Source organism: Mustela erminea, chromosome 5 (genome assembly GCF_009829155.1).
Source record: "Mustela erminea isolate mMusErm1 chromosome 5, mMusErm1.Pri, whole genome shotgun sequence".
In the NCBI taxonomy this organism is placed as follows: domain Eukaryota; kingdom Metazoa; phylum Chordata; class Mammalia; order Carnivora; family Mustelidae; genus Mustela; species Mustela erminea.
In genome coordinates, this window is record NC_045618.1 from 14571260 (window position 1) to 14643348 (window position 72089).

At 36.7% G+C, this 72089-nt stretch overlaps 1 long non-coding RNA gene across 1 annotated transcript; it reads left to right on the forward strand.

Moving 5' to 3' along the window:
- Positions 1–3819: 3819 nt before the first annotated feature.
- On the forward strand, positions 3820–58805 carry LOC116589893. Its single transcript, XR_004285434.1, has 3 exons — positions 3820–3859; positions 30521–30703; positions 58736–58805. It is a non-coding gene; the product is annotated as an uncharacterized LOC116589893 (long non-coding RNA).
- Positions 58806–72089: the final 13284 nt, after the last annotated feature.

Below are 72089 nucleotides of genomic sequence, written 5' to 3' on the forward strand. Positions count from 1 at the left end.
GAACAATGGGAAAAAGCCATGTATTCTCTGTGTTACATTCCCTTAGCTCTGGAGTTCTGCAGTTCTCACTGATCAGAGAACTTGATCTTGGCTGCATGTTCTTGCTGATCTTCTGGAGGAGGGACCTGTTGCCATGATTCTCAAATGGAATTGCACGCCCTTGCCAGGGGCCAGGCTAAGCAATCTGCTTGGGTTACTCTCAGGAGCTTTTGTTCCCTGAGCATTTTCTGTGGAGCTCTGGAGGATGGCAATGAAGATGGCAGCCTCCCAATCTCCAGCCTGGAGGAGCCGAGAGCTCAGGGCCTCACTCTTCAGAGGTCCTTCAGAGAAAAGCAGTCAATCCCTCCCATCTTTGTGGTCTCAGGCCATGTTCCATGCTCACCCAGCCTGTGACCAAGCATTTCTATCTCTAGTTTGTGGCCCCATTTGGAGTCTCCAAATGCAGCAGATTTCTGCTGGGTGCTCCCATGCCACTCCTCCCAGAAGAGGAAGGTGAGTCTCCCCAGATCTTCTGCTTGTGGGGTCCCTGTTTGAAGAGTAATGGTCCGACTGTGCCTCAGATCATGGTTTAAGGTGACCCTGAGCTGACAGCCCCCTCCTTGGCTCTGTCTCTGCAGCTGGCTTCTCCATTCTGACACCTGGGAGGTCTGCCACAGTCAGACAACCAGTCTTTCTGTGACCCTGAGGGACCTGAGACCACACTGTTACACTAAGGGCTCCAACCTCCACTTAGCCTCTGGAGCGATATCCCTCATTGGAGAAGACTTCTAAAAGTTCTGACTTTGTGCTCGACTGCTCTATCACTTGCTGGTAAGTGGCTAATGGATGCTCCCTCCTCCCGCAGTATATTTTCCCATATATTACCTCATTTTCACTTCTCCGCATATCTTACCTTCCAGAAAGTGGTCACTTTTTTGTTCCTAGAATTGTTGCTCTTCCTCTCTCCTCAAGCTCCTACTGGGTTTGTAGGTGTTCAGAATGGTTTTACAGCTATTTAGCTGAACTCCTGGGACCTGGCAATATTTAGGTCTCCTACTCTTCCACTATCTTGCCTATATCCATATTCAGTGTTTTTGATCAATATTATAAGCCATTCCAAGTAATATGGGCTCCCTCTCACTTTGATTATTTGTTAAAGATCAAAATCCAGCAGCACTCACCTGTGCTTTATTTGGCTAGTTCCATATTTAAAAACAAGCAATGAAAACAATTGCATATTCTTACATAGGATATGTACTCTATAGATTTCCACTGTCTGACTGCTACTTAGTATAATACTACTTCCCCTGGAAGTGTTACACTTTTATATTATCCATGTGACCATTGTAGAAATTAGAGTTTGCATTCCTGAACTCTATACTGAATGATCTTCAGTCTCTTTCTTTTTTATTATTTTTCCTTTCCCCAAGGGGAACAATACATTTCCATTGGTAATAGTAGCTCCCTGAAGTATTACAATTGTTTCTCAAAGATATGCCAGTCCTAGGGTGGGCTGGTAACATCAAAACCATCAAAACATGGATGGGTGATTTTTATAAAACAGCACCTCCATCGGGTGGCATGATGTCTGTTCTACCATCTAACCAATAATAATAATAATAAAAAATAAATTCTATTGTATTAAATTACATAACTAATGTCTACATCTTATTTTATGTTCCAGTATGTAGACAAAGCCTCAGGTTTTTTTCACATTGAAGATGCTGCTAATATACACACATTTATTTCAAAATAGGATATGACATGCCCTTGTGTAGTGTCAGGTTTACTAATCTGACTACTATGGTGATCCAGGAGCCTTTGCATTATGGACTTTTTTTCCTGAACTTACTTAATACTTGATGTATATAAATGTTTGATATTTATTCAAATACAGTTATGTATCAAACATGATTAAAGTTTCCTTTTGTGGAAGCAACATCAATATCAAGATTTACTATTCATGAGTCATGAGATATTGAGTTCTCTCTCTTTTTTTTTATTAACAAATTCTTCCATGTAAGTAGGTTAATGAGCTTAATATAGAGATCATTCTAATTAACCACAAGTCAGGGATTAGAACTATTGAGAAGAAATGACACAGAGCCAGGAATATTCTCAAACACTTAGAATCAATCTTGTAAATTTTTGTTTTATTTTTCTTGAATTGGCAAGCTGCACTGCCTAAAATGTCCAACATACAAGAGAATACAATTCACATTGTTTTATATGGAGGGAAAGTAGTATCATCAGTTTTTATAAGGTCTGAGAACTTCCTGAGCTTTAAGTTTAGGAAATACCTTACTCTTTTTCCCCCAATTTCTTTGAGTTACAATTTGGCATACATTATGTGTAAGATTAATGTATATAGCATGATAGTTTTATTTACATATATTGAGAAAAGATCACCACAATAGTTTCAGCTAATATTCATCCTCTCATATAAATATAATAAAACAGAAAAAAAGGGAAAAAAATCTCTTGTAATAAGAAATCTTAGGATTTACTTGAGAGTAACAATATTCTTGTATATTATACAGCAGTGTTAACTATGGTCATCATGTATGTTATATCCTTAGTACTTATTTATCTTATAACTGGAAGTTTGAATACCTATTTTTTTAAAGATTTTATTTATTCCTTAGAGAGAGAGAGAGAGAGAGAGAGAGAGAGAATACACAAATAGGGGGAGAGACAGAGGGAGAGGGAGAGGCAGACCCCCAACTGAGCTGGGAGCCTGATGTGGGGCTTGATCCCTGGACATAGAGATTGTAACCTGACCTGAAGGCAGATGCTTAACCATCTGAGCCACACAGGTGCCCCTTTTAACTACTTTTATACACTTCTCTCTCCACCCCTGCCCACAATTTTCCATCTCTGGTAACAAGTCTAATCTCTTTTATAATGATTTTGTTTGTTTGATTTAAATCTCACATAGAAGTGAGATAATACAGTATTTGTCTTTCTCTGTCTATTTCATTTAGCATAATGCCCTCAAGGTCCAGCCATGTTTTTATAAATGGTCAGATTTTCTCATTTTTATTTTATGGCCAAAGCCTCTTTATCAATTTATCCATCAATAGATAGACTATTTCCATGTCTTGGCTATTGCAAATAATGCTGCTATGAACATAGGGATACAGATTTTTTTTTTTTGAGTCAATGTTTTTGTTTTCACTGGGTGTATTCCCAGAAGTGGATCATATGATTGTTCTATTTTTAATTTTATTATTTTTCTAAATCCTCCACATTACTTTCCAATGTGTCAACACCAATTTATAATCCCACCAACAGTGTGCAAATGTTCCCTTTTCTCCATATCCACAGCAACACTGGCTACTTCTTGTGTTTTTGATGATGACCATTCTAACAGGTGTGAAGTGTTACCTCATTGTGGTTTTAATTTACATATCTCTACTAACTAATGATGTTGAGTACCTTTCTTTGTACCTGTTGGTCTTCTTATATCTTCTTTAGAGAAATGATTGATTAGGTCATTTGCCCATTTTCTAATTAGGTTATTTGTTTTTTGCTATTGAGTTGTATACATTCTTTATATATTTTGGATGCTAACCCTTCACTGGGCATATAATTTACAAATATATTTTTTCCTATTCCATTGGTTGTATTTTCTTTTGCTGGAAGGTTTCTTTCATTGTGCAGAAGCTTTTTGGTTTGATGTTGTCTCACTTGTTTTATTTTTATTTTTTAAGATTTTATTTATTAATTTGTCAGAGAAAGAGCACAGCTGAGAGAATGGCAAGCAGAGGGAGAAGCAGGCTCCCCACTGAGCAAGGAGGTTGATGAAGGGATTCCCATCTTAGGACCCTGGGATCATGACTGGAGCCAAAGGCAGATGTCCACCAAATGAGCCATCCAGGTATCATCCCCTATTTTGTTGTTTGTGCTTTAAGTGTCATATCCAAAAAATTATTACCGAGACCCATGTCCAGCCATTTTATTTTTATGTTAACTTCTAGGAGTTTCATGGCTTCAGGTCTTAGATGTAAGTCTCATCCATTCTGAGTTAAATTTTGTGAGAGGTGTAACACATGAATCCTATTTCATTCTTTTACATGTGAATATCCAATTATCTCAGCACATTTACTGAAAAGACTGTCTTTTTTACTTTGACTGTTCTTAGTTGCCTTATCAAATATTAGCTGACCACATAAGCTTGAGTTTATTTATGGGCTCTTGATTCTGTTCCATTGGTCCTTTTGTCTGTTTTTCTTCTAGCACTAAACTGTTTTTATGACTATAATGTTATAGTATAGCTTTAAATTAGGAATTGTGATATATCCTTGTTCTTCTAACTTAGGATTTCATTAATTATTCAGGGTCTGTTGGGTCCCCTATAAATTTTAGTAGAGGTCTTTTTTTTTACTTCTGTAAAGAATGTCACATAAATCTTGGTAAGGATGCATTATATGTGTAGACAACTTTTGGTAGTATTTGCTGGGGGGGCAATCAACTCTACCCCCAACAGCCCTCTACTGGAGCACCACTGGTTCAGAACAGCTTTAGGAGTTTTCACCAGCCCTTCTGGTCAAATGGAGCTAGAAGACATACTCCACAGAGGGTAGGGCTGTAAGTTAGCTCCTTGCCTGGTTGTGGGCAAGCCAAGTTCTAAGGCAGCAAAACTCATTTGAGGATGTGAATTAGGCAGCTTTTCACCCCTTTAAATTCCCTGGTCAGAGTACATCTTCAACTTGATTCTGTCAATGAGCAATGCTGCTGTTTGGGATTACTACTTGAGCACTGCCGATACGAAGCTGGTACCAAGATCTGGGTGCTGGTGTTGCAAGCCCTTCCCCCTTTCTTGGTCACAGGCAGATTCCTAGTGGTCGAGCCCCACAGATTCCTCTTCAGTCCCTGTGGTGTGAGATCAGAGCAGGGGCTCCCACAAATGCTGAGAGCAGTTGGATGTCACCCTTGAGTTTTCTTTTCCCACTGAAAGGAGCTAGAAGCTGAAGGGAGACCTCTCCACAAGGTACTGCACTGACCTGAGGAAAGGGCAGTTTGGTTAATGTGTCACCACAACTCTTATCCTTCTAATGGAGTCTGTTTTGGTTTCTGTGGTTTCTGCAGGTCTTCAGCTTCACCCCTGCATTCTAGGATTCTCTCAGTGGTATCTCAACTTATGTTGCCTTCTTAGTGACCTAACTCACTCTTCTGACACTGTTCTCCTTTCTATAAAATGGATATAACTATTTCCACCCATGGACTCGAATAAGAACATTTGAAAAATTATGAGGTAATCCAAGAATCTCCATTTACCTCGTATGCTCCTTTCTTTATCATTGCAGCAACCACCCTTATACATTTTGGCTCATGGAGAGGAAAAGAGATATTTGCAAAGAAGTTGATTTCTCAAGAATAGTGTCAATAAAGGCCAAAATAGTAAATTCAAGAATTTTGAGATGGAAAATGAATTAGCTGCCTAAAGATAATTATAAGTAACAGCCTGAATAATACACTCAAAAGCAAATGGATTTTTCTTTTTTTTCCTTTTTCATTTTCTTTCTTTTCCTTTTCATTCTTTTTTTTCTTTTTTCTTTCTTCTTCCTTTTACTTTACTTTTATTTTCTCTTCTTTCCTTTTATTTTCTTTTCCTGGCCATTTGTTTAATGATTATAACTGTAAGTATAGAAGAGAAGGCAGATATGAGAACCTGATAGATCAAAATATCAAATTAAGAATTTTTCTTTTCTTCTGAGCAAACATGCCAGCAATGTGAACCTATAAATCACTAAGTAATTAAACAATAGTCTCCTCTGGAAGGAACCTCAGAAATTATTTGCACTCATTTTACAGATGAAGTTGTAACTTTTCAGGGTCATACAATCACTAGCAAAATCCAAGTGGAGTCACAGTTCCTGAATCTCAGTTCTGTAGTCAAGTAACTCTCCAGAAGCAGAAGTCTAATTGTTGGATCATTGGTATTAATTTTTCAGTTATGATTGATGCCATTCACTTGGGATGTTATTAGATTTCTTTAGTATATTTGAGAATGTTGGTGACAAAGAGTCAACAGAATAAAGCCAATAAATATGTATAGATTGTGTGTGTGTGTGTGTGTGTGTTTAGAGGAGGTAGAAATAGGGTTTTATTATTATTTCATGTCTTAAAATTTGTTATTTTTGGAGAATACTAAACTAAATCCTCTTGTGAAATGCACAAATTAACAGCATGGCAAAAATTTCCTGTTTATGTAAGAAAATACAGAACAAGAAAACAAACAAGCAAAAGGCATGATGCTTCAGTAAATTGATAGATGGATAATAAGCCAACAATAAAGTGTAGTTATCAGAAAGATAAAGGGATACAATTGCATTCTCATTGTATAAGTGATAGCTAAGGTAAAAAATGCAAATATCTGTCTAAATATGCATTCTGTTAAACTGGGCATTTTGCACATACTATTTTAAATCCCTACTTTGAAGATAACTGTCCTCACAGATGAGAAAAGGTAAGGATCTAACACAAGGTCACTCAGTTCAATTTAGAGTCTAAGCTGGCATTTGTTCCAGGTCTGCCTGGCTCCCAAACTCATGCCCATTTCATTATGCTTCTCTGGGTTTAACTATTTATGTTGAGTCTCATGGGGAACATAAAGTAGACTAAAGTAGGTTCAGAGGAAGGATTCTAGGATGACAAAGCATCAAGAAACCATGTCACATGAAGAGCAGTTGAAGAAGTGAGGAAACTTTGCCAGGTGAATACTAGCATTAAGACAGTATAAACAAAAATCTAGTGAGCACTTTGTCATATTGAAAAGTTTCAATGTTGTGTTATTTGGTTAAAAGAGCAAAGTGTGGTAACATAGACTCACTGAGACAATAAAGTTAGAAAAAGAGTTTGGTGGCAGATATGCCAGAGGCCATACCACATGTCTTTCTTTCTTTTTTTTTCTTTATTTATTTGACATAGAGACAGACAGACAGAGAGAGCATAAGCAGGGGGAACAGCAGAGAGGGATGGAAAAACAGGCTTTCTGCTGAGCAGGAAACCCAGTGAGGGGCTTGATCCAAGGACCCTGGGATCATGACCTGAGCTGAAGGCAGACGTTTAACTGACTGAGTCTTCCCAAGAGTCCCCCCCACCAAATTTCTTTACATTCAGTATCACATCTTAATTTGGAAAGACATGTAAATGCTGAAAGGAACTCAAAAGCACATGAAGCTAAACAGTGACTGGGGGGAATGGAAATGCTCCAAAATACATGGTTAGGAAGAAATAGACACTGAGTGTGAGACTATTGGGTTGGTGATGGGCACCTGTGAAGAAGAACAGCTGTGCAAGGAGGCAGGTACCAAGAACAGAGATGGGTTAGAGGAGCTAGAGGGTTATCAGAACTGAAGACAGAGAGGGTGAAGGAGACAGAGAACTGGCTAATTTTGATTCCTGCCTCTTGATTTGGGTCACGTGAAGGATGGTCTGAGCACCAACTCTTGGATTTCACAGATGCTGTTGGTTTGGTAGCAGGTAAGATGTGCTCCTAGAGTCCTTAGGAGGTTCTCTGGTATGGCCTTCCAAGAGAGAGAGAGAGTGCTGCAAGAGGAGAAGAAAGTTCATCAGATTGGTCTCTGTAAAATAAAGCATGGCCTTTGTTTCTGGTTCCTGAGAGAAGGACTCTAAGCCCTTGGAGTTTATTAAGTGATAGAGGAGTGTTTGTTATTCTTGGTGAGCCCCTTAGATCATTACTGAATTTATGCTAGTAAGTTGACACATGGTAGGGTCGCAGATATGTCAGGTAGGGGCTAGTGATACCAGAAAGACCAACTATAAACCTGGAGGGTTGACTTTGAGCCATGTGACGTTGGCTTGACTTCCCAAAATCCAGAGAGAGGAGGGAGTTTGGTGATTGAGTTCAATGATGTATCCAGGGCAAGGTGCAGAATTCTAGGTTTCTGGTTTTCCTCTCATTATTTTAAGTATTTCCCTCTACTTTTCTTGCTTGCATGGTTTCTGAGAAATTGGATGTAACTCATATGTTGTTATCCTAAAGTAACAATTATGTATGTGGATGCAACAAAATCTCTGGACACTGGAGTAAAGAGTCTGGGCACCAAAGCTTAGATGTACTTCCCTGGTTGGTAATTGTAAATCAATGTGTTGGGAAAGCGACACGTCCTGAGGACATGGAAACTTAACATTTGGGACAATTTCAGGCCTCACATTATGCATTTTTTTCATTTGATCCACTATAATAAAATTGTCATCTTAAGGTAGTGCTTTTCTGACCTAAGACATCCCAGGAAATTATCAATTATGAAGGGATAGTGGGGACCCCGAAATTCTTAGCCAGTTGGTCACCTGGGAACCCTTCAGTTTGTGGCTGGTGTCCAAAGTGAGAACAGTCTTACGGCGGACCATGCCCTTAACCAGAGACATTCACCCTAACTCCTAGTACTTAGTGTTCAGAATTATTGCACCAAGCAGTAGAACTGCTCTGATGTATAGCTGCAGGAGTGAGTCGATACTGTGGGGGAAATGGGGACCCTGGTGCGGGAGTCAGGTTCTGAGGCTTTGGTGAAACACACCCCTGTATTTGATCTTAGCTCTGCCACTTCCCAGCTTGGACAAACAGCTGCCCTTCTCTTAATAGTCTGAGCATCCATTAACATAACACTCTTCTAAGGTTATAGTGAAACTTCAATGAATTAGTGTGTCTAAAGCATTTACAGCACTGTGTAGCACACATAGATAATCCTCTTCTGATACTTTAAGAAAACATTTTATTGTTCTTACCAAAATCAGAACATGGAGAAAGTACAGCCTAGAGAATGATGTTTTGGTTTCTTAATTATCCTTTTCCAGTGGAGAAGACAGTTATAGTGGAAATAGTATATTAAATATAGTATAGCATAGTATATATAGTATATTAAATATAGTATAGAATAATATATTAAATTGAAGGTGCCATATTTGTCCATTACTTATATATTTAGAATAGAAAAAAAATCTAATAATTAATAGATTTTATCATGTCACTAAAGTTTCAGTTGCCACCTCCACAATGACGTCAACTTTTGTCTGGTGTGCACTGTTCTCTCTCAGGTCTAGGCAGTACTCCAAAACGGAAGAATGCACTCCAGAGAAAGTAGGATAAACAGGGGATGGGCAATCACATCTAATCTGGGATAGCTATGCTGATTTATGTTCTGTGCTTATTTAATTTTATTTTTTAAATCAACATTGAGAAGGAAAAGTTGAGATATTAATTACCCGTTTACTGTCAATGTAGCGGAAAATGTAATTTATAGCCTACTTGCAAAAAAAAAAAAAAAAAGCAGCGTGCCTAATTTAAGAATTCAAATTATTCAAATAACATTTTGAATTTGATTATTCGTTTAATTGAAATGTTGCTCTTTCAGTCAGAATTGCTTTGGAGATTCCAATTTCAGCAATAGTTAACTAAGGGCTCTCTGTGGAAAGGATAGAAAGGGAATCCACAGATAAAAATGCATGGAGAAATCACCGCACTTGGTGACTTATATTTACCTGAAGGAAATGGTCAGTCGTCAGCAGCGTTCAGTTTTTTTGGTTTTGGTTTTTTTTTTTTTTTTCCCCCAACACAGTTATTGCTTCGGTGTAAAAAGCAGTGATTGAGATAATCTAGGCCCACAGAATACCTGAAATTGTAAGTTTAACACAGAGCTCAGAAGCAAAGCCTATCCAAGCAGTTGTGAAGGATTCATGGGCTATATTGATGGAAGTGGCCTTCACATTAAGTTGAGGACAAAAGAAGTGAGTGCCCCAGGGATAGGCGACTCTGCCTCAGAAGGAAGGTCTCTCTCTTCTTCCTGCTAGGGTGGTGTCTCACAGCTGTGGCTCCAAGCCAGAGAGAGTCCTCAACTCTGCAGACTTCCACACAAAGAAAAGGACAGCAGGGTATACCCTGAAAGACATTTAGAGCTTTAATAATCTTCTAAAGGGCTGGAGAATTTATCAATTTTTATCATTATTAAAGTACAATTTGCATACAACAAAACATGCAGTTTTTAAGTATGTATTTGATGGATTTTGGTAATTGTACACTATCAGGTGACTATCACCGCCATCAAGAAACAGGACGCTTCCAGGGGCCTAGAGTTTCCTCATGGTTTTTTGCCCTTGACTGTCTCCCCTGTGTTCAGGCGTGGGCAACCACTGACCTCTTTTCGGTCATTATAGTTCTACCCTTCCTACACCATCACAGGAGACAATCATACAATATTTTGCCATTGGTTTGATTTCTTTGGCTTAACATATTATTTTTGAGATTCATTCATGAATAATATTGCTTTGAGCCTACACACGAAAGTCATTCTTTGAAATTATGCCTTCACTTCCTCTGGGTAAATACTTAGGAGTCAGATCACTGGGTCCTTTGAAAAGTGTTAAGTGTAACTTTATGAAAAACTTCAATATCATTTTCTGAAGGGGTTATTCCCGTTTGGCATCCCCCTGACAACATGTGAGAACTCCAGCATTTTTTATATTAACAGACTTTTGAATTTTAGCCATCCATGTGGATGTGCAATGGTATTTCATTATGGTTTTAAGTTCCTTCAAGTTTGAGATATAATTGACATACTCTACTGTCTTAAGGTGTACAGCATCATGGTTTGACTTGCATGTATTGTGAAGTAATTACCATGATAATTTTAGCTAGCATTCATTATCGCATAGAGATACAATAACAAGAAAAAGCAAACAAAAAAGAAAAATTTTCTTCTTGTGATGAGAACTCTTAGGATTGCTCTCTAAACAACTTCCCTTTATATCCCACAGCAGTGTTAACTCTAGTCTCATGTTAGACTTCATATCCCCAGTTCTTACTTAATCTTATAACTGAAAGTTTGTACCTTTTGGCCACCTGCCTCCAATTCTGCCTCTCCCACGACTCACCTCTAATAACCATAAATCTGGTCTATTTTTTCCCCTAAATTTGGCTTTTTGTTTTTGTGGGATTTTTTTTTTTTTGGTTCCACATATAAGTAATCTATCTGTCTGATCTATTTCACTTAACATAATGCCTTGTTTTTATAAATGGTAGGACTTACTCATTTTTATGCCTGAATAATATTTCATTACACACACATATATATAAACACCCATATACACACACACACAATTTAACTGTATCACCCTGATGACTAGTGATGTTGCATGTATTATCATGTTTATTGTCATTCTTGTATCTTCTATTGTAACTGAAACAACTATTTTCCCACTTTTTAATTGGGTTGCCTGCTTTATTACTTGGTCCTAAGAGTTCTTAATAAATTCTTGATTTCATAAGTCCTTTTTTTTTTAAATTTATTTATTTGACAGACAGAGATCACAAGTAGGCAGAGAGGCAGACAGAGAGAAAGGGGAGGAAGCAGGCTCCCTGTGGAGCAGAGAGCCGGACGAGGGGCTCGATCCCAGGACTCTGGGATCATGACCTGAGCTGAAGGCAGAGGCTTCAACCCACTGAGCCACCCAGGCGCCCCTCATAAGTCCTTTTTAGATACATGTTTTGCAAACCTTTTCACCCTATCTAGGGTTTTCCTTTTTTTTTTTTTTTTTTTTTTTTTAAGATTTTATTTATTTAATTGACAGAGAGACACAGAAGGAGAGGGAACACCAGCAGAGGGAGTGAGGTTTAGAGAAGTAGGCTTCCTATTGATCAGGGAGCCTGATGCAGAGTTTGATCCCAGAACCCTGGGATCATGACCTGAGCTGAAGGCAGAGGCTTAAGGAATGAGCCACCCAAGCACCCCCTCCCTTTTGCTTTTTAACTGCATTTAAAAAAAAAAATGTTTTTAATTATATTGTTGTTATTATTACTGTTACTATTATTGTTATTGTCATTACTATTTTCACTTTTTGGAATTGTGTTTATTTGTGTCTTATTTGAGAAATATAGCCCTACCCCCAAATCATAATTTTTTTCTGTATGTTCTGATTTATACTTAATAGTTTTATCATATCTGATCCATTTTATTTATAATGTGATGAAATTGCCAGTTGATGTTTTTCCCATGCAGATAATTCATTTGTTCCGTCATCATTTCTTGAAAAACAAAAAACAAACAAAACAAAACAAAACAAAAAACCTCTTTTCACCATTGAATTACATGGACACTTTTGTCAAAAAATATTTCAATTCAAGTCTTATAACCCATGGATCTGGTATACTTTTCCATTCTCTAAGGTCTTTAAAAATTTCCTTTTGCTATGTTACACAGTTTTCAGTGTAGATATCTTGCTTATCTTTTGTTATTTCAAAGTACTTTTTCAATGCTATTGTAAATGTAGTCAATTTTATTTTCTAATTTTCCATTATTAGCATGCAGACATACAATTTACTTTGTCTTTTTTAATATAGATCCTGTATCCTTCAAGCTAAGTTTACCTTTATTTCTAGAAGACTTCCCTTTACTCCTTAGGATTTTCCCCACAAACTATTATGTTATCTGCAAATAAAGACACTTTCATTTCTTTCATTCCAAACTATATACCTTTTTCTTTTCCTTACCTTGGTGCTTTGTCTAAGAAGGTAGGATAATGTTGCAAATTAGTCGTGAGAAGAGACATCCTTGCCTATTCTTGCTTCTAGATAGAAAGCCTTGATCTGCTCACCGTGGAGGATGATTTGACTGTAGGTTTCCCACATCTTTTCACTCAGATTGAAGAAATATCCATCTATGTTTCATTTGCTAAAAACTGGAAAAGTTCTCTTTTCTCAGTTTGTTTCTTTTTTTCTTTTTTCTTTTTTTCTTTATGAATGGGTGTCAACTTATGTGAAACTGATGTGGTTTTGGGATATAGGTGAGGTTTGGTGGGGAGAGGTCCAGAGCCCATGATCAAGAAAGAATTCTTGAGATGTCTTTGGTTCAAAATGGTGGTTTTTATTAAAGCACCAGGACCAATAGAGCTGTAGCACCAGGGGTCTTGAGGAGTGGTGATTATATACTGTGGAGTTGGGGGAAGTAAGGAAAAGGGAAGTTTCAAAAGAACTTTTCTATGCTAAAAAAGACCAACCTACAAGATACCTACAAGATATTGGAGGCCATGTCATTGTCAAGTTACTAGCAAGGTACTAACATTTTCACTTCTAGCAAGGTACCAACATTAAGACAGTTGGGAGATCTACTTCAGTGATCATATGGCTTTCTCCTTTATTCTGTCCACTTGGGTAGTTATACTGTTTGGTTTTCTAAATGTGGAAACGACATTGAAATCCTGGGACAAACACTTCTTGGGTGTGATGTCTATCCTTTCATATCTTGATAGACTTCACTTGATAATACTTCACTAAGTAGTTTTGTGTCTATATTCAAAACTGATGCTTTTACCTGATTTTAAGATCGCTGTTCTCCTGCCCTCAAAAAATGACAAAATAAATATCTCCTTCTCCTCCATCTTCTGAAGGAACTTTTGTAGCCTGAATGTTATTTCTTCCTTAAGTGTTTGATAGAATTTATTAAGGAGGAGAGCAGGATCTGGACTTTTCCTCATGGGTGTGTAGAAAAGAATTTGCCTATCCAAAGGTCTGGCCTTTCATCTTAGCTCCTGGGAAGTGATTTCTAAACCTTGGAATGTCCTGCCTGATAAGAGTGCCATTGTTTACCTGGAAGCCTTGGGCCACACCACGAAGTCTAACAATGTAATTTATGGTGGGGCTTTGGGTCACATTGTAAGAACCCCACCTCTATTAGTGCTAGAGATGAAAGGTCAGCTACATGACCATTTATGTGTTCAATCATATCTGTAGGAGAGACTGAGTTCAATAAAATTAGATTATCAAGGCTCAGGTGAGCTGCTCTGGTGGGCAGTGCTCCATTTATATCAGTACATATAGTTGCTAGGAAAAATTAGCACTCCTTGTGACTCCCCTGGCACAGGACATTTTAAAACTTTGTTCTTCGAAATTTCCCATACTATGTAACATAAGCCTCTCCCTTTGGCTGATTTTTAAAAAAAATATTTTATTTATTTATTTGACAGAGATCACAAGTAGGCAGAGAGGCAGACGGAGGGTTGGAGGGGGGGGAAGCAGGCTCCCCGCCAAGCAGGGAGCCCGATGTGGGGCTCGAACCCAGGACCCTGAGATCATGACCTGAGCCAAAGGCAGAGGCTTAATCCACTGAGCCACCCTTGGCTGATTTTTAATTTCTCTCCTTTTACTGTAATAAACCATATCTTGATATATAACAGCTTCCGTGAGTTTCATGAGTCCTTCTAGCAAATTATCAAATCTGAGGGTGGGAGCAGAGACCCCCCAATATTACAAGTGGTTTCAGAATCAGGGTTGTCATGGGGCCCTCTCTCTCTAAACTGCAGTGGGAAAGATTCTTTATTTAGAATTAATATATGTTTATGATTGGAGCTATTTAACTTTTATATCTTCATGACTTAGTTGATAGTCTTTGTTTTTAAAGAAATTTGCCTATTTCACAATCATTCTCACCTTTATTGGCACAAAAGTTTTCATGGTATTTTTTTGTAACATGTACATGATCTGTAGTGATGTCCCTTACTTCATTTCTGATTTTGATCATTCTATTCATATTTTTACCTCTTTGGTCAATGTTTTAAAAAATATATTTAAAAAAAAATTTTCAAAGAAATAACAACCTATTATTTTTTCACTTTCTCTTTCATTGATTTCTGCTTTCATAATTTTTTAAAAATTCATTTGAGTTTAATTTGTTCTTCCCTTACTAATTTCTTAAGATGAAAACTTAGATGCCTGGATTTATGTTTTTCTTTCTAATATGAACACTTAAAGCTAATATGAACACTTAAAGCAATAAAATTTCCCTAAGTACTGTGTTAACCAAAGCCCTGAAATCTTGGTACACTGTATACTCATTCAAAATATTTTCTCATGACCTCTTGTAATTTCTTCTCTAAATTATAGAGAATCATGTAATTTTTTTGATTCATATATTCTTGGAATTGTGTTCTTTAATTTTAATGCATGTTGTTTTTTCTTGCTTTGTTATTACTGTTACTATTGTGATTATTATAGTATGAATCCTGTTTGGTCAAAAATGCGTTCTGAATTATTTCAATCTTCTCTTGTTTATTAAGACTTGTTTTATGGTATGGCACATGGTCTTTCCTGGTAAACATACCATGTGCCCTGGAAAAAAAAAATGGATATTCTGTATGTTTTTGGTGTCTTATTAATATTATGCAAGTCAAACTGGTTGATAGCATTGTTCAGATCCTTTGATCTTTTGCATAGTTGTTTCCTCAATTTCTTCTTTTTTAATTTTCTTCATTTATTTTTTAATTTTTTAAAGACTTTACTTATTCATTTGACAGAGATAGAGATCACAAATAAGCAAAGAGGCAGGCAGAGAGAGAGGGAAGCAAGATCCCCGCTGAGCAGAGAGCCCAGTGTGCCCCTCGATCCCGGGACCCTGAGATCATGACCTGAGCTGAAGGCAGAGGCTTAACACATTGAGCCACCCAGGCACCCTGTTTCTTCAGTTTCTAAGGGAATGATATTAACATCTTCAATTATGATGGAGGAATTCTCTATTTTTCTTTTTGGTTCTGTGAATTTTTGCTAAATTATTCTTAGTTGTGTTATTTGATCCAGGTACATTTATAATTGTTATGTCTTCTTGATTCATTGATACTTTCATCATTAGGAAGTGTCCCTCTGATCTCTGATCTCTGATAATAGTTTTTTTCTTGAAATCTATTATATCTGATATTAGTAGAGTCATTTATTTCCTTCTTATACATACTATTTTCATGTTTTATCTATTCATTTGCTTTCAGCCTATCTATACCCTTATACTTGCAGTGCATCTCTTGTAGGCAGCTTCTGTTTCTATCTTGGTTCTTATATATCATTTGCCTTTTTTATTTCTTATTATTTTCTTTCTTTCTTCTTTTTTTTTTTTTCATTCATAGCAAACATGTAGAGGTCTACTGAAGTGAGGAATCTTACACATGTTACTTCAAAATCCTTGCCTGGTGGTTCTAACATGTGGGCCATCTCTAGACCAGTTTCAGCTGATTTTCTTTTGTCTTAGAGACAGGTTCTTATCTCTGTGGTTCTCCATATGTCAGATAACTTTAGATCAACACTGTGAGTGTTTAACTCTGGTGATTTTGAGTTCTTTACTATTCTCTGATGCATGTATGTTTTGTTTTGTTTTAGCAAGGAATTATCTTGGTGGGCTTAAACTACATCTTGGGCATTAAATTTGGTCTCTTCTCACATCTTTGACTTCATCTTGCATTGCTTTCAGTCTCTTCCACGGATGCATGGTGGAGAATCAGTTGGAAATATTGGTAGACAGAATTTGGGGATCACATTTCTGGCCGTTTCCATTTCACAATTCTCCCAGTACCTTCAGAAATCATGGATTCACTGGTTTCAAATTTCTGGCTCACCACATAGCAACCTCTTTTGCTTTATTTCCCTATAAGTTGAAAAAATGGGAACTAACTTCATTCATTGCCCCCCTCCTCCTAGTGGCTGCACGATTCACTAAGGTCTGTTTGCTGCCTTTTACCTTATATGAAGGGTTAACACTCATTCTCTGACTATGAGTCTGTCTGGTGGTCACCTACTCTGCAGTCACCGGAAGTGGAATACAATGGTAGTGATTTTCATTTAACGTTTTCCTTATTGCCATCCAAAGTTGGAGACTGTCTAATGTCACTTTTTCTACATACAAAGGATTATTCAATTCTTGCACTCAGGGGGTGCACTGTTAATTTTTCCTTCCTCTGATGTCCCATAATACTTCATCCATCATGTCTATTATAGAATTCAGTGCATGATATTTTCTTACACACCTGCATCCTCCCTGAGACTATAAGCAATGACTTTTATTTTTCACTCTGTTCAGCCAGAAGTTGAGACAGTCCTAGCATGAAACACTTGTCCGATGAATGTTTTTTGAATGAAAGATGAATGAATCCCCATACTATGTATAGTAATGTGAATGGTTCAGGAGTTGTCATTTCAAGGTTCTCTTAAATTCGTGTACGTTGAATATACTGCAAAAAAGATCTCTTTATACAATAAGCAATGGCATTTCTCCTGCAAAAAAAAAAAAGGGGGTGGGGGAGGAAGCAGAATACCAAAAGGCTAGTTGAATATTTACCAGTATTGCCTCTAGGTGTGATTGGTGTGATTTTACCTGGGTTCCCCTCTGCTTTGCTGTCCCCAACATCTAACCCACCCCTTTCCTTTTGCTTCTATCTGTTGCACTCGGGGTTGGTTTATTGTGGCAAAGATGTGAACTCTTAGAAATCTACATTTAATTTACTATAAATGCTGTTTAGGGGCTTCTATCCATTTTAATAGTGTAGAAATCTACATCTAATCTAGTAGATTAAATGTAGAAATGTAGGGACTTATATCTGTGGAAATGTTCCCTATATGTATATATTGTTGATTTTGGAGAATAAGCATCTTCTGTACATAAGACAAAAGGAGGCATGGTTATATTTGCTTTCATGAATATATTTTCCCTTATAGAAGATGAAACTTAATATATAAAGCAAAATTTTGTCTTAAATTTAGGATGCTATTCTAAACAGTTGGGTAATGTTTTTTTTTTCCTTCCTCCAATTCTGTGTGAGTGTATTTTTTTTTTTTCTTCTTCTAAAGTTGAATTGAAGATCTTGGTTTTAAATTGAACACATGCACGCACAAATAACAAAATGTTCACAATTTATCTAATTCAACTTTTAAATCAAATTAAGTCACTATCTTTCTATATTTTTATGTCTACAGATATATACTTTATTTTTTATTTTAAAATATGTATTATAAAAATTTTACCTGTTATTTTAGTGTTTTAAATGGAATTCTAGAAATCTCATATTTTTATCTTTTCATAAATTTTACTTCTTGAACGTCTGCATATTTTGTCCATGAGACCCACTGAACAACACTATAAGCTTAACGTAAGCAAAGAGAACCAAAACTTCTTCTGTTATTCAAAAATAATGAATTCCCTTAAGATGAACCTGAAAGGGTCTTACTCTTTCTACTTATCTAAGATAACTCCAGCAAAAATCTTCATCCTTGGTTGCTGAAGACATCAAATGTTACCACAGCACTTGTCATAATAGTTTTACATGTTCTTCTCTTAAGGACCCTGACATTTTCGTATAGAGCTCACGCTATTGCCCATTCTAAGTTCCTTTTTGTGCTGTAATTTCTTATCCTAATGTCCCTTTCAGTAGAGAAGGGTTAAAAAGGTCTGATTATGCTGTAAATGGCCAACATTTAGTGATGAAATATGAACTTGCACTAACGATATTGGAGCAAAGCAGTTTCAGTGTCCGCTTTTTTTTAATATGGAATATGTCTGGCTCTCATTCCTCCCCTTCTTCCACCTCAGCACTGATGGGTCCTTAATCAAAGGAGCGAGACTGATACAAAGCGGAGGTCAAGCAAAGCTTTATTTCGTGCCAAACATCAAGGATCAAACCGACCAGTTGGGGCCACCTTTTACAGAAAGGGCAACCCCTCCCTGCCTTACAGACTAACTTTAAAAGAGCAAATGCCATGTGGTTGGGCCTGGCCACACATAGGTGGCCAATGAGACTGCAACACACAGAGAAAGCTGCAGTCATGCTAGGTCACATACAGGTGGCCAAATGAATTACAATTCACCCTATAGTAGCTACTTGAACTAGCCTATCACCTTGGTCAGAACTGGTGCCCAAAAGGCGGGGCCCACACTCCTTGGTAGCTAGGGAGACAGTATGCGCCCCCACTGATTGGATGTCTCCACCTGGCCTGACCCACCCTTGCATTTGGGCTCTGTTACCTGGGACTGGTTTCCTGGACTTGCTTTAAGTAAGTCCCTTGGGGGGAGGGAGGCTGGGTTAGTTTAAGTTTTACTGCATAAACAACAAAATGGCTGTTCAACCGAGATGAAATCTCTCTGGCTAAATAGGCTCTTACAAGCACTTCACAGTGTATGGGGATAAACTGCAGTCCTTCCTTTCCTGTCTGTTCAGATCCCACTGAGAACGAGGCTTTTAGGAGTGGTTTTCATTTTGATGCTAAAAGTCCCTGATATTTCACCTGACAAATTAAAGGTGAAATTAAAGAGAAGAGAGTGGCTTATCTGTGAAGTGTTTCTACCTCATGTCTGTGCAGCCAGAGACAGAAAAGCCAGAGAAGCAGAGCCAGCCCAGCCTAGGGAACCCATTAACAATTCTAGAGTCTGAGTGGCAACTGGAAACAAGGCGCTGCCTGTTTGCCTACTGTCCATTCTGGCATTATTAGGTAAAATAGAAGTCTTGTGCTTTGAGAAACTTTTTACAATGGGACAATTCTCAGCCATTCACAAGTCAAAGGCAAAGAAGAAAGAGCCTCAGTGTAAAATGCTGTAAACTAGCACATTGTCTACAGTCATTTCCTCACTGTTCACAGCTGAGAGGGGAAGACGGTGAGAAGAGAAGGAGCAAGTCAGGGCATCTTTCCCCAGGAAGTCTGATCCGTCCATTGAGGGCCCCGGTTCCCCATTCATGTTCCACACTTGAGCGGTATACTCTGTTCCCAAATTCTCCAACGCCCTTCCTTCAGATCCAGTTCTACCCTCTGCCACCTCAGCAATCTTTCTGTTCCTCAACTCCTTTCCTAGTATCTGAGGAGACAGTGCAAATGTCTAGTCTGTTACCTTGTTTGAGGCATTCTAGCTAATTTGCAGTCTGGTTTTACAGACCATAATACATCTTGTGATTTGAGATGCTATTTTAAAAAGTCTAGTTTCATATGCTACCCTCCTCATTTCCATGAAGCATTATTTTGGTTTTATAGATGGTGATGTTACATCTAGAAAATTTAAGAAATTTGTGAAGTATCTAAAAACAGTGGTAAACGACCATAAATGTTTCCCTTCAGCTTATGGCTTTGTCTAAATTTCTGTCTTGGTCAATGCAAGTTGTTTTTGTCCATAGCAATACATTCCCTTTTACCAGGAGGGAGCTGGATTACAGAAGATGGCCACGATGATGAGGTGTCATAGGCTTTTCCCCAGGCTCCAGATCTGGGCTCCTAGTCTGATTTAGGCCATGATCTTGGACTTATAGGGTCCTTATCATCAAGTCAGAGCATCAGGACTTACCTGGTATAGTGAGCTGGAGCTAGTTTATGACTGTGAGTTGATTGTGAAACCAATGGCAGTTTGAAATCCACTAGGTATAAATATCTATACCACAGATATTGGCAAAAGCTACAAATCAGGACATTTACTTATTTGCTTATTATTAATTACATTCCCCCCCACCCCCGGTGGGCTGGCTTACTAGCACATACCCTACTGCTTAAAATGTATCACATTCGGGACAGGGCCACAAAGAAGACACTTGAGGTTCTAAGGATGAGAAAACAGTTATTTATCTCTGATATAGTAAGCCTTCTAGAAATTCTTTCAAATGTTGTGCTCTGCTTAAGCTTTAAATGTCTTTGACCAAATGGTTAATCCTGGATTGGCATACAGCTATCGCATGTTATATGTAATTATGTGGAGCCTGTGTGAGCCTGAATGCTGTCCCCAGCTGGCTGCCATCTTATAATATCACAAAGTTTTCAAATCTACCAGGTGAACCACTGCCCTAAACAAGACTGGAAATTCACTAAGTACTTCCACTGAACAAAGGCTATCATCCAAGTATACTTCCCTATCATTGTTTTTAGGCTAAACACGACAGACTTAAAATTGAACTTTTCTCCACCGAATTAAATACCAAGAAGATTCAATTCAGCAAATGGTTGAGTACCTATTATTTATCTGTTATTTATAACATAGTAAATACATAAAAAAAAGCATTTTTTACTTACCCAGGAACTCTACTGAAGAGTAATAGAGATGTTTAATGAATATTTATTAAGGATATGGATAGAGATCATATCATAGTCTCAGAGTAAATCATTTTTTAAGATACATTTTCTAATTCCTTATTTATAGTCAAATACTCAACTTATTGTCACTTTCCCACTATTTTTTCTTCCTCCATCTTTTTTCAAGCATTCTTACTCCCTGGGTCTCTCAATTAATTATCCTTGTCTTCCTTTTGCTTCCTTACTCTTCCAACTAGTTGTCTTTGCTCTTCCTCATTCTTTCTCATTAAGTGACTTAACCTCTTTGGTTTCTCCAGTTGAACAGATGTTTCCACTGCACTGCTCAGCTCAAAGTTGATAGCCCATCAGTTCAGCTATAAGAGAATTTCTTTTCAGTAGCAGGAACATGAGTTATTATAAATTCTCATAATTTTGTTTTCAGAGATACAATTTTTTTATCTGTGAATTTCTTCTATGTTTATTATAATAATATGTGTTAACTTCTTCATGACAGGATTGCTAATTTATCAGGAGCCAATGGAATTAATATCTCATTTTACTGGCCTAGTAGATGACCTTTTATGTGTTGCATGCTTGATATATGTTTGTTAAGTAGAAGGATGTAGAAATATCCCCAAATCCAGCCACCTTTGTTGGACCTATGAAATAAATTTCATAATATTTACACCATACTTAACTAAGAACAATTTCCCAAAGACACAGAGAACTATACTCTACAGAACAAAACAAAAATGAGGTCAGCTTTTTTACATTGAAAATGATGAAATTACTATATTGTCATAGTAAGGGTGATTGTGCATATATATGCCTAATATAATTAGCATAAGAAAAAAGAAAATGTAACTATAAAATGGTTTACTACGGAAGAAGCTCACAATAAAATGCAGTATTACTGTGGGACTGACTGGTTATGTGCGGGAGATTGTCCTAGTTAAGTGGCCTTTGCTCAAGCCTACTGTTTACCGGTTGAGTTGCTGTGAGATTTTAATTCACTAGAGGGAGCTTATGGGTAAGAGTGATGCAGTTCCTACACAAGGAAGATTGATTGCATTCATTCAATCCCCCACAGCCTGAAAAATACTTCCTATTTATTTTATTCAGGAGCTTGTTGTAACATATCCCAGAGTTGCTTAGTCATTTTTTTCCACTAGTGAGAAGTCTAATTTCCTTTTCCATTTTTTATTCCTCTATGCAATTCGCTCAATCCCCATAATGGTCTAACATTCCACTGTATTTACCTCTCTTAGTTCTTATCTGGTTTCATCACCAATGCTCTTTTTATCCCAGAGAATGGCCAATAAGGGAGTTAATCCAGTTGTGGTGACTCCCTGTTCCGCATTTGAGTGATACATATTTTTCCTGATTGTTCAACCACTGTATGTACAGTAAAAAATGGACTTACCTTCTGTTTTTTAACAAATCTGACATACCTGAGTTATGATTTCACTGGTATGTATCAAGCATAGGGGACATATCCCTGGCATCGTGTTTTTTACTTGATTTGTCTTCAGGTCAGATCCCAAATGAGAAGAAATATTTGCCACCTTACCAGTCAGCACAAACCAGAGTAGTAAATAGTAATTCAGGTATCAATCATTAAAGGCTTCATTATGTATATGTGTTTCATCAATTGGTGAAAAATGTGTGGAAAAAAATATCTGTTTGTAAGTGTAGGTCTATGTTGCATATGCATGTATGCCGATTCAAAGTCAGATATCTCTGTTGGGTCCCTCAATAATGGGTCCATAGTCAAAGGAGTGAGACTGATACAAAGCAAAGGTCAATCAAAGCTTTATTTTACACCAAGCATCGAGAATCAAACCAATCATCAAACAGACCGGTGGGGGCCGCCCCTTACAGAAAGGGGGAACCTTCCCTGCCTCACAGACTAACTTTTATAGAGAAAAGGCAATGTGGTTGGGCCTAGCCACACACAGGTGGCCAGTGAGATTGTAACACACAGAGAAAGCTGCACTGTCATGCTAGGTCACACACCGGTGGCCAATTGAATTACAATTCAACCCATAATAGCTACTTGAACAAGCCTATCACCTTGGTCAGAACCTGCACCCAAAAGGCGGGGCCCACACTCCTTGGTAGCTAGAGAGACAGTATGCGTGCTTTACTGATTGGATGTCTCCACCTAACTGGACTCATCCTTGCATTCGGGCTGTTATCTTTACCTGAACTGACCCACCCTTGCATTTGGGCTTTGTTACCTGGGACTGGTTTCCAGGACTTGCTTTTAAATAAGTTCCGGGGGGGGGGGGGGGGGGGGGGGGGGGGGGAGGGGGGGTGGGCAAGGTCAGTTTAAGTTTTACTACATAAACATCAAAATGGTTGTTCAACCAAGGTGGGGCCGCTCTGGCTAAGTAGGCCCTTACAATCTGTATCTTTTCCTTTAATGAATAGAATATCCACAGGCCCCATCAAAGTTACCAAAGACAGCTTGCTCATCCATACTGTCTGATAGTTGTATGTTTTATTTCTTCTCCTAAATTTGCATCAGAGGGAACTCAATGTTACCATGATCACCAGTCTTTTAAAAAATATTGTTTTCTAAGTTCAGTTGGTGGCAAATAGCTCCAACACTTTCCCCCCCAAATTCCTTTCTGTTCAGTATTAATAAGTAGGTATGTCAAAGGTCCTAAAGACCACACAGGGGCTTGACAAATTTCTGGAAGAACTCAAGAGAACTAAGAAAACTTGCTATACCCATGGTACAGCTGTAATAAATTATCACAGCGAAAGGATACAGGTCAAAATCAACAGAGGGAGAAGACACTATCTTCCTCTATTCAGGTTGCTAGAGCAAAATACCGCAGACTAGGTGGCTTATAAAGAACAGAAATGTATTTCTCATGGTTGTGGAGACTGGAAGTCTAAGATCAAGATACCCAGCCTGGTGGGATAAAAGCCCTTTTCCAGGTGCAAAGTTCTCGTTGCATCCCCATGTGGAAGAGGAATAAGGGATCTCACTAGGACCTCCTTTATAAGGGCTCTGCCCTCATGATTCACTCACTTCCCTCATCACCTCGGGCATTAGGATTTCAACATATAAATTTGTGAAAACTACAAACATTCCGCCTACAGCTGGAATATAGAACAGAGTCCAAGAGTCCAGGAGAAGCCAAAGGCAAAGCTCCAGGTGTTCCCTCCCAGAAGAGTCAAAGATATGCTTAATTCTTTCAGCAGTGATGCATGATGACATGTGAAGTGCTGCCAACTAGGGAAGCTCTCTCAAGCCTTGATGTCCAGGGTTTTTTTGGGGGGGAACCTTGGTACTCAGTCCATAGCCTCACCAGGGGAATATAGGCCTTCATCATAAATCACATTGATAGGATAAATGTATGAGATCCAACTGGAACAGTATGGTCCAAGGCCTCAGGCAAACACTTTTATCATGCAGAATATTCCAAGGACTCGAGCTTATCTCCCAGGAGCCAGCCAAGGGCCTGGCCTGAAGAAAGTTTTTTCTCACGAATATTCAGGATTTGAGTAACCTTTTCCTGTCCAGTAAGTGTTACTGAAAATTGGATTTCCTTGACCAAATATTTGGGATACACTGAGTTAAGAGATAGTAAGCAACTTCCACTGCTCTTAACACGCTAATAATCATTGCAATACTCCAAGGGTGGGAGAATATGTATTTACTATCACTTAATGGATTTCAAAATCTTTTCCTTCCTTAGAGAACTTATTTTAGGAAATGTCGTTCTAAATGACTCTTTGCACTTGAGCAAAGTGTCTCTGTCCAATCAAAGAAAATGTTAGTTAAAATGGCAAATGGAAAAACAACTTGAAGTCTAAGAGTAATTAATAAAGAACCCATAGTCAAGTATTTGTCATAAAAAATTGGTCTTGTCTTTTATTACTATCTGGTACCTCAACCATGTTTTAATTAGTAACTTACTTTCAAATATTTCATGGATCTTCATCTTTATCCTTATAAAGTGTTTCAGGAATAAAATCAATGTGCTTTCTTAACCTTTGTCACTTGTGTCATGAAAAGGGATATGAGGGGTTAAATTATTTATTGGAATAACTGTCCTGCTGTTAACACACGGAAGGTATTTAACTGTTGAAAATACAGCAAAATGTTTTAGAAAATCAGGAGTTCATGTTGATTGAATAATGAATACACATAATCTAAGCTTTGGAATAAATGATTTCTCCCATTTTAACTTGCTGATTTTATTTATAATTGCCCCCATACCCACTAGAATTGACTGAAGCTACTACTGGGTCATTAAAATTCTTCTTATTGTAGTTCTTTCTACTCTTCTTATTTTGTGAAATCTGCAACAGAGCCACAAATGAGAAAAATGGACAATATGAAAGGCAATTTGAAATTAGAAAGCACTCATTTGAAAACTTGGCTTAAAAAAAATCTTATGGTCTCATTAATGCAACGTGGTGTGAAAAGAATCTCCCAAGCATTTTGTCTCAAATAAAACCATGCAGCACACACAGGGAATTTGCACAGACAAAAGGATAAGTGAAATCAAGCCACTTTTTTACAGAGAAATGTCTCTGGGTTCAAGGATGATGAATCGTTTATTCATTTCTGAAATCTAATAAAATATCTTTATTAAAATGAAAGCATGTTTCATTACCAAGGATAGTTTTGATCTGATAGAAAACATGTTTTCTCTTGTTTATTTAGCATATGTGTTACATATGCTTTTAACATAAATATCAATGTATAACAAAATAAATATTATCCAACCAAGCATATTTAATATCTGCTGTGTTGTATATCAGATGGCTACGCTTTTAACACATAAGAAGTCTATTGTAGTGTATTTAGTATGAAGCACATTTTGAGCTCTGTCTTATAAAACTGGTATTCGTGACATCAAGTGTAAAGTGCATAAGTATCTTGTTATGGTATCCTCTCACAATAGGGGGCATGACATGTTTAATCAACAGATAAGCTTTGAAATTCAGTAATTTCAGAGTTATACATATACATATGATCATCAAGAACAAAAACCTACAGTGCAGAACATTTCTTTATGTAAAACAATAGGGGAAAGTGTTTAAGCTGGTACCAATGAACAAGGCATCATATGGAGGAAGGTCAACAAGGTGTGTTTCTCATAGTAGGCAAAAATGCAAGAGTTCATCAATGGTACTCAGGCTGCTGCAGGCTCTCTGGGACCTTCAGCAGCTCATACAGTCCTCCAAATATTTGAAGAGGCTCAAAGATTAGATCTCCTTTATCTTCAAACTCCAGCTTGCCGCAGGATTTAACCTCAAATTAAGTCTACTGCAGACAAGAGAGACCCAGGAGGTCTTCTGCAAATGGCGACCACTCAGGATCTCGGAATTTCATTAAACAATGGTACCTGTGGGAGGCTTGAACGAAGGTTTGCAAAGAGTCAGTCCTTGGTTGAAGCCAGTCGCCAAACTGATTTATTTTGTCTTTGCCTGTATAATACAATTTAAAAAAAAAATAGAATACTTCAGATAAATATGATTTGAGGCTTTAAAATTCCATACCTGTGGCAGCAGTTGGACGTACAGAGAAACAAGTCAGTCTGAAAAGACATGCCTGCTCAAATTTCACCATATTCAGATCTGTTACCTGCCAGATTCCTATTAATATGTGTACTTGCAACTCCTGGATTAAGTTCACTCAGTTGCACTTTGAGAAAGAAAAAAAAAGGAAAAAAGAAAAAACACATTAAAATGTGTTGCATACATATTTTTGGAACAAATAAAATTGTGGTCTTATTTTGGGCAACTGAATATAGACCATAATCTATATTCTTTTACAGGATACATGTCTGATTTCTCCCTTAATATGGCTTCATATGCCCATCAGAGAACTGCCATTAATAAAAGCTCTTCTAATGGGAAGTAAAAAATGTAACATGAGAAAAATAAATTACTGAACTTGGTCGTTTGAAATATGCCTCACCTGGCTTAAAGGTTGAGAGTTAAAACTGCTCTTGTTTTAAGGCTAGAGAAATTTGGAGCATGAGAGAAGCTACTTAAAGGTAGAACAAGAAAAGTTTCTACAGCCCAAGGACTCCAGGGTGGGAGACAAAAATGTAAGGAGGAAACTGATGCATTTCCTGAGCAGCAATGCCTCGGAAAAACCGGAGAGATCTAATATGCAAATTGAAATTGTTTCTCAGTCTGTATTCTGCCAAAATATGCCTCCGTCATTCCTTGTCCTTCAGTAAACCATATTATACTTGATAGACTTTCGATAGTAGTGTGCTTTGCAAATGAATGGAAAGAGGCTGAACCTCTTTAAAGAAAAGTGGGGACAGGAGGGAATAAGAGTCCAAAAATTGAGCCCAGAAACTGCTGATGTGTCTTCTTACTTGGGTCAGAGCTTCTCAGTGCTTGGAGCTGGATTCTCCAGGAGGCAGAAGTTTATGCGGCTCTCCTGCTTATTGGGGGAATAATATGTTTATAATATTGTGGGAGCACATTGCATTCAAGATTAAGAGAGCTGATATACTTATTTTGTAAATGTGGAAAATGAGGTTAAAACGTGAACTGACTTGCCTAAGGTCAACAGGTTAGCAAGAGGCAGACGTTAGATTATATCCAGATTCAACTATTCAGGTACTGGATATCCTTCATGTTTTATTCCTGGGGGTTGGTTTTTAATGATCACTATGTCATCTACATACATATAGAAATGATTGAACTTGATATCAGAGAGAGACTTGTATATGGGGACCTACTGCTCAATTTCAACATTTTTATAAAATTTATCTTCAGGGCAATGTTTAGAAGTTACTTCAATATATGTATATGGATGCATAAAATATAAAAACACAAATAAGTTACATAAGTTTATTTTTTATTTTTATTTTTAAAGTTATTTCTAACACCAGTGTGGAGTTTAAACTCAGGACCCTGACATCAAAAGTCACATAAGCCAGCCAGCCAGGTGCCCTGTGTTGTTTTTTTGTTGTTGTTGTTATTATTGATTTCTTTTTAGATAGACATGTACTATTTTTAGTACTGACAGTGTGCACACACACATAACGTTGAAAAAATAGTGATATTTGTTCTTTTGTCATTCAGAGATGTATGACATCATTATTTCAGCCCAAAGCTTATTAATGGCTATGGACAAAGTTCTCATACCGCACCAAGTACATTTAACTCAAATCATGACCTACAGGTTGCTTGATGTGTGGCAAATTCCTACTATGCTTATATGTCTAAAATTCCTACTTCCTGACTGATTACAGTGTCTTACAATTCAGAGTTGGCCTCAATATTGACCTTTTCAGGGTTTTCAAGTTCTCTTCAAGGAGATTCTACAAGCTTACTGACCAAAGAGAAGGTATCCAAAATATGTCTTGATCTACATTTCCAAGATTTTTTTTCCTGTAGGCACTTTTTGATAGTGTGGCTGCCCTGTGCCATGTGTTCTAAACTCTACACATTTGTTCTAAACTCAACTATGCAGTGGAACATTTGAAATATATTAATGCCAATTTCTGAAATTCTTCTAAAATCCCTCAGAAACAGAGAACTATAAGGACGACACACCTCATTGCTGAATCTGTCTGTATCTCCCCAGTGCTGTATTTCTCCATAAGCTTTTAATGAAATTCTCAGGATATGTTGTTCCTTTAGCTTGGAGAGAACTAGCCAGTTTGCTTACTGCCTAAGCAACTTAGACTTCAGCTCTTGCCAGCTTCACGTTGTACAAACACATTAAAAAGGAGCCTGTTTTCAGGGGCCCTTAATTCTTGATGTGCCTTTTTACTTGCAAAAGCTTAGGGGTTTTGTAATCACCCCAACTCTAGCACGAGGCAGAGAAACTTAGTGACATGTTGAGTGAAATGCTACACTGTGTTAATAACGGTTTTGAAAGAAATCAGGAAAGTTAATCATGTGTGGACACAGGGTTAAGAAGCAATGTAACAGACTATTAAGCTTAATATAGATATGTGATATAAGCATATGCAGACATCCATTAGCATAAATTCATGTTACAGAAGAGCAGTGCGGCATGCCACTTGGTGGATTTATAATGTACGCAAGGGGCAGGATGGAGATCGATAGGAGAAAGAAGTGGGTCAGAGAATCCATATACAGGTCCTGGATCAGGTTGATCAAACCACTGCAAATTATAACCACATTATTTTTGAATGGTGTTATTGCTGGCACTTGATGACACAGACATATGAAGTGAAGGGATGGGAAACAGCGAAAACTCCCATAGTTTCTCGTGGGTTTGGAATGAGAAATATCCATCTCTCTTGGCTTCCCTTAATGTGTGCAATCATTATGCTCCTGATGAATAACGTTTAAAGATATTACAATAGAATATTTAGCTAATTATTTGGGGGAAATTTGCGTATCTCAGAAGGTCTGGAGATAGTTGTATCTCCCCCCTCTTGCCTTTCTCATGACACATCATGACATAAAAATTACACATGACCACCAAGGAAATCTATTTCCAACACTATTTAGAAACAATTCTTCTGGGGCTCTGCCCTTCAGCTTAAAATAAGCAAAGGCGTTCTTGCCTCTGGTTCAATCAAAAGCCCCCTAAACAACTTTCTGAATTATTTCTAGGAATTCCTATTTTACAGACACTTTGCTTTTCTAGTTTTCATCATATAATGGATAATTTTCTACTTTAAGAAGTTTTAATAGACCTGGAAAATGAAAATATCTTCAAGAACAGAAAAAAAAGAAGCAGTTATCATTGATTACCACGGGAGAAAATTTTACTTGGATTAGGTCATAGCCTATCTTAACCGACACCTTTCTTTGGTGTCTCCCCTAATTTCTTGGAATTGGGAATCTTCTGAGAAACTCTTTTTAGCTGACATTTTCTTAGGCTCAGATATTCAGAGTAAGGATAAACTGCTTGTAAAGTTTTTAAAAAACATTATCTTACCAATTTTTCTAAGAGAAGAAAGCTTGCAGTGGATTAATTTTTCTCCCTCCCCCCCTTTCTTTTTCCCTTTCCCTTTCTCCCTTCTTCCCCCATTTTCCATTCCCTCTCACTTCCTCTCCCACATCCTTCCTTCTTCCCTCCCTCCCTTCCTTTCCCTCTCTCTCTCCTTTTCTTTCCACCCCTTCCCCCCACCTCAGCATAAGACTCTCATGCTTGTAACTGGTGTCATGGTGTCCTGGAGAAGACCATCATCAATTGCTTTCAGGAAAAGCTCCAAATACCCTGTAAGTTTCAACTCTGTACTGGCCAGCTGCTATTTCATATTCCACAGCCTAAACTCTATCCCTTGGTCTTATAGTTAATATCTTAGTAAACTAAATAGTGCACTGAAAAGGCCATCACTGAAAGTTTTTGCCATTGTTTTATTTCTCAGGTTAAAATAGGAATGTGAGAGGAAATGATAATAAAAATGGAAAGCCAGTGAGGCCAAAGTCAAACCCATGAGAAAAAAACAGAGAATTGAAGGGAATCCATAGACATCAAAGAGAAAGAATCATGGAACTCCAGGACGACTTAAGAGGAAGATTGCAACAGGAAAAAAAAAATAGTAACCATGGCACTTATGTGTCTCATGATGACCATGATGATGGTTCTTGAGAGACAGCTAAGCATTTGGCTGTTGGCTGTACCATGCTATACCACTCAGTCCTCAAAACAGTATTCCTCATCCCAAATTTACTGATGATGAAAACAAAGTTTAAGAAACATTCTTCACTAATACCTTATCTCATTTCTTCAGTTTTACTTATTCCCAGGAATGTATAAAGAAGTCCAAAATCACAGTTCTAGATGCCATGTAAATCTCCACCTCTCCAGCTGCCATCACGGAAAGATATCAGAACAAAAAGGAGAGTAACATGTCCTTTAAGATGAGAGTGAGCTTCTAATGTAAAGGGTAGCTGGACAGAGAGAAGTTGGGACTGGCTTCAGAGTGAAGGGTAAGGTTCATTCATCTCTAGAGAGTCTTTAAGAAGTTTAAATATTCAATGTAAGTTTGTCTTTTGATTCTTCACAAAAGGAGTCTTATAAATGTAACTGTCTTTACCTAAAACCTAAACTGTAAAGTATTTAAGACATTCTCGGAATTTAAATAAACAGAAAATAAGTAGCATGGATTCAAGCTATGCATTATATGATTCTTCAGCTGGAATTACTCTGTGTGTGTGTGTGTGTGTGTGTGTGTGTGTGTGTGTGAGTTGTGTAAAAGCAAGAGACTGAGCTAGAATGAATTTAGTACTGTTGCTCATGCCTACCACTGTTAAAATTACAAATAGATTTATTGAAGGGTTTCAAGATTTTTCCAAAACCTTGGGGTTTCTGTGACAACTTTTATTCCCCCTAGATCTGGGAAGGGGAGGCATGGTTAAAAGAGAGAATGGTTGTTTCTTTCACTTCTAAGCTTCTATAAGAAATTTAAGTTCTGTAAGATTTGGACTACCATGTATTAGTGGTGACATGAATGCTTCATGGCTTCCCCTCTCCATCAAGCATTTTTAACTCTAAATTTTCAAATGGATCTTTTCCTAACTCAGTGACTGGCAGGGCTAAAAGCTGTGTGGCTGAGCACCCCTGGCTTCCTGGTGCTGGGAAAGGATGAATTGAAGGAAATTCTTCAGTGATTTTGCCAGTGGGCAACGTGTGAGGAATTCACCTTGACTAGCTTCTTTTAGATTATTTTTGAAATTCACTTTCTTTCACTTTCTAGCTTTCTGCTAGGCATCCTGGATTTGCTTAATGCCTTTTACAGCTCCATGATGGTTTTCCTTTCCAAACAATAGCTATATGGCACACTTCTGGCAACTGGTAAGCAACAGGATGAGGAAAAGCAATAAACATTGCCCTTAGCTTGTAATGTGAATCTATCTCTTAAGTGAGACCTCTTCAAAGTAAAAGAGAAATAATACACAAATCGTAGAAGACATTGAGAATTGTACAGTAATCTCCACTAACCCTCACAATGAAAAATGTTGGTGAGTGACATCCAGTTACACTGGACCATGGTAAGAGGTGAGTGGCATCCCCTAAGGAGAGCAAAGAAATGTTCTGATCTCAGGTTTCAGCATCTTTGTTCCAGAGCATTCGCCTGAATACTACAGATGTTTTATGGGGAATTTAAGAACATGATATAGGAGGTCCAGAAGAAATTCTGTCCAGGCAGGATCATATCACAATTTTCCATCAGACCCCGTTGTCACTTTTAATTATCTCTTGAAAAGGAGACTCCTTAATTCTCTTTAAAGAGAAAGCCAAGGCCAGAATCATTAATTCACTAGTAAGAGCTAAAGCATCAACATTAACGTAGGCTGAACTAGAGAAGTGGCAATAAGTGTACCCTAAGTTTACAGCACTATAGTGTTTTGATCAAATGGTATATTTCCCTACTTGATTATAAAAGTCACTCAGTTGGGATGGGAGGAAGAGGAGGAAGAGGGAGAGGAGAGAGGGAGGAGAAAGAGAAAAAGAGAAATTTTCCCATATGAAAAATTGGCAATTATCTGTGGACTGAGTTGGATTTTTGAAGATTTCACTGTGATGTCAAACAGCAATATGTGTGATTTGCATTGCTTTTACATACAAGATCAATACCCAAGAGACTCTGGGGGCAGCCCCAGGTTGCCAGCTAGAATATAATATGCTCTAGACAGCCAAATCACAACCTGGGGATTCTTCTTTGCCAGGAATACACTGAAATTCTTGAGAAAGTCAGGGGAATAGAAGAGTAAGGTGTTGCTCAAATCAAAATCATGCATTCAGTGACCTTCTAATAATAGACTGCAACAAATCTTAGTTAACAGAGTAACTGTGTCTGTAGCTGGATGAAAACTAAGCCGGTTGTTTTATAGGACATACAGACATAGAGTAATACCAAAAAAGTACTACACCCACCCTACAACTGTCTTATTGACATCCCTTGGCCATTACTTATGGGAATCACCACTCTTTTAAAAAAAAAAAAAAAGGAAGAAAAAAATAACTTTCTTTTGGTGCTGTTGGAAATTATTTGCATACTACAGTTTAATCAAGTCCTGCCCTGGTCCTTTGTGGCCAGGCAATCAATGGGTTAAGTTAGATCACTAACGTGTGTTCCCTGACCCTGGAATGCTTCATCAAATGTACTCATTACTGATTGAGCAAGAGAATGAATAGTTGTGAGTTTCAGCTTAAGCGCTGATGGGATTGTGTGTAAGCCCTAATGTGGTCGAGGTATTTAAATTTTGATTTTTGTAATGGGCTCTGACATGTTTCATTTCCTCCGAGGGAACACTCGAGACCTCTGAAAGTAAATGTTGCTAAAAAGTCATCAAGGCAGAATATTAAAATGCCATCAAATGAAAATTTCACTAATGCAATCCGGCTAGAGCTCCAGGTACTGGAGCGAGAAGGGGAGTGTCAAAGGTCCCGGTTCTTTTAGCGAAACATGATTTGTTCCTCTTCACTGACTGTTTCTCCAAATAAATTATTTAAAGTCTTATTTCTTCTTTCTCCTGGGCCTCTTAAAGTTCAGCTGTACTGAGAGGTGGCAGGAGAAGCAGTAGAAGGAGGAAGAAATGGCACAGTCAGAAATCCAGAAGTACTTGTACGGTGATCATCTTTACCTCTGCACGCAGTTCCATCCATTCCAGGTGTGTGGTCAGATGAGAGGGTAAGAATCCTCAGTGATCACCTGGGGGCTGAAACTGCCCTTACAAAACATACTCAAAATTTTAATAGCAAGGTGTTTGGAGTATATAATATCATCCAAAAATGTTCATTTAGTGATGCATGGAGAACATTAGTTTGGGCGAAGACATAATCATTTCCTCAATAGTTCTATCCAAACATCTCTGCATTTTTTTTTTTTTTTGGTAATACCTGAGTTTCAGGTAAATTTTATATTTATGGATTTGTGGCAGAAGGAAATCTAAATTAAACTCTCTTGATCTCTTCTATCCAAATGGCGTTTAGTAAGAAATGACTGGCCTTGTGAGATCATGCATTCTTCTAGATTTATTTGGCAGTATTTTCTTTTTTTTAATGGTGAAAAAATTTATACTTAGATTTAGCGAGCTGGACTCAGTTTAGATGATCCCAATTTTGTTGGCAACATCCAAAGCATCATAGTCAGGAGCCAGTCGAACATATGTCTTCTTCTCTCCATCGGGCCTGATCAAGGGGTTGGCCTTGGCCACATCAATGTCATAGAGCTTCTTCACAGCCTGTTTGATCTGGTGACATCCACAGTGAACATAAGTGTGTTGTTGTCTTCTATTTTCTTCATGGCTGACTCAGTAGTCAGGGGAACTTGATGATGGCATAGTGGTCAAGCTTGTTTCTCCTGGGGTAACTCTTCTGAGGGTATTTAGGCTGCCTTCAGAGACAGTGTCTTGAATCGTCAGAATGTAAGTGGTGTGTGGATCTTCTGCTTCCTTTTTTTTTTTGTGACTGTGGATGCCTTTCAGACCTGCTTTCTTGGCCTTCAAAGTCTTTGTTTTGGTTTTGGCTTTGGAAGGGGCAGGGGCTTTTTTCTCAGCCTTCGAGGCTTCTTCATGAAAGGGGTAATTGGCAGTACTTTCTTAATGGGGATTGTGTTAAAATATATATTTTTCCTTGATTGTTCATTTTCTGATATATATTTTTTTTCATTCTGAGTTAACTACTTGAAATATTGGATATTTCCTGGAAATGAAAAAACATGGATTTCCCTAAACTTCATTTATGATGGAGATTTCCTCAAGTCTAAGAGATTCTGTTCACTTATTTTGAGACTAATGTTCCTATGGAACCTATAATTTCCTCATTTCTCCTGCTGGCTGGCAGGGTTTGTGCCAACCAACATCTGGTCTTCTATTAACTCAGCTTGACACCATCAGTTCTGTCCGTCTAACTAACCCATGAGGACAAATAAATTACTTTATTGAAGTAAAGTACACACAACAGGGCATGAAATAGCAGGTTGCCTTTGAGAATCAAATTTCTACTGTGTATTGGTGAAACAGCATAGTTTTAAGTCTCCAGATTCAGAACTATCTGTATTCCATAAGGCTAGGATCTTGAGTTGGGTTTCCGAGTCTTGTTGAAAAATAGGGCTTTAAGCAATGAGAGTTATACACTAAAAGGTAGTATATTTTCATGGTTAAGAATGTGATCTCTGTCCTCAGATTGTCTGCGGTCATTTCTCAGTTCATCTGTTTATAACTGTGGAGCCCTGAACATGCTGGTGAATCTCTAAGTGTCATGTTCTATAAAATAGTACAGTGTCATTCGCTTCATTGGCTTGTAGTGAGAATTAAATGAGATACATATAATGCTTAGCACAGTAGTGGACAGATAGTAAGCCACTTAATAAATGTTATCTGGTTTTGAGTTCTTTTTATATCTGAAGACAAAATGCCATGAATGTCATTTCACATATCTGAAAAGTTCTTTTTTTTAAATTCCAAGGAAAGACCTCAATTAAATTTTTGTAATCCTAATGCAATAGTTTTCACTGGAGAAAAGAAAGTGTTTACTGGGGAGATCTCCAGACATAAGTAGTCCGCTTAAAATCACTTCAGATGCACCCCAGAAAAGGCAGACGAATTGACAAGACATTGTGGTTAATATTTTTGAGATGTCACATGGCCAAAGAGCTTCTGTACATAAGACAGAGATCTTCTGATATGCACCCCCTCTCTGTGTTTTTAGATAAGAGAACTTTATCTCTGAGATAATTCCTCAAGCAACTAAGGCATACAAGTTACCAGTCATAGCATAGCTAGGATATAGTGCTTATCCACCAAACTTTATAGAAAACTCTCTGAAAATTTCAGTTCAGAATAATTTACCAAATATGATACTATTTTAAGAATCTTTGAGAAACTCTAAGAATAGTATCATGGTGCAGAATCTACACATTTGATACTTTAAAAATTGCTTTAACATAAAGTCAACTACTTACCTATTATTTTTAAAGAAAACCAAACATTTATTTAATTATATGTGTCCATATAATTGTGTTAGCTAGAAATCCTTTCAATGAACACTTACCCAAAACCTACCATGTTCAAACAACATTGTGTCATCAAAGCTTAGGAAGATTTCTACTTAGTGTCTTACTGTATAAGCCTGGGAGTGATTTGTGGGATTTCCTTTCAAATGACCTCACATGTCCATTTCTTGATTATTCTGACTGGTTTTTGCCCCTTAATGAGGATTTGTTACTTGTATAGACCAGTTTAGCACATAGGAGGTTAATTTATTATGAACAACATCTTAATTTTCAGAAAACATGAAGATTTTTAATTATTTATTTGAATTTCATGACAATCCATATGGCAATTTTTTTCCTGTATGACATCAAGGGAGCATTTTCATTTTTTAAGTTAGATTCAAAATGGAAGGGATACAAGATAATTAAAGCAATGGGTATAAATTTTCCAGAAACTTCTGGTATCTAGAAACAGAATAAAATAGTCTATGCTGTCTCATTAGTCAGCTACTCAAAGTTCTCAAGAGCTCATTATATGAGGTGCCCTGTAAGAAAAGGAACTGAGGAGTGGTATCTCTAATTAGTTACTTTAAACAAAATCAGATGTTTCTCAGGTGGGATGGGGACATGAGTATTTTTATAAACATACCTAAAGAAAGTCTGTCATTGGGGATGTTGGTAGCTGGGAAAGTTAAGAGAAAAAGTAAGTTAGAGAAGCAATCTTTGGCTTCTCCAATCTCAACAGGACAGAAGAGAGGGTATCCAGACTCTTGAAACCAAGTGTCAATATAGAGGCACAAGAAGATCAAATTGTGTGACACCAGCCATTAGAATCAAATAGTTAACTCCTTCAGTTCTAATCTCATGATCTCCAGGCAATAACCCTCTGATTAAAGCTTCCTATGTAAATCTTTTCACTGAAAGAGAATATTCTATTTGACTGAGACCACAAGTAGGCAGAGAGGCAGGCGGGGCGGGGTGTGGGGGGAAGCAGGTTCCCCACAGAGCAGAGAACCCATGTGGGGCTCGATCCCAGAACCCTGGGATCATGACCTGAGCCGAAGACAGCGGTTTAACCCACTGAGCCACTTAGGTGCCCCTGAAAGAGAATATTCTAATTCTGTTTGGTAGTTGTGATTCTTCCTGGGAATTAACAAATTGGCTTTCTGATTTTTATCCATCAGTCTTTTTTTTTTTTTTTAAGATTTTATTTATTTATTTGATGGACAGAGAGAGAGACAGTGAGAGAGGGAATACAAGCAGGGTAAGCGGGAGAGGGAGAAGCAGGCTTCCTGCAGAGCAGGGAGCCCAATGTGGGACCCAGATGACTAAGCTGAAGGCAGATGCTTAACGACTGAGCCACCCAGGCGCCCCTACCCATCAGTCTTTAATGCATTTGGTTACCGTAACTCAGTACCCTGAAGTCCAGTCACTCCTCAGGCTACTAAGAAAATCGAATTGTCACAACTATAAAGCTGATAACTAAAGTTGAAGTGGGCAGCCATATTAAAATACTGTAACTGATTCCAACCCAACCACTGTCTCTCTGGACTAAGCAATGAATGAATTCTCTGCTACACTTCATTTGTAGTATACAGTATCAGCATTGCCAAATACACAGCAATGTCCACTAATTACTAATTCTAATTAGAATGTAAAGAGATAAAGAATAAACTTTGGTCTTTTTGGTTATATCAACATTATTCTTTTTAATGAACATGGAGTTGTGGGTAGTTAAATTTTATATATATATATTATAATATTTTATATATATAATATATATAAAAGTTAAATATAAACAAATATAAAATATATATTTATATAGTTGCATATTTATATTTATAGATATAATAAAACATAATAATTATAATATAAAATATAAATATATAATGTTATATATTTATATAATATATTCATATTTTATTACATATATTTATATAATATAAAATGTATATTTATATATGTATATATATATGTATTTATATGTGTGTGTGTGTGTGTGTGTCTATGGAGAGAGAGAAAGAGAGAGAGAGGTTTGAGGCAATGAATCCAATAACCTAAAAATTCATTTTGGTGTCCTAATATTCTGGCTTCTGCCAAGAACCAAAGGGAACTATTTGCAGAACAGTATTTTCTAAAAATGCATCTCAGATGGATATAGAACAAGCTAGAATTTTTCTCTAGTATGGTAGTTTTCTTGCTGGGTTTAGCAGATTATTTTTTTTCCAATTTTATGATAACTGACTCCTCACCTCTAAGATAAAACTTCTAGGAAAAGATGGAATAAATGAAACTGAACCTTTAGCTTGTGAGAAATCATGTATTCTATGACATGGAAATTTTGCTGTGCTGATTGTCTGTAACAATTTAGGAGCTTAGCACATTCCTTGGAGCAAAAGAAAGTTTACTGAATAAGATGCATTTGTTTGATTAAATATCAAAATGTATAGGCATCTAATATACTTTTATGGGTAGCAAGAAGTACAGTCCTGAGTCAGCAGTGGTTGGCTAAATGAAATTGCTGAGGAGAAAAATCTTTCTGAATAGCAGGAAATAGAAACAGTGAAGTAGCAGGTGATCCTCAGTAGCTCACAGGTTCAAAATCTTATCTGAATTGCTTCAGTTAGGGGTCTGGTGTGGGGAATTTTGTATGATTTTCTGTATTTCTTTAGTCTGAGGGAAAAAAAAAAAAAAACAAAACAAAACTAGAGCAGCACTTCTTGTTATATGCGAATATTTCCGATCTACTCTAACCCAGGCATGCAAAACTTAGTGTATCTGCTACACTTAAAGGAATATTTGTTTCAGCTTCTTATTCACATTGAGCTTAACTGGGGACTTAAACTATGTCAGACAAAATTCTTTCCTCCAAACCAACATAAATTCACGTCTTCCTTTTTTCCCTAATAGACAACCAATCCTTTAATCTCTTAGCAAATGTTTTAATGGGCTTGATAAATTTCACAACATGTTTATCTATTTTTAGTAAGTTATTTATTTTTTAGATCTTTTTTGAAAACCTTTTTATTGCAATATATATTTTCATAGCTTATATGTTGTGTTTCCATCAATGGTAGAGTTAAGTTGTGAACTTGAAGTAAAAATCTATGTTGATCATAACAAAAGTTATGTCAGCCATTAATTTGATAACAGTTAAATGTACTTCAATGATATTAAGTATAGAAATATTAATGCTTAGTGATATAGACATTTTTCTACATTACAAAAGTCTATCAATCTACTACTGCTTTCTTTTTCTACCATTACTGTTTCCCCCTCTTTTAACCTCACAAGGGCACTCTCCCAAACACACATATATGGTCCACAAGTGCTACTTACTTCCTAGATTCCCAATTCACAGGTAATCTAATTATATGTAGTTATTTGTCAGGATTAGGGACAGTTTTGTTAGTTTTCATTGGATTCTTTTAAAGATTTTCTTTTTTTTTTTAAGATTTTATTTATTTATTTGACAGAGATCACAAGTAGGCAGAGAGGCAGAGAGAGAGAGAGGAAAGGAAGCAGGCTCTTTGCTGGGCAGAGAGCCCAAAGTGGGACTCGATCCCAGGATCCTGGGATCATGACCTGAGCTGCAGACAGAGGCTTTAACCCACTGAGCCACCCACGTGTCCCCTTTGAAGATTTTCTAAAGACAGGTTTGATGAAATATTATCTACATATAGCAAAATTTACCATTTCCAGGTGTGCAGTTCAATGAACTTTGAGAAACAGATGCAGTCACGTAAGTATTGAAGCAATCCAAATAGAGACTCCATCAATCATTCCAAGAAGTTCTTTCATGGCTCATTGTAGCCAATTCCTTCCTTCTACCCTGAGTTTCAGGCAGTCATGAATCTGGTTTCTGGTCCTAGAGACTTTCCTTTAATTAACACAATGCCATGTAGATGGAATATTACAATCATGTAGCCTTAGTAGAATGTTCTGGAGACACCCATGTTCTTGTTTCCTTTTAATTGTTGAATTCATCATGTAGATATGCCCCAATTTATTATATTATTTCTAAGCTCATGGATATTTGGGATGTTTACAGTTTGATGTATTGTGAATAAGCTGTCAGGAACATTCATGTGCAAATCTTTGCATGGACGTATATTTTCATTGCTCTAATGAATACTGAAAAGCAAGATTATTGGGACTGTGATACGTACACATTTAACTTTATACCAAACTGCCAAACTATTTTCAAGGTGAATATGTGACTTCTCATCCCACCTAGTCATGTATGAAAATTCTAGGTGTTTGGCATCCTTGTTGGCACTTGTTATTGTCAGTTTTTTTAAAGTAATTTTCATAAGTATGTGGAAATATCACATATGATTTTGATTTACATTTTCCTAATGACTAATGGTATGGAGAATTTTTCCATGTGTTTATTTGCCACTCACTTGGAGTCTGAGCTAATCTTTTCTCCACTTAAATTTTTTTCTTATATGAGTCGTGAAAATTCCTATCTCTATTTCTATCTCTAGCTCTATCTACCTCTATCTATCATCTATCTATCTATCTATCTATCTATCATCTATCTGTCTAATCTGTCTACATATTCATCTATCTATCATCTATCTATGTACCTAGCTATCAATCTATCTATCAATCCATAGATTGATAGAATATCTATCATCTATCTCCTTAATAGGCTTTACCTTCAGGGATACCTTTACAGATACCTTCAGGGATAACTTTAAGACTGAAGAAAGCTATTCTGATGGATTTGGTGTGGAGAAGTGAGAGTCATGATTATGAAATACACAAAGAATCTTCAGGAGAAAGACTATGCCAAAGCCTTATCTCAGCTGGGGAAGGGAGTTCCTCCCATGCCAATTCCCTCTTCATTATACAGATTAAGAAATACAGATTAAGAAATTATACAGATTAAGAAATTATACAGATTAAGAGAACATAATCCAGTTTGGAATTTTATACTGATAATTCCAAAATACATATAAATCTATAGCTAAGACTATAGTTATTATTACTGCTGCATTTTTAATAAATACAAAGCTGTTTAGTGGCTAAATTCTTTGTGTCCCTGAAATTGTCAGAAGATCATACTGTTATCCACATTACCTCTAGGAATTTGTAATTTAGTTAATTTCACAAAACCCAACATGCAGAAAAGCAATTATTGATCAAACAAAACATAATCATTTTAATTCAGCTCAATTCAATAAGGGTAGGAATTAATATCCTGGTTTTGGAGTTAGTCACTTCTGATTTTGGCAAAAGAATAGTAAATATTTTTCTCCCCTGTCTAACCTAAATATTACCAGTATTTTGTTCTGTGCTATGATTTTTCATTAGTTCACACCCATTAGTGTGAATCTAGACAATGCTACATTGTTCTATATATTTTATCAAATTAAACTTTCACAGAAATAAAAGAAAGCTTAATACCTATTGCAATCTAAAAAATAAAGTTTCAGGTTATAAATCTTATTTTTATAATCAAGTAGATATAATACTGGGATTGATCCACATTGTCTGCGTCAATTGAGATTAATTTCTTTTGATTTTGAGATACAGAAATTCTCTTGCCAATGTTTCTTTAGTATTATAATTTTCCATTTCATCACCTTCAAAATAGAAATCATGATTACTTGTAATGCAGGCCTTTTTTTTTAATTTTTTTTTATTTTTAAAGAATTTTATTTATTTATTTGACAGAGAGAGATCACAAGTAGGCAGAGAGGCAGGCAGAAAGAGAGGAAGGGAAGCAGGCCCCTGCTAAGAAGAGAGCCCGATGTGGGACTCGATCCCAGGACCCTGAGATCATGACCTGAGCCGAAGGCAGTGGCTTAACCCACTGAGCCACCCAGGTGCCCTGCAGGCCTTTTTTTAATGATGATTTGAACTCTAACTCTGAGGTCCATGATGTTTAGGTAATGCTCTGAAACCAATGGGGATAGAGGTCACCATATATACAAGCTTTATGCTGTCAAGGAAAGATAGAGAGGAAAGGAATGGGAAAATTTTATAGTGTTTTGTTACAGAGTTTAGAAATGTAATATTAAATATTTAAAGACAAAGTGTACAGTGAAGAGGGTTTGGCCATTCAGTGATTTATGCTCATTATTGGTTCATTTATGTTTATTGTGAAATACTTCACTGATACACAATAACTTGTATAAGAATATAAAAACTGTAATGAATAAAAGACACATTAACATATTTCCCAATCAACTCAAGAAATAGACCATTTTTAATGTCTTTGATGATCCTTTATTTTCCCAATGCCCTCCTCTCTTTAATCTCCTCCCTCTTTGTGTCCCTATCTTTCTGTCTTTCTCTTCCCTTCCCACATTTTCATATATTCTCGACCCCCTGCCAAAGAGGTTTTTATAAATATCATATTTATCATTCATTTGTTTTCTTAGTTTTTATTTCATTTCTATAATAGTTACTTTTATTTATAAATGATATATAATAAGCTGTACATTTAAAGTATAGAATTTGATAAGTTCTGGCAAACGCATGCATGCGTATGTTTGTGAAACTATTCACAAACACACAGACTTACCACCACAATCAAGAAAATAAACATATCGGGGCACCTGGGTAGCTCAGTGGGTTAAAGCCTCTGCCTTCGCCTCAGTTCATGATCCCAGGGTCCTAGGATCAAGCCCCACATCGGGCTCTCTGCTCAGCAGGGAGCCTGCTTCCTCCTCTCTCTCTGCATGCCTCTCTGCCTACTTGTGGTCTCTGTCTGTCAAATAAATAAATAAAATCTTAAAAATAAAATAAAGAAAGAAAATAAACATATCCATCACACTTCAAATTTCCTCTGTACCTTTGCAATGCTACTTTCTTTCTTCTACTCTCACCCCCAGAAAACAATTGATCTCTTTTCTGTCATTTTAGATTTGGTTGTATTTTCTAGAATTTTATATGAATGGAATGATTTGGTATATATTCTTGCATGTGTTTATTTTGTTTTGTTTTATCTCTTTCAGCAGGATAATTATTTTGAAATTCATCTGTGTTTTTACGTACATGCCTTTTAATTTCTAAGAAGCATTACCTTTTATGGATAGGACATATTTTTTTCTGGATGATGTATTGTTTCTTATTTTTTATTTATAAATATTATGAACAAAAGTGCTATGAATATTTGTGTACAAGTCTTGGAGTACTTTTAAAAAATTATTTTTATTTATTTCAGGGAGAGAAATAGGAATGCAGGAATAGGGGAGGGGCAGATGGAGAGGGAGAGGCAGAGAATCTTGAGCAGTTTCCTCACAGAGCACTGAGTTAGGAGCATTAGGAGGGACTCTATCTCACAATCTTGAGATCATAACCTGAGTCAAAACCAAGTGTTGGATGCTTAACCAACTGAGCCACCCAGTTGCCCCAAGTCTTAGAGTACTTTTATGATGTGTTTGATTTCATTGAAAAATTAAATTTCATTGGCAAATATCTAAGAATAGAATTGATAGCTAGTATGGTAAAAATCTGCTAAGCTTCCGAGAGGTGATTGCGCTTGTATATATCCCCATTGGTACTGTATGAGAGTTGCAATTATTCCACAGACTAAACACAACTTCAGATGGTATGTTTTTACATTTTAGATGTTCTTTTTTTTTTTTAATTTATTTTTTATTTATTTTCAGCATAACAGTATTCATTGTTTTTGCACCACACCCAGTGCTCCATGCAATCTGTGCCCTCTCTAATACCCACCACCTGGTTCCCCCAACCTCCACCCCCCCCCGCCACTTCAAACCCCTCAGATTGTTTTTCAGAGTCCATAGTCTCTCATGGTTCACCTCCCCTTCCAATTTCCCCCAACTCCCTTTTTTTTTTTTATTTTTTATTTTTTATAAACGTATATTTTTATCCCCAGGGGTACAGGTCTGTGAATCACCAGATTTACACACTTCACAGCACTCACCAAAGCACATACCCTCCCCAATGTCCATAATCCCACCCCCTTCTCCCAAACCCCCTCCCCCCAGCAACCCTCAGTTTGTTTTGTGAGATTAAGAGTCACTTATGGTTTGTCTCCCTCCCAATCCCATCTTGCTTCATTGATTCTTCTCTTACCCACTTAAGCCCCCATGTTGCATCACCACTTCCTCATATCAGGGAGATCATATGATAGTTGTCTTTCTCTGCTTGACTTATTTCACTAAGCATGATACGCTCTAGTTCCATCCATGTTGTCGCAAATGGCAAGATTTCATTTCTTTTGATGGCTGCATAGTATTCCATTGTGTATATATACCACATCTTCTTGATCCATTCATCTGTTGATGGACATCTAGGTTCTTTCCATAGTTTGACTATTGTGGACATTGCTGCTATAAACATTAGGGTGCACGTGCCCCTTTGGATCACTACGTTTGTATCTTTAGGGTAAATACCCAATAGTGCAATTGCTGGGTCATAGGGCAGTTCTATTTTCAACATTTTGAGGAACCTCCATGCTGTTTTCCAGAGTGGCTGCACCAGCTTGCATTCCCACCAACAGTGTAGGAGGGTTCCCCTTTCTCCGCATCCTGGCCAGCATCTGTCATTTCCTGACTTGTTGATTTTAGCCATTCTGACTGGTGTGAGGTGATATCTCATTGTGGTTTTGATTTGTATTTCCCTGATGCCGAGTGATATGGAGCACTTTTTCATGTGTCTGTTGGCCATCTGGATGTCTTCTTTGCAGAAATGTCTGTTCATGTCCTCTGCCCATTTCTTGATTGGATTATTTGTTCTTTGGGTGTTGAGTTTGCTAAGTTCTTTATAGATTCTGGACACTAGTCCTTTATCTGATATGTCGTTTGCAAATATCTTCTCCCATTCTGTCAGTTGTCTTTTGGTTTTGTTAACTGTTTCCTTTACTATGTGAAAGCTTTTGATTTTGATGAAGTCCCAATAGTTCATTTTTGCCCTTGCTTCCCTTGTCTTTGGCAATGTTCCTAGGAAGAAGTTGCTGTGGCTGAGGTCGAAGAGGTTGCTGCCTGTGTTCTCCTCAAGGATTTTAATGGATTCCTTTCTCACATTGAGGTCCTTCATCCATTTTGAGTCTATTTTCACGTGTGGTGTAAGGAAATGGTCCAATTTCTTTTTTCTGCATGTGGCTGTCCAATTTTCTCAACACCATTTGTGGAAGAGGCTGTCTTTTTTCCATTGGACATTCTTTCCTGCTTTGTTGAAGATTAGTTGACCATAGAGTTGAGGGTCTATTTCTGGGCTCTCTATTCTGTTCCATTGATCTATGTGTCTGTTTTTGTGCCAGTACCATACTGTCTTGATGATGACAGCTTTGTAATCTAGTTTTTCAATATTCCTTTGACTATTTGAGGTCTTTTCTGGTTCCATATAAATGTTAGGATTATTTTTTCCATTTCCTTGAAAAAAAATGGATGGGAATTTGATAGGGATTGCATTAAATATGTAGATTGCTATAGGTAGCATAGACATTTTCACAATATTTGTTCTTCCAATCCATGAGCATGGAACATTCTTCTATTTCTTTGTGTCTTCCTCAATTTCTTTCATGAGTGCCCTATATTTTTTGAGTATAGACTGCCTCTTTGGTTAGGTTTATTCCTATGTATTTTATGGTTTTGGGTGCAATTGTAAATGGGATTGACTCCTTAATTCAGAGATTCCTAATTTTTACAAACTCCACCTTACCAATTTTGGCTCTTATGGATTATACTTATCTGTTATATCTAAGAAATCTGTGCATAATCTATGGTTACAACAAATCCCTCTCTATTTTCTTTTATCAGTTTTACAGTTTTTTTTTTTAAAGATTTTATTTATTCATTTGACACAGAGAGATCACAAGTAGGCAGAAAGGCAGGCAGAGAGAGAGAGAGGAGGAAGCAGGCTCCCCGCGGAGCAGAGAACCCAATGCGGGACTCGATCCCAGGACCCTGAGATCATGACCTGAGCCAAAGGCAGCGGCTTAACCCACTGAGCCACCCAGGCGCCTAGTTTTACAGTTTTTACATTTGGATCAATGAGCAATGTTAACTTAAATTTTGATCAGCTTTTTTTCTTCCTATGAATATCCAACTTTTAAAGAACTAAAAAACAATTATTCTTTTACTGCTGAATTTTCCTTATACTTTTATCAAAAATAAAATAACCATAAATGTGTGGGTACATTTCTAGGTCTTCTTTCTTACTCCACTTATTTAGATGTCTATATATCTTTTTTAAGATTTTATTTATTTATTTGACAGATGGAGATCACAGAGAAGCAGGCAGAGAGAGAGGAGGAAGCAGGCTCCCTGCCAAGCAGAGAGCCCGATGCGGGGCTCGATCCCAGGACCCTGGGATCATGACCTCAGTGGGCTTTAACCCACTGAGCCACCCAGGCGCCCCTAGATGTCTATATTTTTGCTAGTACCACACTGTCTTGATTGATACAGCAAAATAAATCTTGCGGTCAAGTAGGGTAGGCCCTCCAACTTTGCTCTTTTTCAAAGTTTTGTCTACTTTAGATCATGTTATTTTTATAATTAATTTATCAATAACTATGAAAAAAAAAGATTTCTAGGATTTTAATTGTGTGGATTAAATCTATAAGTCACTTTGTGAAGGATTGGTATATTGAGTCTTACAATTCATGAACATGGTATATCTCTCTAGTTATTTAAATCTTAATTTCTCTCAACAATGTCTTTGGCTTTCATTATTTGAGTTTTATCCATCTTTTGGCAGATGTATTCTTGAGTATTTAATTTTTTATGTTAGTGTAAGTAAAACTGTTGTTTTAATTTCAATTTTGAATTGTTTGTTACTAACATGCAGAAATGCATTAGATTTTTGTGTTTGCATCTTTGAGTCTACCAACTTGATAACATAATTTATTAGTTCTAGTTGCTTTTCTAAAGGTTCAGTGGTTTTTCTAAGTAGGCAGTTATGCCATCTAAAAAATAAAAAAGAATTGTACTTTTTTCCTTATACTCTTATAGTTTTATTTCTTTTTCTGTTTGGCATACATTTCCAGTATAATGTAGAACAGAAATGATGAGAGCAAACATATGTATTATAGGGAAAATATTCTGTTGCTTAACATTCAATATGGGATATTAACTGTAGATTTTTCATGGATATCTTTCACCAGCTTAAAAAAGATACTTTTTATCCTCGTTTGTTGACAGTTTCTTAACTGGACTGGAAAGAAAATTATCTCTTTAATTATTTTCTCTTAGAGAATCATCCTTTGGTTTCCTTTCTTTTTCCTTAATTTCCACTGTAAACTCGATTATTTCCTTTCATAGGCTTATGTTTATTTGAATTTACTCTTCATTTTCCAATCTCTTATGGTGGAAAAAGAAGTCATTGATTTTGAGATATTTCTTCTTTTTAAAAATATTTATTAGTTCTATAAAAATCCTTGAGTACTGCTGTTGGTACATCCCACAAATGATTGGTTGTGTTCAAACTTTATACAGTTTAAATTCTTTCTTATTTCCTTTTTGATTTAGTCCTTGAGTTATGTGGTTTTTATAAATGTGCTATTTAGCTTCAAAATATTTGGGATATAATAGTCTACTTATCAGTTCTGTTTAAAAGCAATTGGATTATTCCCAGTATATTGCTAGGAAGTAATGCTACTAAAACTGTTCTTACATACAGTTCATGGTCTATAAATTTAAGACTTCTCCTGGGATATATCAGCTCTTAAAACACACACACACACACACACACACACACACACACACAATCCACCTTATCAGATAAAGATAAATTGTTTACTAATTCCAGAATGTACATTTATAACACCCAAGCAATGTCTATTGTTCTACATTCTCATCAACATATTCCAATTATAACAATCTTTTTGGCATAAAAATATTTCTTTTTCTGATAACATGATTGATTATCTATTTACATGTTTAGTCTCCTTCCATATGTTATTTACTTTTATTGTTCACTAAAAAAATAAATTGTCTCTTTCCTTTTCTTCTCCCTCTTCCTCTTCTACCTCGTCTTCCTTTTTGTGAGTCTTATGCTACTTTATATTCTTTTAGGGCACTAAGCCTATGCCATCTACACTTGTTGCAAATATTGTCTCTAGTTCGTGGCTTGTTCTCCTCTCCATTTTTTTCTAGTTTGTTTTAAACTTTGTTTTAGTTAGTCTTTTAAGAAATTTATGTTTTGCATTCTTATATAGTGAAATGTGTCAATAATTTTTTGTCATTAGTGCTTTTCGTGTGTTGTTTAAAAATTCTTTCCTTGGAGTGTGTGGGGGGCTCAGTCAATCAAGTGCCTGACTTTGGATTTTGACTCACAAGACTGAGATTGTGGTGTGTAGTCTGTTGAAGATTCTCTCTCTCCCTCTCCCTCTGCCCTTCCCCCAACTGTTTCTGCACATGCATCCTCTCTCTTAAAAAAAAAAAAAAAAAAAAATATATATATATATATATATATATATATATATATTCCCTTAGCCCAAAGTCATAAAGATATTTTCTTCTATTGTCTTCTAGATTTTTAATTTTGGATTTTTTGCATTCACATTTTTAATCCACATGGGATTGAATTTTTATATATTAACATAAATGAGATCCAAATTTTTTTCCCATTGCTTATGAATTTTCCAGAATCGTATATGTAATTGTCTTATTTATTTCCTATGGTAGATAAAGTTCACTTTGTTATTTACCAAGTTTCCTTTAGCATAACTCTGTTGTTAGCATAAACACTGGTCCAAATCTGTCTACTCTACCATTCTTGTCAGTCTTATTATTTTATATCTTCCCTTTAGCATTATTTTTAACCTCAATATTTGCTTTATTGCAATGTTGCTCTATTTATATATGTGTAAATAGTTAATAAGGCTTCATGCTTGATTTAGTATTTGTTTACTATTTGTTTAATGATGTATTTTCCTATTTGTCCTTTTTCTCAAAACTTCTTTCTAGAATAAATTTTATTCTTCCTGAAGTACATCTTTTAGAATATTTTTTAGGAACAATCTGGTGATAGCAAACTCTTTGTTTTATTTTAGCTTACAGTGAATTTATTTTACTCTTGATCTTCGAATATACTTTTATTGAAAGTTTTAAGTTGACCACTATTATCTCTTAGTATGTGAATGTCTTTCTTTCTTTCATTGTTGACTGTTAAGAAGTCTGCTGTCAGTTTAAATATGTAATAATTAGTCTTTTCTCTTACTGTCTTTAAGTTCTTTTCATGTTACTGTTCTGCATTTTATTTTAATGTCCTGGAAATTTCTTACTCACTGCATTTCCCAAATTTTCTCTCCCATGTCCAATCCTTCAGAAACGGCTATCAAACATATGACACACATCTTTGTATTCTTCATATGTTAACCTACCTTTAATAATTTTCATATCATATTTTCTGAACTATATTTTGAGTTTATTTTTCATCTTTATCTTCCAGTTCACTGGTTTTTTCATCTGTGCCAAATATTGTTTGTTTCTTTTGTATTTTTGATTTTCAACACATTTTTTTAATTTTCAAAAGTTATATTTGACTTCTATTTAATTCTTCCTGATCATTTTGATATTTCCTTAGGTATTTATTCATGTTTTCAATAAAATATGTTATTCTGATATAATTTGACATATTTTTTACACCTTTACTTGGAAATTTCAAATTCTGAAGTCTTTTTAGAAATCATAAATCTCTTGTTTTTCTAAATCTATAATTTAAAAAAGAATCTTGCTAATTGTCATATATGATTATTTGTTTCCTTGTGTATTTGCCAGTTTTGTTATATCTATTATTTCCATATATTTTACTGAATTTAGTCTATGGGTATGACCAAGATTCTAGTTTGGAGATGTTTTTCCCTTTTCTGTAAAGAGGGTTGGCATTTTTTCCTCTGTTAGGTGCAATGTTGACATTAAAAGGAATCACTTTAACTTATCACCCTTGTGATTTTCTGAAGCTTGGTGATAGTAAAACTATGTTATACTTCCCAGTATCTGTGTTTTTAGCTTACTCTCAATTCTTCAACTTTTCTTGTCAGTTCAGGAATACATTTAAAATTTTATCATTTAAAATCCATTCACCATCTTCATGTTTTGCAGGGGTGGAGGACTAATCCCCATGTTGCAGGAGACATGGGTCCAATGATTCATTTATTCATTTAAATCTGTATTCAGGGAACTCACACCTACTTTGTGCCTGCCCCGACAGAGGGTTAAAAATATAGTGGGTAAGAAGGGGTCCATATTCCTGCTTTCATGAAGCTTGGATTCCAATAGACCCACAGAGAGAGATTTTGTGTGTATAAGTCATGCTTAATTTTGTGAAAACAAATAGAGTTAAGAAGTGGAATTAGGAGGATATGATGATGATGATGATGATGATGGTAAAGGTGTGTGTATATTTGTGCAGTGAGAAGGGGAATATTTGGGGACTATTATAGTCAACAAAGTCTTCGGGAGAAAACATTTAATCAGAGACTGCAATAAACTAAGGAAAGAATCATGTGAAAATGATTTTTCTAAAATATCAAACAGGAAGTATAAAGGGTTAGAGATCCCATGGAGGGGAGTTGGAGTGTCCCAGGGACAGATATAAACCCAGTGTGGCTGAAGCACAGTGAAAAAGAGTATACATGATAGAAAATGAGGATCCTGTTGACCATAGCACGTAGCTTGACTCCTGTTTTGATCATAGTGGGAGTTTTGCACAAATCCATGGCATTATGTGAATTTTCTCTCATAAAAAATACCATTCCAGCTGCTGAATTGTGATTAGTGGGGGACCAATTAGGTTTTTTTTTTTTTTTAATAATTCAGTCCAGGGGTAATGATGGCTTGGGGATGAGTCTTGAAACTACAGCTTCCAGGATTTATTTATTAGTTAGATATGGGTGGGAAGGAAAGAAGTGACTCAGTGATGACTTCTGAGTTTTGGGGCTGAGTAGCTCCATTTAGGTCAGGACATTTCTGAAGGCCCAGAGCAGTTTTACGGTGGCAGAGCTTTTGACTTTTGTAGCCTTAGAATACCTGAGTTAGAAACAGTGCATTCAATAAATTTAGTGTGTCTAGTGGTGCTGCTGTGTCCACTGGATATTTAGGAAAACTCAACTTAATGAAAGTAAAAGTATTTGGAAATCCACAAATAGTAATACAACCAGCAGTTTTAAAACTGTAAATAGCACTTGACATTTTTTTGCCTATGAAATTTAGTAGAGTTAAAAAGTACATTCAGTTGAGGCTAAGAAATTAAAATATATTCAACAATGACCTGTGTGGAGTAAAGCTTTCTCAAATTGCTTTAGTTATTGCATATCCAAAGCCTTAAAAACATAAATGCCTAAAGACATGCTTATTTTCTATATGGACAGTTATCCTAAGAAAATAATTATGGAAAAGCTCAAATACTTAATTGCAAGATAAATGTGAGAACAGTTTCAAAGCAAAACAAAGAGGGGATCGATCTATCAATCATCTATCTATATAATGGAATACTATAAAATCATGAAAAAATGGTACTATAGATTTAGATGTTTCCCATTCTTAAACTCCGGGTACATGGAAAAATTATATTACCTGATTTTTTTTACCAATTGGATATGTCTGTGTAATGAGTTCTGTCTAGTGAATGGTGAGGACAGTGATGTATTTCATTTCTGGAATAGAAATTTAATTGCAAATGTAAGTCCCTATAGTGCTCTATTTTCTATCTGGTACAACCTTGAGCATTTGAATGGCTACAATGAGCTTTCCCTCTCAGAATAATCATGTAGCATGAACCAGAAAAGAAGCTTTGTTGTTGTATGTTCTTCATATTTTGATTCTGGTTGCAGCTACACATAATCCAGTTTAATTTGGTGGATACATGTATTTACTAATATGAAAAAGTGTTCATGGCATATTGTTCCACTGAAGAACATTTTGGGAAAAAAAGCACAGTATGATCTTATTTCTGCGCACCTGTGTGTGTGCATGTGTGTGTGTGTGTGTGTGTGTGTGTGTCTGTGTGTAAGAGAGTTTGGAAGTATTGAAAGTAGCTGGAATGGATAAAATTGTGTTTCATATCTTTTTATGCTTATATGTATTGTTTTATGATTTTTTATAATTAACTTAATTTTATAATAAGAAAACATGCATTTCAGAACAAGTACACCAAATATATCCATCAGACAAGTTTTTGCACATCAGAGCAAAAGGAGCCTATATTGGTCATTCATTGGTACCTCTGACTCATGGTGTTTCTTTTCATTACAAGGCCCTGGAAAAGTTTTTGGCAAAAGGAGTGGTAATAATCACTCATCCTGGCAATATTTTTGACACATTTTTTTGTTGTTCTCTCCTTCAGTAAATATCAGAGTCAGAGACACTTTTTATTTATTTTTTTCTTTCTTTTATTTTTTAATAATCAAATGTAAGTTCCTTTCATCAATTAACTTCAACTCATTTGCCCACACTTCTTCCACTAGGGTCAGTTTATAAATAAATACCCAGAAAGTGATCATGAGTAACTCTTGTAGTAGAAGGACCTGGCCCCAGGCAGAAAAGCTAATCTTGGTGGAGTTGTTGACACCCTGTGTGACCTTGAGCAAATCCTTTGATCTGTGTGTGTGTGTGTGTGTGTGTGTGTGTGTAGTGTGTGTGTGTTCATCAATACTCTTTAAAAAAATGGGACGCATAAGCAGAGGTTGACTCAGTTACTAAGCTTGAGCAGGAAAAGTAATTTATGTTACCCTTAGCAAATGCAAATGAATAAACTCAAGAAACAGAAAAAAATGTGCTTTACCTTAGAAGAATTATTTACAAATGAAATGTTACATTAACTTTACCTAGAAATTTTAGAGGTTTTCAGAAAATATTAATGTGGCATGAGATAGTTATTTTAAATAGAATCTATTTTGAGGAAATTTATTCTATTCATACACAGAGTAAAAACCTAGAGAAATCTTTTGATTGTTTTGATTAAATTATTCTCAAAAGACATTGGACACTGAGGTTTTTGTTCAAATTTTTAACCTGTTTCTGATATTGAGATACCAATGAGAGGGAAATTTATTGCTTAACATTATATAACTGATTTTATTTTGTGTATTGACCATATGTTCTTGTCTTCCAAGTCTTCTGTTCATATTGTCATACATTTATTTTTGTTTGTTGATTCATCTCCTCCTTTGACATTGCCCTTTTTCTTTTCTCAATAAAATGTTTTCCTTCAGGGACATCAGGTGGTACAGTAAAGTCAGTTAAACATCTGACTCTTAGTTTCAGCTCAGGTCATAATCTCAGGGTCATGAGATGGAGCCCTGTGTTGGGCTCCCAGCTCTACATGGATTCTGCTTAAGTCTCCCTCTCTCTCTGCCCCTCCCCTCTGCTCATGCACATACACACACTCTCTCTCTTAAATAAATAAATACATCTTAAAAAAAAAAGTCTTCCATTAATTAAGAGAGGTATCACTTTTCAAATACTAAGATGCATGTTTGTAACTGAGTTTTTATTGTGTTGTGAAAACCTTGACACTGTTGTTTTTTTCGTTTTTGTTTTTTGGCATATTGTCACATGTGCATTGATGAATGTCCCAAGGTTCTATGGGAAATGTGGATTCAACACTCTGTGCCACTATATAGACCATTATGAGGGCTAAGATAATATAATATAAGTATGGGAGTACTGTGCCGATAGGAAAATGGCAAAATAAAAAACTGTCAAAATAAGCTGTTGGTAGTTCTTTTTTAATTTTATATGTCAAAATTGCTTTAATTCCAATTAGTTATACAGTAAAAATGTTTGCTACAAAGATGCTCACAGAGAAACTTACCTGGAACCAACAGAGTGATCAGTATGTGTCATGGACTGTGGTAGATCCATTTATTTAATGATCTGGCAAATAGTTGCTGGGTACCAACTATGTGTCATCTACTATGCTTTTGTGGGGTTATCCCCTTCTGAAAACCAGTTTGTGTTGTGATATGGTGATGGTCTTTGCACTGACGGGATACCTATCTAAGTAAGGGAAGGAGACATGAGAAAAGAAGCCATTAAAATTCAGGGCTAAGATCGAAGTTTCCTTGGTGTATTGGGAGGGATAGAAGAGGAATGTCTAAAAGAATGAAAAGCCAGAAACTGCATCAAATTCATTTTCAAGGAAGAAGATTCCTGATGGGGAATGTAAGAACCACAATGCACGCTCGGATAACAGTGGGTTGTGGAAAGCAGGGTGTGTATACTGGAGGGTGTCAGCTGATCAAAGAAAAGGAATCCTACAGGTTATGAGCCTCTGTGTTTCTATAAGGCTAAAATATTGGAAAGTCACCTTAGAAGTGGTGAACAAAGTTTTGGATGAATGATTTGAACATGACTCAAATGAATTAATGTTTTTAGAGTATTTTCTCCAGGAAAAGAAAACATGTAAAAGGGGGTAAGATGAGAAGGAGGGTGATGCAGGTGACCTGTGAGATTCAGAAGAAGGTGTAAATTCACATCACTTTTAGATGTTGGAACTCTCTAGAGTGGGTGATCAAAGGGAATTTGAGGGGAGGAAAGAACAGAGAGTTTCTGTCCTAGATATTCTTGATTCGTGAAGATTACGAATGAAAATATCAGGAAGTTGAGGAGATGATAAAATTAATTTGGGATACTTTAAGCCTAAGACACATATCAAATACTCTAAGAGGCAATGTTTATGAAGCCGAGTATGGGATTCTGAAGGCACAAAGTTATGGTCTTTCCTAGATAAACATGTACTTGAGTATGAATACATGCTGGAAATGTCTATAATTTATTTCCCATATTTGGCTGTACAGGGTTGCTTGCTTAGGAATACAGAGGCAAAGCAGAGAGTCATAGGTGACATTCTGTTGCCAATTCTTAATGTTTTCATGCTGTTTAGGTAGGATAAGCCACGGGTTTGGAGTAGCAAGGTTAAATTCAAATGAACCTTCACCTAAGAGTCGAATGACCTTGAGAAAATACATTTCTCAGAGGTTTAGATTCTGTGTTGATGAAATGCATTTAAGACTCTCCAATATCCTTTCTATAGCTCATCTTCCTTGCTTAGAATGAAATCTTAACCAAGAATTTGTTTTTTGGGTCGCCTTGGTGGCTCGGTGGTTTAAGCCTCTGTCTTTGGCTCAGGTCATGATCTCAGGGTCCTGGGATCTAGCCCAGCATTGGGCTCCCTTCTCAGCAGGGAGCCTGCTTCCCCCTCTCTCCCTGCCTGTCTCTTTGACTACTTGTGACCTCTTTCTCTCTGTCAAATAAATAAATAAAATCTTGAAAAAAAAATTTTTTTAAAATTCATAACCTACCAATGGTCTTGGCTTTTGGTTAACAGTTTTGTAATCTGCATATGTAATTTAAAGTAAAAGGGAGAATCAACATTATTACTTATATACTGAAATCCACTATTATTCATTTCACTGTCGAGCCAAATTGTTCTGTGATTCCAGGGGTCTAGAGTTTATTTACTCAATCTGAATCTGCCTTAATTCTCTTGAATGTCACAAAGATATCCTTGGTGTTCTCCATTGTGTAAGACTGAAAAGGCGATCACTCAAGGAAACAAGGTCTAGAACCACATCCTGGAGCAGGTGTAGTTCCACAGAATTCCCTTCAGTTTAGAGGTCACAGGGAAACCCGCAATTCACCAGTTAAAGTCATTTACATCAATGACTTTACAGTGATCTTCAGAGTCCCTTTTTGTTATTTGTAGAATCTCTTAATATTTTCTTGTTCTTAACCTTTCCTCCTGATTATTTTTCCTTCTCTGATCCTACCCATTTACAAAGTAATGGGAAAATGTCACTTTCTCCCCATTCTAACACTTTTTAACTCCTCCAGTATTTTATTAAGCTTGTACTAACAGTAAAGCTGCTATATCTTTATATATTCTCATTAACTCATTTATTCAACAAGTATTTATTGACTGCTTATTAAGTATTATTTATCAACAGTGCCAACACACTGTGGTGGTATTGAAGATTTAATGATGATAGAGAATGACATAGCTCTGTTCCTCCACCCCCATGACATTTTTACTCCTAAAAAATCCTAAAGTGTAGTTTAAATTGTAATTTACATAGCTGAATGATCAATACTCAGGACAGGGAAGAAAAGCTACATGGACCATCTGTTCTGAATACCACAGGGGAATTTTGAAGAAGTCAAATGTAATCTCACATTATATTTGGGGTAAGATTTAGAGAATGTTAATTTAAGGTCATCACATAAGTTGCAGGCATTTCTTTCCTGTCATATATGACTTTATTAAAGTATTTGTAACAGAATGACAGACAACATGGAGAATTGGCCTTATAAGCTTAGAAATTAAGTAGAAAAAAACATGTAAAGTGGCATGGTATTTCTAGGTATGGAATTTCTGATAGTTTTCATTTTATGAGGCTACATCAAATAAAGGGAAAGATTTTAACCCAAATAGTGATACAATATTCCATATGTTTTGAATAAATACTAAAATCTAATAAATATTAATAAAATGACAAATGTCTAAATTAAAAATATTTGGAATCATTCTTATTTGTATAATACAATGAAATACAGGACAATAATATTATAATAATACATTTTTTAACCATTAAAAATAACAGTTTGCCATACCTCTAAGTTCTGGAGACAGGGTGGTATTATTTGACATGGGAAGTTAGATAAAAATAAAATCTTTAAGACAAATTAAAATGGTTAGGTCTGTTAACAGTGAATAAGGCAACTTGATTGGTGAAGTAATCATTTTCTGAATAAGCAAATTACAGTGTGCAAACAATCAGTTCTAGAATTGGGAAGGCGAGGAAGCTGGACCTCATGGAATGCCTGGTTCCCATTTCTTATGGAAGATTCTGGGGAAGCTTGCAGATATGGTCTTTATTATTAATTCTAATATTTTATTTTATACCTAAATTTACAAATTAAGTTTTAAAATCAAATAAGATGCCATTGCACCACATCTGTTGTTTCAGAAATAAGAGGCATACCTAGATGGTATGAATGGCCATTTTCAGAAGATGAATCCCCGTAGCATCAAAAGCTGTTTTGCAGAATTCACAGATTATTTTGCATTTCAATAGAAAGAAAAATTAGAGATATACATTGAAAAGTTCCCAATAACCTGTATTTATTGCTCATAATAAATACATGAGAAGATATGTTTCATTTCCTGATGTTCTTCTCAATGCCCCATCATGATGTCCATATGGATTAAGTTTTTAGAAGGAAGAAGGCAGGGACACCCAGGAGGCTCATTTGATTAAGCATCTGTCTTCGGCTCAGGTCATGATCCCAGGGTTCTGGGATCAGGCTCCCTGCTCAGCGGGGGTCCTGCTTCTCCCTCTCCCCCTGCTTGTGCTCTCTCCCTCTTTCTCTGTGAGATAAATACATAAAATCTTAAGAGAAATAAAAAGAAAAAAGAAAAAAAAGAAAAGAAAAGAAAGGAGAAGGCATACAGCTTGCAGCAATTAGGCTATCAGGCCTGGCCCGGAAGGGGACATCATGGCAGAGAGAAGGTGACCATTTTGTTTCCAGAGGTGGACTTTTTAGGTGCTAACGTGACAGATCTAGCAGGGAGTGGGTGAGACTTTCGCATCAGATATGCAACTGTGAGATTGGCGAGATGTCTAGCAAAATTTAGACAGTCTCTTTTTCCAGATGTGGCAATGTGACATCTCATTAAAGCATGAGAAGACAGCGACAAGGATGTTTTCAAGGATATGTTTGATTTTCTTAACGTAAAGCAAACAATTTTATAACACTCTTTTTAGGGGCCTTTGAATAGTATTCCAATATTTCTGAGTTCTATATTGAACCATACAGAGATGTGTGCATGTAAGTATTTCTGTGGTTATGGCTTATAAAAGTTATGCATATAAATATAAAAAATATATATATTATATATATATAATATGTGTGTATATTATTATCTGTGTACATACAATCATGCACACATTCAATTTATTCAATATCATGAGAGCAAGAATCCCAAATAAAAAACACATTCCTGGAGTGTGAGGCTCATTTTTTTATTCATTTGTAGTAACTCAAGTTTGAACCTGGGTTTCTAAAATCAAAAGGCTCAGTGCACAAACCCAGTGGACCATGGGTAGGGTAGGGGGCAGGTGGGGGATGTTCTGATCATCCTGATCTGGGTGGGGGTGGGGTGGGGGGCTGCCCAGCATGTGTCAGAGAGATCAGTTTCAATGGAGCTGAAATCCACCTCAAGCAAGCCAGAGCCTTCGAATCCCCAAAAGTCTGCATGTTCCTAAATCACAACTTGAAACTCCCTGGGAAAGCTCTCTCACCCACCCCTCATCCCAGGATAGGCCATTCTAAGGCTGAAATGTCTGAACAAGTGAAGAGGAAGAACATTTGAAGAAATAAAAAACAAGGGTAGCAATTCCTGCAGTTTTTCACGGAATTTTAATGTATGTCTGTGAAGAAGTAATAAACGGGCTATAGTCCATTAGGCAAGAACAAATTTCCCCCCATAATTTTATCTTTGTTTAATTGAATATTTAATTAGTATAAATATGAAACTAATTTTTTAATGTGTTCAGTACATTTAGCAGGAAGCGCTGGTGCTGGGCTCCGTCTTGAGAAGCACTTGTACAGATGGGGACAGCCACCGTGCCCTCCTTGTCCTCCTCAGTGTGCTGATAGAAGTGAGTGGGTCATTTGGCATTAGCAAAGGAGTAAGTTAGCATTTGCACTGAGTTGGATCTTGCCAGGCTGTGCATATTGGAAGCCGCAGACAGAGGCTCCTTTCACGTTGATGAATGGGTTTTTTCAAGCGTTCTGCTCCCTAGTTATGAGAAGGGTGACCCGGTCAGGAGACGACTTTATGAAGCTATAAAAAATGTATGTCACTTCGGACTCTCTAATGTCACGGGGAAGGAAGGGAAAAAAAAAAAAAAAAAAAAACCTGTGCAAAAATGGCACAGTAATAAGGCTGTTTTCTATGCTTGAAATAGCTTTCTGTCTACAGTCATACGTGGTTCTGAAACTGGGGCAGCCAAGAGTGCCCACCAAGCACCGGAACTGGGTAAATCAGAAAAAAAAAATATATTTTTTGGCTTTGTTTGGCTTTGCAGGTCTTCACAGAAATAGTTATGGTGACGACAAGAAGACATTTCTGAATGCAAGTCGGTAGCTCTGTGTCAGAACTGGGGAAGGTGCAAATGTCTGTTTAAAAGCCAGCCATGTACTCAAGGTGATGAAGACTTTTAAGTATGCAGAAGGGACAGAAAAGGAGTCACTACAAAGCAAACGCATTTTAAAAGGAGTCTTTTCATCTAATATTTTATAAAGTCCTTCTTCTGTATCACAAAGAATTAAAAAAAAAAAAAGAGGTTGCCAGGTACATTGGCCCCTCTGCTTTCTGGTGAATACTCTGGAGTTTACAGATAGTGACATGTAGATTTTAACAAAGGCCGTCCCCTGTAGACCCATAATTTAGCATTCATTGAATTCTCTCAATTCTCTCATCAATATGCATATTTCACAGTATCAGGTGCTTTCCTTTTTTGATATGTCACACATTTCATAATTCATGTTCAAATGTTAATTTACACAAGGAAGGGAACCTCAAGGACCAAGGTCAGAGGTTTTTGCCTTTATTAGGGCTTCAATTAGTCATAGGTGAACTTTAGAGCATCTGCACTGGATTCATACACTGGCTTTGTCATGGCTGAGTGGTACAACCCTGGAGCATCCCGTTCTAAACCCGAGTACCCTTTGTCATTTCTTTTTTGGGGCCTGTAAACCTCTTCCATCAACATGCCTGGAGGAGAATAAAACATTATGTAAAAAGCGGTGAGTTCAAAACTCTAGGTATAACAAGTATCAAACTTATTTGTTGTTTTGAAGGAGGAGGCAGAGAACTGTGGTTTTCACCCATAGAACACTGGTTTGGCCTTCCTTCCTCCCTCCCTTCCTTCCTTCCTTCCTTCTTTTTTGCTTTCTTTCTTTCCTTCTTCTTTTTAAGATTCTATTTATTTATTTGAGAGAGAGTGATTGAGAGAATGAGTGGGGGGAGGCATAGAGGGAGAAGCAGGCTCCCTGATGAGCAGGGAGCCCGGTGAGGGACTTCATCCCAGGACCCTGGGATCATGACCTGATTTGAAGGCAGATGCTTAGCCAACTGAGCCACCCAGGCTCTTGTGGTTTAGCATCTCTCACCTCTTCTTCTTCATGAAGATGTCTACACAAATAAGGCTGGCATCCTAGGCCCATTCTGAAGAAAGTTGGTCATGGTTGGTTCTCTGTGTACTGCTCATTAGGTTTTGTACCATGCAGGCTCTCCCATCCAGCCACAAGCAGCCAAAAGCCCATGGAACGTCTTGACCTGTTTCCTCTCCAGCAGATATCGACTATTTTCTAGAGCCTCTGAACCACTCAATCAAGTGTAGACTTTTGAAGGAATTTGGATATTAGACACACAGAAAGAGTTGGTACTAACAGAAGTAGATAAGGTGCGGGAGAGACAGGAAGATCTGGACCACAGGAAGGACAGAGACTACTTATGTGGTTGCCATGCACCACAAAGTCTGTGCCCTCAGACATGTTCAAGAACCCCCTGGAGACCTGACCGGTTGAAAAACCCCATGACCTGGAAAGTCTTGAGCTGATTTCTCTTTGTAGCCTGAGTGAGCCAGCCCTCATACAACAGCATCCATTCATTTCAAAAGAGGCCTCATCTTACTAAGAAGTGTTTTTAAACTTTACATAAGAAGCTCCTGAGGAATGACAGAGAAATAAGTGATTGCCTTTAAAGCATTAGAAAGAACAGAGTGAGGCAGATTCATGAAAAGCATACTGAGCACCAGATGAAAGAGGGAGAATCAGGGCAGCTCATAGGACCCGATCTCTGGGTAGTTCTTCATACTCCCATCATGGAATCTCTATGAAGGACGAGAGGGCAGGGAGCACGCTCTAACCCCAGAACAGGCAAAACGGGGTGCGCAGGCTGTAAATAATCTCAAAACAATAATAGAACTGATAAAAAGTACATCTGTTTGTTTGTTTTTCATTATCACCACCATTTTCTCCTCACCTCCAACCCTTAGAATGCTGGTGCCATCTTGTATACTAGAGACTATAGATCTTCACAAGACAAAACTAAGAAGTTCTTGAGTAGAAAACACAAGCCACTTTCCCGCATCAAGGGATCAGAACCCTGATTTGTCACAAGGGCTGGGCACTGAAGACAGCTCTGAAGACAGATATTTACACCTAAGTTTTCATGATTTCTGAGTACCCACGCTCTCCAAGTATTGGAGCCCGATAGCGTAAAACTCATATTTTTTCAAGAAAAATTCCACATCACTTAAGAATTTATTAACAATTTACATAATTGCTTAAGTAATCTGCATAATTGACAGAAAGTTTAATTTGACCCTGGTTCAACTGTAACACTTATGGTTTTAAATTGAAATTGATATAATTCATTTATGAGAGTAATTAAGCCATGGTGTCTAACAAATACAGCGTATGCTGCCTGAGGCCTCCAAGGCCAGAACATGCTATTAGAATGTTTTATTTAAATGTGTCAAATCTGTTCATCTCTACAGTCACCCATGTTAAACTAGAGCAAATGGCTTATTTGACCTTGAGCACTGTGCTTCTGAGAGCGGGTATCTGAAGCCCACTATTCAACTATCTTTCATAGGCTCAAGTGTTTAAAGAAAACCTAAACTTTGCTTCATTTTTACCTTGAGAATATGAGTATATCTGAGTACATGATGATCACAAAAGTTATTAAACAGATTTTCAGAATAACAGGACTGAAAAAAATGCCTCCAGAATAATGGAATGTTCACTTATGACAATATGACTAATATTCATGAGTGAGGAAAATGGGGAATCCATCCACCCTCCTCGAAATGCATGCTATTTTTATTTAAATGCAAACTTTGCAACTATCTGAAAGGCAGTTATCCCAAACAGAACATAATCACGCTGAAAAGAGGCCCTGCACACACATAAGGAAGAGCAGAGATTAACTAGATCAAGAGCTCATGGCAAGCCACATCTCCTCATTTAGACAACTTCAGATCTCATGGTTTTACTTTGTCACTGCCACCTGGGCAGCCTTGGGGACCCCGGGAATATGGATAAGGGTCAGATACAAATGATGTAGTTACATAAACAAAGTCTCTCCTGGGCACAATCAATATCCCTCCTTTTGCAACCCTCCTATGAGAAATTCCAAAGAAAATCCTATAATGCATCAACAGACATAACACCAGAATCCAGCTCTCCGGGCACCTCCGTTCTTCCCCTTGGTCAGCTCTTAGGAAGTTTTTATTCTATTCATTTTTCTCATTGATCTTTTTCTTGATCAATTTCTCTATTGGTCTCAATTGTCATTTTCTCTGACATTATTTGCTTCTTCCCGAATCCAGAGTCCCCACACTGCCTTGAGTTTTGCACCAATGAGCTGATAGTAGTAGTTATTGTTCAGGAACGCTGCAGTGCCAAACACCAGACCAGGTTATGACACACTTTATCTCATTCATCATCGTCATCGTGAGAGTTGTCTTCCATATGCAGGTGACAGTATGGTGACCTTAGAGGAGCTAAATGACCTGCCCAAGGTCCCAAAACAGCCTGGTTTGCACTCATGGCACTGTGACCATGTACATGCACACCTGGAGAGTTCCACTCTGTAAAATAACCTCTGGGATTTTGACATTTACCTTCTTTTTAGTTAATTAATAATAAGAACAACAACAGTAACACAAAGGAGAGGGAAAACCACATCAAACAAACTTATAGCTTAATAACTTATTATAGGATCTACATCCTTATCATCACCAACCTGGTCAAACCTAGAATTTTATCAGCCACATTTGAACCCGTCATGTAGATCCAACCCCCCGCACCCTCTTTCCCCATCACAGTCCTCCTTCTACCACCATATCATCCCTGCTAACTGATAATCATCACTTCCTGGCATTTCTTTAGAGTTTTATCATCCAAGCGAGCATTTCCAGAGGTTATTGTTTAATCCATTTTAAATCTGATTTATTTTAGTTGATAGGTGCTCTTTGTCCCTTTCCTAATTTTTATGGTATAAATATTAAAGGCTTAGAGAATGTCCCACAGTCTGGATTTTGCAGCTGCACACCTACAGTGCAGGTTTTCTGTTTTGTTTTGTTTTTTCTTTCTTGGTTTTGGGGTGTTTGGTGTTGTTTTTTGTTTTTTGTTTTTTTTTTCCCGCTCAAAATTCCTCTATGTTTCCTGAAATTTGGCAAGAGGAAACAGGCTTGATGAGACTCAGGTTGATTCCTCTACCAAGGGTAAAACTGAAACTATTCTTTCAACAAAGGTTCATAGTCCCTGCTTATCTTTGTGGGGAGTTACCAATCATTGATGCTTCATGCTTAGATTCATTGATTGATTAGAAGGTAACAAATATGAGATTTAGTCTAATTCTCTTATTTCTTTTTCATGTATTATCTGGAATACGTTTATAAAGAGATGCTTTTCCTCTTTGGTCATGTAATAGAACTCTTAATATAAAAAGGCATGTTGTATACTTGATTCTTTCTCTTTAGTCATGAGTTTTCATGATAATGAATATGGTCCTACCATTCTCTGAAGATGACCAATTATGGAGTTTTAATATAGATATGAACTAATTGATTTTTCAAAAGGTTTACTTATTTATTTTAGAGAAAGTGAGCATTTGCACACATGTGAATGGAAGGAGGGGCAGAGGGAAAAAACCTTAAGCAGACTCCCTGCTTAATGTGGAGTCCAAAGCCAGGATTAATTTCATGATCCATGAAGTCATGAGTCGAGCTGACACCAAAAGATTTGGTTGCTTAGCTGACTGTGATGCTTAACTGACTCTGATGTCCCTGAACAAACTTATTTTTTAACAAATATTGATGGGTTTCAAACCATTGTAGTTATTACCCTTGCTGATGTTCATATTGTCACATCTTTGGCAATGGAAAGCACACAAGTTGACTTCTGAGTCCCTTTGGCACAATTTTAATTCTTTGTAATTTTAGTAACTCCAGTGACACAATTCTAGTAATCTTTGCTAGCTTCCTTGTTGATTAGTATAGCAAAATCTCTAAGGTTTATCTTCTATATTCTCTGCCTTAAATCTAGAATCAGTCATCTCTCCTTTAGTGGGTGTTATGGGCTGAAATATATCTTTCCAAAATTTATATGTGGAAGCCCTAAACCCTTAATGTGTCTGTATTTGGAAGCATGGCCTTTGGGAATGTAATTAAGGTTAAATGAGATCATAAAGGCAAGGCTCTAATCTGGTAAGACTAGTGCCCTTATCAGAAGAGGAAGAAACACCAGCATTCCCTTTTCTCTCTGTGTGCACAGAGGAAAATCTATCATGTGGACACTGTGAGGGTGGATATCAGCAAGCCAAGAAGAATCCTCACCAGGAACTGAATTTCTGGCACATTGATCTGGGACTTCTAGACTTGAGAACTATGAGAAAATAAATTTCTGTTGTTTATTTTTTTAGTGTTTTTTTTTGTTTGTTTGTTTGTTTGTTGGTGGCAGCCTTAGCTGACTAATATAGTAGGAAAAGGCATTTCAAATTTGATCCTTGCATTAGAGATAATTATTGTTACTGAGATGATCACTGTTTCTATACCTTTTCAGTGGACAGAATTAGGCTAGATAGATGACAGATAGACAGGTAGTTAGAGAACTAATATTTTTTCTGCATTCTGTCACAGCAATTTTTTAGGTTTTTTTAAAAAATCTCATCCCTATTTTTTTCTACTATCGAACGTCTATGACCCTGCAATTGCACTTCTGGGTATTTACCCCAAAGATACAGATGTAGTGAAAAGAAGGGTTATCTGTACCCCATGTTTATAGCAGCAATGGCCACGGTCGCCAAACTATGGAAAGAACCAAGATGCCCTTCAACGGACGAATGGATAAGGAAAATGTGGTCCATATACACTATGGATTATTATGCCTCCATCAGAAAGGATGAATACCCAACTTTTGTAGCAACATGGACGGGACTGGAAGAGATCATGCTGAGTGAAATAAGTCAAGCAGAGAGAGTGAATTATCATATGGTTTCACTTATTTGTGGAGCATAACAAATAGCATGGAGGACAAAGGGTGTTAGAGAGGAGAAGGGAGTTGGGGTAAATTGGAAGGGGAGGTGAATCACGAGAGACTATGGACTCTGAAAAACAATCTGAGGGGTTTGAAGTGGCAAGGGGGTGGGAGGTCGGGGTACCAGGTGGTGGGTGTTATAGAGGGCACGGATTGCATGGAGCACTGGGTGTGGTGAAAAAATAATGAATACTGTTATGATGAAAATAAATAAATTTAATTAAAAAACAAAACAAAAAAAATCATTTAAAATATTTTTGTGTTCCTTTGAGTTGCTTGGCTATAAATGGAATCTTTCTTGTGAACATGTCTTTCCGGTATGCTTTCACTGTCTCTAGGAATATTATTCTGTTTATTACTCTTTTTCCCTGGAACTTTGTGTGGCATTTGAATTACATATTTTTGTGTTATTTATTTTTATGTGAAATTTATTTTCCCGAGCTTTCTAAAGGAAGCATGGAACCATACCTCTGTTAAGTCTGGTATGGAAAATATATCCCTTACAACTCAACATAAAAACAAACAATTCAATTTAAAAATGAACAATGGAGTTGAAGAACCTTTCCTTTTTTCCTCCATAGAAGAATGTACGAATGGCCAGCAAGCACATGGGAAGGTGTTCAACATCATTAGTCATTAGCAAAGTGCAAATCGAGCTACAATCCGATACCTCTTCATACCCACGGGGATTGCTAAAAATAGAGAACAAGTGGTGGCCACAATGTCTGGACGTTCTACAAAATTTTTCTGGTACATGTTCTTCATAAGTTTTGCTTTTGCTATGTAGTTGTCCTATTTTTTCTATCTGCTATCTAGTTGTTCCAGTGGTTCTATTCTTTCTATGAAGGAATTTGGGGCATTCAAAAACCATGTGTCTTAAAAATAAGTTAAACTCTCTTTAGTTTTGGGGTTCAGTAGCATCTTTTCTTCCTAAGGTTTTTCTCACTTCAAGCATTTTCACTGTTTTCCTCTCATCTTAAATATCGGTGTTCACCAACACATACTAAGCATTTGGAAATGTTCAGCATCTCTATCATTCCTTCCCCTCTGTAGATGATCACACCCACCTTCCCAGTCTACTTCTTCCTTTCTCACAACCACCTTCTTGCCACACTTGTAATTTTCTGACTATAACATGCTCCTTAATTACACATGAAACCATCCAGCTATGACCTGCGGTTTAATACTTTAGTCCTCAAAACGTTTTGAAAAAGAAGTAAAAGTTAGCAGCAAATTGAAACATTGATTTTCACCTTTAATTCAAAGTTCTGACACTTCTTTCTGGTATCCTTGGGCTAGCTACTTAAACTTTGTCTCTATTTAATCGGCAAAATGAGAGGACTTTCCCATAAACAAAATCTATATAAATACTTGATGTGATAGAGCAGAATTTCCTTTCCCTTTCACTTGACTTTAAATTTTAAATTGTTGTTGCTTTAAAACCAGCTGTGCCGGATCATCTATTGACAATTTTCCACCACTTTTTACCTTCTATACTGTCCTGTGCATTATTGGGGTTAAAATCACGAGAACTACATTTCCCAGAATCCCTGAAAGCAGTTCTGCTTTTAGATTCTGTCATCTATATTTATATCTGTACCTTTCCAAAGAGATTTGAAATGAATACGTGAAACAGAGATCTAAACAGACATCTGATGGAGTTATTTAACAGACTCTGGTCTGTAAGGCACATTTGTAAGAAGCAGCAAATGTTAGGAATTGGTGTTGGTTTCCAGAAATTCTCCTACTAATCACCCACTTTAGTGCAGCCGGGAGCTGAAATCAGTGGTGACTATCTCTTATAATTCCAACTAACTGGTAGTCCTAAAACCCAGCAGAGCTTTCCTTAAAATTTGTTGCCTCAGATTTTCTAATGGGTTTGTAAGTAACTACTTCCGTCTATTTAATCCCCTCCTGTTCGGAATACATCGGGCACTTTGTGTTTTTGACAGAACTCTGACTGCTTCACTGGGGTATGTTGCTTTCCTTCTGCTGCTACATTTCTATGAGCCTGTGTTTTTCCAAAAAGAACACTGGAAAATCCACTGGAACATGCATCCCCCTCCTTGTGTGAACCCCACAGTCGTTATCAGGAATGCCTTAATAGCTGCAGTTTCCCCAGTTGGCACTTTTATCAAAGCACTTTCCTATTTAAAAGGGCTTTGAACCTGTAAAACTTTTACTATGTTAATCTTTACCTCCTCAAATAAAGTTTAAGCCTTCTCCAAAATTATCATCAGACCAGCAGACATCCAGTGTTTGAGACAATATTCTTCTCCCACACTTGGAAGGTTTTCTTTTTACATTTTAACAATCCATTATTTGTTTCATCTTGATTGTCATCAATGGCACAAATGAACAGTTTTTATGTGTTTTATGGATGGTTTTGTGTCTGTCAGGATTTCTTTCACTACTTTTCAGTTTCAAGTTCTATCCTGAAAGATTTCCACTTAAGATGGAATAGATGTACATTTTTTTTCTAGTTCTCCCACTAAGTACAGATAAAAGCCCTAGGTATTACGGGTGAAATGAAAGTAAGAAGACCCTGAAAAATAAAAGAAAAAGATGGGCTAGGAAACTTAAGACTTAAGAAACAGGACAACGACCAGTTTTCTGAGTTTGCTTTTTGCCTTGAAGTTGTAGAAGCCAGCAACCCAGAAATACCAAAAACCCGGGGCGGGGGTTGGGGGATTTCCCATAAAAGACTTATCTCTCTTTAGCCAAAGAACCACAAAAGGGGACAGCCTAGAAAGACAGAAAAATCATTAAGACAATAACCATTTTACTTTAGCCAAACACACACACACACACACACACACACACACACACACACACACAATCTATGACTTCATACCTACTCATATTAGCAAAGGTCAACAGTGTACTCCTAAGACTTCAAAGAGGTGGTCCACATTCTTGCAGAAGGGATGTCAAAGAAGGCTGAATGTGGAGCTAGGACTTTCATCCCCATCAATTGGTAACAATGTCTCCTCTTACAGCATTAGCGAGAATACTTAGGGATCCTCGCATTCTATCCCCATTCAGTAGCAGTGAGGAACCCTTTCTCCTCCCTACCGTGGTGGTATCAGAGGAGGTCTAACAGAGAGCCAGGATTTTCATAATTATCCAGAGATAACAAGACTGTCATTACTCTGTGTCAGTGGAGACCTTGTGGACAGCCAGACCTCCCAATCCTGCTAAACAGTAACAAAGACTTCTGCCTTAGGCTATCAATGGAAGCTGAGAGGCGAATCTGGAATCTACCTCTGTCTATCAATAATAAGATAGTGCCCCCTTTTTCCCTGCGGGAGCAGCGCCACAGACAGCCACTCAAAGCAGATGTTTAAGAAAGATCCAGTCTCTTATAATGTAATACAGATGTCAAGTTTTGTGCTATGATGTAAAGGGTTGCCCTTGCCCCAAGAAAGTTTTGGCTTTTGCCTCTTGTTCCTGGGAGATAGCTTCTAAGCTCTTGGACTGTCCTGTTTGATTAGAATGTCTTTATCTCATAGAAGATTTGGATGGTGCAGGATAGTCTACTAAAACAATGTGATTTATCGTGGGGCCTTGAGCTATGGGGTATCATCTTAATCTCTTAAAGGGTTGAAGACTGACATCAGCCATGTAGGCAGTCAGCATAACTACGTGATCAATACCCAGTGAAAACTCTGGACTCAGGTTGAAGTTTTCTAAAACTCCATGCATTATCACTCATGATTACTAGGAGAAGAGGGCTATATACACAACTCCACTGGGGAAAAGACAATTAGAAGCTTTGTGACTTGTGTCTCCTGGCCCTGCCCCATACACATTTTCCTATTACTAATTTTAATCTATACTCTTTCTCTATAATAAATCATAACTGTGAGTTACTGTGAGACCATGAAAAAGGTCCTTGCTCAGCTCTGTGAATCTCTCCAGTGAATTGTTGAAGCTGGGGGTGGTTTTCAGGACCTCCTGAATTTACATATTTGATAATCTCTCATTCTGTAAACAAGGAGGTCTCAAACTGAAGAAAGAAAAAAAAAAAAAAAAGACAACTGATAGATGCCAACAATGAAATCAAAGGCTTAAGACAAATGAGAAAATAGAAAACCTTAGCAAAGAAATAAGAAGTTCCAAAAAAGATATAGAAGGCATACAGAAGAACCAAGTCTTGAAAACTTTAGGTTTTAAAATTTTAAAACTGAAAAATATAGTAACCTACATAAAAAAATATTAGTAGATAAGCTCAACTACAGATTATAGAAGACAGAGGAAAGAAAGTGAATTAAAAGACAAAACAATAGAAATTACCTTATCTGAACAAAAGACAGAAAATATGAATTTCTTAAAAGATTTATTTCTTTTAGAGAGAAAAAGAGCATGCATGTGAGTGAGGGAGAGGGGCAGAGAGAGAGGAAGAGAGAAAAACACAAGCAGACTCATGCCGAGCACGGGACCTGACTCAGACCTTGATCTCAAGACCCCAAAAATCATCACCTGAGCCAAAATCAACAGTCGGATGTTTAATCAACCACACCAACCAGGCACCCCCAGAAATTATGAATTAAAACAAAAATAAACAAAATGTCAAAGACCTCTATGTCCATGATAAAAGATCAAACACTTGTGTCACTGGAGTTTCAGAAGAGGATGAAAAAAAAGCAAAAGTGAAAAAAAATTGTCAAAAAAATATTGGTCAAAAACTTTCCAGATTTGACAATACAGAAACCTACTGATTCAAAAAACTGAGGGATTCACAAACAAGATTAACTCTAACAATAACAACAACAACAACAAAAACATGCTAAGGCTGATCATAATTAAATTTCTGAAACAGAAAAAAAAATAGCAAGGGGAAGAAAAAACCCACTTTATTTATAGGGGAGTAATTAAATAATAGTGGATTTCTCAACAGAAATGATAGAAGCCAGAAGGAAGTAGTGCAGTATTTTTTTAAGCATTGAAAGAAAAGAAGAGCAACTTAGAATCATATACCTAAGAAAATTAGCCTTTAGTAATGAAGAGGAAATTAAGACATTCTCAGAAAAAAGAAAACTAAGAGAATTTGTTGCCAGCAGACCCATTATAAAAAGATTAGTTACAAACATAAGGGAAACAATAAAAAAGGAATATTAAAGTATTAGGAAAGAAAGAGCATAAGAAAGAATATGGGTAAGTTCAATAGGCTTTTATTTTCCATTTGAATTTTTTAAAATTATTATTATTATTATTATTATTATTATTAACTTAGTACTATGATCAACATAGGGCTTGAACTCATCACTCCAAGATCAAAGCCACATGTTCTACCAACTGAGCCAGAAAGGTGCCCCAGTTTTTTAAATTACTTTTAACTCCTTAATGTGGTTCTACATGTATGTGGAGAAGTATTTAAGATAATTATATTATAAATGAGGGAAGGTAAAAAAGTCAAAGAAGGTAAGATTTCTTTTTTTAATCTTTTTTTAAAGTTTTATTATTTATTTGAGAGAGGGAGAGGGAGTGCCTGCATGTTGTGAGTTGGGGGAGGGGAAAAAGAAAGGAAGAAGGAGAGAAGCAGATAGCCCATTGAGTGTGAAGCCCATCTCGGGGCTCCATCTCAGGACCCTGAGATCATGAGTTTAGCAGAAATCAAAAGTTGCTCACAGAACTGAATGAACACCCAGGAGCCCTAAGGTAGGTAAGATTTCTATATTTCACTCAAACTGGTTAAATGACTACACTAGTACATTGTGATAAGTTACATATATATAATGTAATACCTAGAGAAAATAGTAAAATCATTGTCAAAGAGATACACTCAAAACACTATATTTAAATCAAAATGGAATTCTAAATATGTTCAAGTCACTCACCAGAATACAAGAAAAACAAAACACACAAAAAGGAATGGAATGGAAAACGAAAAACAAAATGTTAGCACTAACTCTAAGATGTCAACAATTACATTAGATGTAAATGGTCCAGTTAAGAGATTGGCAAAAAGTATAAAAAAATATGGCTCAACTAGATGCTATTGCTGTCTACAGGAGACTCACTTTATATATAACAGTATTGACAGGTTGAAAGAAATGGGAGGAAAAAATATATTAATTACAGTGAAACAGTAGTGGTTGTATTAATATAATATAGATTTCAGAATGAAGAAATTTAGATACAAAGAGAGACAGTATATCATAATAAAAGGATCAATAAAATAAAGAATATATAATAATCCTAAATGGCAATGCTATGAAATATATGAAGCAAAAAAATGATAGATTTAAAAAGACAAATAAATTCACAGTGATAGAAAATTCAACACCTCTATTTTAACAACTGATGGACTACCTACACATTAAATCCATAGTGATATAGAAGTCAATAACACCGTAAACCAAGAGAATCCAAGTAACATTTACAGATCACTCCACGAAACAGTATATCAGACATTCTTTTCAAGCATCCACAGAATATGTAACAAGATAAACCATATCCTTTGCTGTAAACAAGCCTGAAGAAAGTTAAAAGTACTGAAATCATGTAAGTGTGATGTCATCACACCATAGTGAATGCAAACTAGAAATCAATAAAAGAAAGATAATAAGAAAATCTTCAAATACTTGAAAGCTACTTTTAAATAATGCATGAATCAAAGAAGTCTCAAGGGAATTAAAACTACAATGAACTTGAAAGAAAATGAAAATACCACATATCAAAATCAGTGGGATGCAAATAATGCAGCACTGAGAGGAAAATTATAGCTCTTAATGCATATATTAGAAAACAAGAAAAATCTCGAAGTAATACTCTCATTTCCCACCTAAAGAAATTTTAAAAAGTAGAGAGAAGATAAAAAAAGGAAATAGAAAGAAGAAAGTAATAAATGCAAAAAAGCAGAAATAAATGAAACTGAAAACAGAAAAATAACGAAGAAAATCAACATAATGAAGAACAAGTTCTTTGGGATATACAATAAAATTGGCAAACCTCTCATACAACGAGAGAAGATGCAAATTCGTAATATTACTAATATCACGAACAAAAGAAGAGATATCACTACAGATCCTGCAGACAGGAATATGAAGAGATAAAAATAAGAATAATAAAAGGAGTGTCTCGGGAGGTCAGTCAGTTAGGTGGTAACTCTTGATCCCAGCTCAGGTCATGATCTCAGGGTCTTGACAGAGAGCCCCACCTTTGGATCCATACCTGTACTCAATGGAGAGTCTACTTAATTCTCTCCTTCTCCCTCTTCCCCTCCCCCTGCTCATGTGCACTCTTTCTCTAAAATAAATGAATGACTAAATAAATAAATAAACAAAATCTTAAAACTAAAGTAAAATGTAAGCCTATGAAACTTTTAGA